This window comes from Phyllobates terribilis, unplaced genomic scaffold (assembly GCF_046119375.1).
Source record: "Phyllobates terribilis strain yellow unplaced genomic scaffold, ASM4611937v1 Scaffold_4__5_contigs__length_816908805, whole genome shotgun sequence".
NCBI lineage: Eukaryota > Metazoa > Chordata > Amphibia > Anura > Dendrobatidae > Phyllobates > Phyllobates terribilis.
The window spans coordinates 45,346,663-45,418,751 of NW_027362764.1; positions in this window are offsets into that span (position 1 = coordinate 45,346,663).

Below are 72,089 nucleotides of genomic sequence, written 5' to 3' on the forward strand. Positions count from 1 at the left end.
GGAGATATTTTTGAGTTGGAGTCAGCAGGAAGTGGAAAGGGCTTGGATATGTGGTTTGAAGGAGAGATCAGAGTCCAGGGTTACTCCAAGGCAGCGAGCTTGGGGGACTGGGGAGAGTGGACAGCCATTGACATTGATAGATAGGTCAGTTGGGGGGGGGTGAATGGGATGGCGGAAAGATGATGAATTCTGTTTTGTCCATGTTAAGTTTTAGAAATCTATCAGAGAAGAAGGATGAAATGGCGGACAGACATTGTGGGATTTTGGTTAGTAGGGAGGAGATATCGGGTCCAGAGAGGTAGATCTGTGTGTCATCAGCATAGAGGTGATAATGAAAGCCATGGGACTCTATGAGCTTCCCCATGCCTAAGGTGTAGATGGAGAAGAGCAGAGGTCCTAGGACTGAACCTTGGGGGACACCGACAGATAGGGGGCGAGATGAGGAGGTGGTGCGTGAGTGGGAGACACTGAATGTCCTGTCAGTTAGGTATGAGGAGATCCAGGATAGGGCCAAGTCTGTGATACCAAGAGATGAGAGAGTTTGTAGTAAGAGGGAATGGTCCACTGTGATGAAGGCAGATGACAGGTCTAGGAGGAGGAGGACAGAGTAGTGTCACTTGGATTTGGCGGTTAGTAGGTCGTTGGTGACTTTAGTCAGGGCAGTTTCAGTAGAATGGTGTGGTCTGAAACCAGATTGTAGGCGGTCGAAGAGGGAGCAGGAGGAGAGGTGGGAGGACAGTTCAGAATGGACGTGTTGTTCCAGAAGTTTTGAGGCATAGGGGAGAAGTGATATGGGGCGATAGCTAGTCAGAGAGGATGGGTCAAGGGAGGGCTTTTTGAGGATGGGTGTGATTGAAGCATGTTTGAAGCATGAGGGGAAGACACCAGTTGTTAGTGACAGGTTGAAGAGGTGGGCTAGGGCTGGGATGAAGATAGTGGTAAGGTTTGGGATGAGGTGGGATGGGATTGGGTCAAGTTTACAGGTGGTGAGGTGTGATTTGGAGAGAAAAGAGGAAAGTTGATCTTCAGAAATGGTGGAGAAAGTGGTTTTGGAGGAAGAGGGTTGAGTAGATGTGGGGAGGGGCTGTGGGGACTTTAGGCAAAAGCTTTGTCTGATGGTGTCAATCTTCTGCTTGAAGAAGGAGGCACTGGGGGACGGAGGAGAGAATTGAAGGTGTTGAATAGTTGTTTGGGGTTGTGAGACAGGGAGGATATGAGGAATGCGAAGTATGTTTGTTTTGCTGCAGTGAGTGTGGACTTGAAGGTAGTGAGGGATTGTTTGAATGCAATGAAGTGCTCATTGGTGTGGAACTTTTTCCTTCTACGCTCGGCAACCCTGGAGGCCCGTCACAGTTCTTTAGTTAGGCTGGTGTGCCAGGGTTGTCTGTTGATTGTGCGAGCTTTGTTATGTGTGAGGGGGGCGACCGGATCGAGAGCTGCAGCTGTTGTGGTGTTGTATAAAGTGGAAGCAACATCTGCATCATGTAAGGAACTAATGTCTGTAAGAGGGAGAAGGCATTCAGAGAGTGAGTGTATGTCAAGGTGTCTGAGATTTCAGCGAGGGTGTGCAAGTTTGTGGAGTGGGGACTGTTGACCTGGAGAGGATAGGGAAGAGAATGTAAGTAGGTTGTGGTCAGAGAGAGGGAGCGGTGAGTTAGAGAGGTTAGATAGGGAACAGAGGCGGGTGAAGATGAGGTCCAGCGTGTGGCCGTCTTTGTGGGTGGGTGTGGAAGACCACTGGGTAAGACCGAAGGAGGAAGTGAGGGATAGAAGCTTAGAGGCAGCTGAGAGGGAAGTGTCAATGGGGATGTTAAAGTCACCCATGAGGATAGTGGGGATGTCAACGGAGAGGAAATTAAGTAGCCAAGTGGTGAAGTGGTCAAAGAAAGTGGTGGTTGATCCTGGGGGGCGGTAAATGACAGCCAGTTGGAGGTTGGAGGGGGAGTAGATGCGCACACAGTGCACTTCAAAAGAGGGGAGAGTAATTGAGGGCGGCAGTGGGATATGGGTGAAGGAGCAGTTATCTGAGAGGAGGAAACCTATTCCTCCACCGTGCTTGCCGGTGGGGCGGGGGGTATGGGAGAGGTGGAATCCGCTCTACGAAAGTGCAGCAGGAGAGGCCGTGTCAGAGGGGGTGAGCAAGGTTTCAGTGATGCCGAGGAAGGAAAGTTTGTTAGTGATGAAGAGGTCGTGAATGTAGGAAAGTTTGTTGCAGCGAGCGTTCCATAGAGCTCCTGATAGCGGGACTGGGGAAGCAGGGGCTGGGCGTAAAGGTATAAGGTTAGAAGGGTTACGAGAGTTTGGGGTATATCAGCCGTACCCCTCATCACCTGCCAGCCTGTATATCATCCGTGCTTGCCATCACCTGCCTGCCTGTATATTAGCTGTGCCTGCCAGCACCTGCCTGACTGAATATCAGCAGTGCCCACAATGACCTACCTGTCTGTATATCAGCCGTGTCCGTCATCACCTGCCTGCCTGTATATCAGCTGTGCCTGCCAGTACCTGCCTGCCTGAATAGCAGCAGTGCCTGCAAGGATTTGCCTGCCAGTATATCAGCCGTACCCGCCAGCACCTGCCTGCCAGTATATCAGCCGTGCCCGTCAGCACCTGCCTACCTCTATATCAGCCATGCCCGTCAGCACCTGCCTGCCTGTATATCAGCCATGCTCACCAGCACCTGCCTTCCTGTATATCAACAGTGCCTGCCAGCACCTGACTGCCTGTATATCAGCAGTGCCTGCAAGGACCTGCCTGCCTGTATATCAGCCATGTCCGTCATCACCTGCCTGCCTGTATATCAGCCGTGCTCGCCAGCACTTGCTTGCCTGTATATCAACTGTGCCTGCCAGCACCTGCCTGCCTGTAAATCGGCAGTGCCTGCAAGGACCTGCCTGCCTGTATATCAGTCGTACCCCTCATCACCTGCCAGCCTGTATATCAGCCGTGCTTGCCAGCACCTGCCTGCCTGTATATTAGCTGTGCCTGCCTGAATATCAGCAGTGTCCACAACCACCTGCCTGTCTGTATATCAGCCGTGTCCGTCATCACCTGCCTGCCTGTATATCAGCTGTGCCTGCTAGCACCTGCCTGCCTGAATATGAGCAGTGCCTGCAAGGATTTGCCTACCTGTATATCAGCCGCACCCGCCAGCACCTGCCTGCCTGTATATCAGCTGTGCCCGCCAGCACCAGCCTGCCTGTTTATCAACCGTGCCCGACAGAACCTGCCATGCCAGTCTGCATACCAGCCGCACCTGCCTGCACCTGCCGTGCCAGTCTGTATATCAGCTGTACCTGCCTGCACCTGCCGTGCCAGTCTGTATACCAGCTGTACCTACCTGCATCTGCCATGTCAGTCTGTATATCAGCCATATCTCCCTGCCCCTGCCGTTCAAATCTGTATACCAGCCGTACCTAGCTGCATCTTCCAGAATGGCGCAGGCATGGGAGTATTCATGGTTCCATTTACCACAGCAAGTCTTCCAGGTCCTCAAGCAGCAATACAGTCCCTGAACATCACACTAACACCACCATATTTTACTGTTGGTATGATGTTCTCTTTCTGAAATGCTTTGTTACTTCTACGCTAGATGTAATGGGACATACACCCTCCAAAAAGTTCAACTTGTGTCTTGTCAGTCCAGAGCATTCTCTCAAAAGTCTTGGCGATCATCAAGATGTTTTCTGCCAAAACTGAGAAGAGCCTTTATGTCCTTTTTGCTCAGCACAGCAGTGATTTTCATCTTGGAACTCAGCCATGCATGCCATTTTTGCCTAGTCTTTTTCTTATGGTGGAGTCATGAACACTGACCTTAACTGAGGCAAGTGAGGCCTGCAGGTCTTTGGATGTTGTTTTGTGGTCTTTTGTGACCTCTTGGATGAGTCGTTGCTGAACTCTTGGGGTAATTTTGGTTTGCTGGAGTCCCAAAGCTTTAGAAATGCTTTATAACTAGTGATGAGCGAGTATGTTCTGCTAACCCTTTCGGCGAGTATGCTCGGCCGAGCACCGAGTAGTTATAGCTGCTCGGTGATATGGTTGAATCGCTCCCGTGTGCATGATTTGAGACTGTTTGACAGATTTACTACATGTGAGGAATGTCTATTTCTTACACACATGTATTAAAGTTGTCAAACAGTCGCAAATCATGCACACGGGAGCGATTCAAACATATCACCGAGCAGCTGTAACTACTCTGTGCTCAGCCCGAGCATACTTGCCGAAAGGGTTAACAGAACATACTCGCTCATCACTATTTATAACCTGTTCCAGACTGATAGATCTCAATTACTTTGTTTCTCATTTCTTCCTGAATTTCGTTGTATCGCAACATGATATCTAGCTTTTGAGGATCTTATTCACTTTGTCAGGCAGGTTCTATTTAAGTGATTTCTTGATTGAGAACAGGTGTGGCAGTAATCAGGCTTGTGTGTGGCTAGGGAAAGTGAACTCAGCTTCCCAAAGATGGGATAAACCACAGTTGATTATTTTTTTAAGGAAGGGGGGAGGGGCAATCACTTTTTCACACAGGGCCCTGTAGGTTTGGATTTATTTTTCCCTTAATAATATTTAAATTTGATTTGTGATCTGAAACATTTAAGCGTGACAAACATGCAAAAGAATAATAAATCAGCAAGAGGGAAAACACTTTTTCACACCACTGTAGGTCCTTGAGCATTCATATTGCTAATCTATCTAGCTTCCTTTTGTAATAATAGCTGATGGTAATCTCCTCCCCTTTCTGGTAATTTGACTTCTTCCAATACGCTGACAAAAGAGAATAGACAGCACCTCCAAAAATCATACATTGATCTTATGCCTCTAAGGCAAAAATATACACTGGGTATGGAAAGTATTCAGACCCCTTTAAATTTTTCACTCTTTGTTTCATTGCAGTCATTTTTTAAATTCTAAAAAGTTCTTTTTTTCTCATTAAAGTACACTCTGCACCCCATCTTGACTTGCCTCACAGCACCCATAGTGCAAGACTGAGTCCCCATGACTCCACACCGCGCAGCCTCACAAGCACAAAACCACAGCAACAATGGCTGACACACTTCACCAACACCAAATGAAAGGAACATTGTGACTCACCTTCCTCAAACTCTCAAATCAGGGCAAAATTAGGCTGGACCCTCTTTGCAGTCTCCTGCAAATTAAAGTCACCTGTGCCAAATGGGAGGAGTGCACATCCAAAAAAAAAGGTCATGCAATATGCTTAAAAAAATAGAATGGACAGCACCTCCAAAAATCACACATTGATCTAATGCCTCTCAGCAAAAATATATATAACTAAACATGAGGTTCTTTCTGTATGATCAGATTGTATGAAGCCCACTGCCACGTCACGGCAAATCATTTGGTGTTGGTGCTGTGTGGCAGCCATTTTTGCTGTGGTTTTGTACTTGTGGGGCGGTGTGGTCTAGAGTCATGGAAAACAGTCTTGCAGCATGGGTGCTGCGAGGCACCAGGCAGCTCGCCCTGCTGGTGCATTGTCGCTGCAGCGGTGGTTAGCGCATGACACCGCTCCTTTAACGCAATATAAAGTTAGGACTCACTGAGAAGTTCACCGTGACATGGCAGTGGGCTTCATACAGTCTGATCAGAATGTTAAACTAAGAACCTCAGGTTCAGTTATACATATTTTTGCCTAGCAGCATTAGATCAATGTATGATTTTTTTGGAGGTGCAGTCCATGCTCATTTTTGTGCATTGACTTCTTTCAACTCTATGAATTTTAAAACTCCTGCATTATGTCACACAAGGTGAGGGAAGGAACAAGTGTATAACGACGGGAAGAGGGGGATGGGAGCCCAACAACTAGTGAAAGGGGGAGTGGAGACCCCTAGGCAGATCTAATATCACCCTGACTATCCTATCGTCCCTATATAGGTTCCGCACCCATTGCCGAGCAGCAAACCTAATCCCTGAATGTCCCTAGAGCTAGGCCTTAGGTAGGGAGGGAACGGGTTGAACACTAGTCAGGCCCCATTGTAACTAAAAACAGCAAGGTAATCAAACAAAGGGGATACACTTAGCTTGAGAAGACACCAGAGAGATAATGCCAACTGTCCTCCAAGGGAAGTCCAGAAGAAACTAGCCAACTACTAGTGACTCGCCCCCTGGGCCATGGGGCACTCGAATCCGGGCAATAGGGGAACGATGGGGGTAGTAGTGGCGACCCGGTCCGTGGCTCAGGGTGGTCAGACCAGTGGTAGTCCCTTTATAAGTTTTAAGTGATGTCCGACTACACCACCCGTGGATTTGCGGTCATTAGGAACCGCCGCTGCAGGAAAGACCGCTGGGGCTGATCGTGGATGCAGCTGAGGTGGTGTGACTCCCCACGGGAAGAGTGCAGCCCCAGGGCAGTGTAGTGAATGGTGGGAGTGATGGTGGTGAGAGTCCCAGTACCGGTAGTGCCGGAGGAGCGAAAAAGCACACAGACAACGTACTGCAGTCCAGGGTCTTTACTCACGGTTAATATCCAAGTCACTTCAGCTGGCAATGACTGACTGAGCCGTGCTGCGTCCACCAGGTGAGGGGCTCGGTCAACTCCCAGGCTGCTCGGAAGTATGGCTCAGGACCCCCTTCAATCCTTCCTCTGGCCTGCCTCACCAGTGACCCACTTTTGTCCAGCTGCCGCGAACTTGTGCGGGTAAACGTGGATCCCGTTCCCCGCTGTTCTATATGGTGTCTTCCTAGCAGGTTTAATGAGGTGTCGCACCAATAAATGATCACGACGTCTGGTCTTTGGCTGAGGGTAGTTTCTCCTCCACCAACTTGGGATCCGGCACCCTTAATCTGCCTGACCCTTCACCCTGTATTCTCGTGGGTTCTTAGGGTCCCTTCCACATTCTTGTTCCTGAGCCCTTCTGTTTCTCTCTCTCTCTTCTTCTTCTTTCCTGTTCCTTCTTCTTCCCCTTTCTCGTGGAGCTGGGCTGAGAGGAAACCACAGCTCCCCTTCACCTCCTCTCTCTCTCTCCACTCCACTCTCTTTCCCCCGGGCTCTCCCTAGGCCCACTCTGGAGTAGAGCTCCTACAGAGCCTCTACTCCCTGTCTTCTCCTCTCTCTGCACAGACTGTCTGGTCAGTTCAGCCGGCCACTCCAGCGGCAGTCCATCCGGACCGGTATGATGGGCAAACAGGTCCACGCCCAGCGATGGTATAGCGGGGGGACCCGGTTTGAGAGCAGCGCCCGGGGGCACTCGGGCTTGCGACCAGGCCGGGGGTCTTTTGGTAGAGTCTGCTTGCGGCCCAGCCCGGGAAGGGGGTGCCGGTGGGGTAGCGGCGCCCGGGTTAACCAGGCCTTGCGACCGGGCCGATGACACTTCCTTCTTTACGGTGCCCGGGGTCAAGGGGCGTGGCGTTGTGCGGGAGTGGAATATCACACCTCTGGCAGAGGTGCAATACCCCTGTAGCGGCCGAGCCCTCGGGGCGCTACACTAGTACTGCAGGCATGGATAGAGGAACATAGAACTATCACCGGCGACTCTCTGGAGACACAAAGAGTTTTTAACCACCAAGCAAGGATGTGTCAATTAGCAGCAGGAATTGGAGGTCACTGCTGGGTCCTAAAGGAAGAAGGATATCACTACACTATAGAGATGAGAGGATAAAGAAGGTGTCTGCAATACCAAGCACAGAGAACTTTACAGCCGAATCCAGATCGACTGTCTATCACACTTGATACACCCGTGACACATCAATTTTGGCAATTCTTTTCCTGTCTCAATCGAACATGAGTGTTCCCTAAGCCTAACAAATAAATGTCTTATTGTTTTACCTATATAAAACAATCCACATAGACAAAAAAAAACACGTATACCGCGTATTTCGTTTTGCAGGTGACAAACTGTTTCACCCAAGTATCATATTTTGAGAAAACAGACTCTTAGGCTGCATGCCCACTATGCGTTTTTCAAGCGTTTTTGCCACGAAATTTCCGCAGCGAAAACGCTTGAAAAACGCTTGGTAATACGTGCCACATGATCCCCAATGATAATCCACATTTGCTGTGCACATGCTGCAAAAATTTCTGCTGCGGATTATCATTGCGGAAAAATCCCCAGCATGTCCATTATTTTTGCGGAAACGTGGTGTAATTGCCACCACTGACTTGTATAATATCCGCATGACTACATGTGCACATGCGGATATTAAGCGATTCAATGTGCGGATGGTACCCGGGTCTGGAGAAGAGGAGACTCTCCACCAGACCCGGGTACCATGGTACCTGTTAAAAAAAAGAATTTTAAATAAAAAATAAACATTATACTTACCTTCTGATGGCCCCCGGTCTCCTGTACGGTGCGTCCTGGCTCCCCGGCGGCTTGCGCTGGTGTAAAAGAACCTTACATGACGTCATTTAGTCATGTGACAGGTCACGCGACCGCTGACGTTGGCGGTCGCGTGACCTGTCACATGACTAAATGACGTCATGGAAGGTCCTTTTACACCATCGCGAGCCACGGGGGAGCCAAGATGCACCAAAGATAAGACTGGGGGCCATCAGAAGGTGAGTAGAATTTTTTTTTTTTTTACTATTTTTATTCTTTTTTTAACTATTAACTTGGTCACACTGTATAATTCCATGCCGGTTGGATGGATTTATATTGTGTGACCAAGTTGTCAAGCACTTTCCAAGTGATGCTAAAGTCGCTTGGAAAAGCACTTGATAACCCGCATGCAGAAATGCATGTGAAGAAAGCTTCACATCCGCATGTCCCTGGCAGGAAAAACACATGTAAAATCCGCATGCCTTTTTCCTGCCAGGGGGATGTGGAAAAAATCAGCAGCATTTCTGCATTGTGGGCACATAGCCTTACTGTGCACCTAATGATAGTATCAATTGTGTATTCATAAGTTTGTTTGACCTCTATAACTTTGTGTTGGATATTTCCATGTAGATCTTGTAGGTATTCACCAGGCCATGTTCTGTACGTACTACTAGTAATTAGTGTAGGTGATGTCACTGGAAGTTCTGATTGTTGACAAAGTTCTTCTTTCTCCAGTATCTCTCCATACTCCAGGTAAATCACACTTTGGATTTACGGCTTGTTCACCAACACAAATGTCATTTATTTTTATACAATATACAACATCTCTGACAGTTTCTAGGAAACCTTGTTAATTTTCTTAAATGGCACAAACATCTTTTTATTTTTTGCTAATGTCAAAGCTATTAGTGTTACAGGGCTATTAATTAACTGAATTGCTACAGTTTTTATCTACTAATGAGATTCACTAATTAATCTCTAATAGTCATTGTTCAACTGGAATGCTGGGAGACATCTCATCATATATACAAGTCAGATGAAGAACCCTTAAGGAGACCATGTCAGTGATCAAAAATGCATCAAATGTGTAGAGAAATTCAAATTGAATTCAGGTTGAACTATATGAAATATTACATTTTCAGTAAATTAAAAAAAAATTGCTATTTGATTCGCGTGAGTCATTAAAAATACCCACATTCATTTTGCACATTCACGAAGGTTGCTTCGGCCACAAAAAGCTCATATTTCCTCAGGCATGTCCCAGTGGGCTTCCCCATACTGCAATTTGCAGCTATCACATCACATGATATAGCACAGGCTTTAAGTATGGACTATCATAGTCTGTATAAAAGCTGAGGCAGGGAATGAAGCAGCCATTTTAGGGTGTTTCAGGATAGTAAGAGTACATGAAGCTTGCTGTTCAGCAACAGAGATAGGAAGAGAAGGCCCTGACACATTGGCCAAGTACTCTAGACAATAATGTGTTGTACAACTGCAGCACTGTGGAAGATGAGTATAATAGGATGGGAATAACACAGTGATTGAACCAATAGGAGAAAAAATCGGAAAGGTGCCAGAGTGTGACTGATCAGTGATATGGCATAGCTGGCATTTTTTCTGCTGCATTTCTGCATTTTACGCCTACTTCTTCATGCACTAGAAAGCAGCAGCAGGACAGCATAATAGTTTTTACAGAAAAAAAAAATCCAAAATCTATGTCAGTTAGAAACTATGTGCGTGCGTTTCACAAAAAGATTGATTGATCTCAGTTATGATACCTTTTAATGGCTAACAAAAATAAAATTAGTGATGCTGCAAATCATCTTTAAAGACTATTTAGGTCTCTCCATCAGGCATGGTGTAACAAAGTATGTGAAGAAACACAAATATATACACAGAAATAGCAGAGATGGCAGAATAAATGGACATTTAAATTAATAAAATGAGCTCAGACAGTGAATCCTTAATTAGCTTAGATAAGTGGTGGGAAAGTTTTATTGTCCCAATATCCATATTTGTCTGTAGCAAGGATGAGGTCTTATCACCACATGACTACTGACAAAAAAACCCTATCTACATAATGGACTAACATTTCTGTGGTCTAAAACACAACATAAACCGAATGAAAGTTGTCATATTAAAAGGCCATTTTAAATCATAAAAACAACGATGAGTCTGGAAACATAAGAACAGCACATTGACCAAAAATACGGCCATCTTAACAAGCACTTAGACTGATGGGAGGCATTGACCCAGGAGAACTAAGTCTAATAGAGTTAGGGTCCCATCAAAGAAAGGTGCACCTTGTCATGACTGGTGGACACATAAGAGTTGACCAATTTTTGCACAATGACCCCAATTCATCAAGACTCTCATTCGTCACATCAGTCATAATGAAGAGCCATAGTGGAGTCAGATTCAGGGACTGGAGTAAGATTTCTGTTGTAAAGTACGTCACAACTGGTTATGAATTAGATGGGTAAGCTTAGTAACACCCTGTCCTGCCCCTGTTCTGCCCATTTTGGCGAAACTGGCCGAAACTGTCGTGAAAATGCCAAAAGTTGCAACATTTTTGTCCAACCTCACTTCTGATGGATTGGGGTCAAACTTTCTATTGCAATGATGCAATTTAACATTGATAAATTCAAAGATTGCACATTTCTTGGTGCACAGAGTGGCTGCTGAACTCCTTGGTATCTACTGTATCTCTCTCTATCTATCTAAATAACGATAGATATCATCTGACTTGAATTTTATGTCGATTTTCCACAAATCTGAGCATTTACAATATGCCCACTTTTACTTATATATAAAATTAGACATTTTGAATCTAATTTTCCTATTTTTGAAGTCTGGGGTTGAAGACCCCCATATTGCTTCCCTTCCATTAATGAAGTGTGACTATTAATAGCTATTAATCAAGCATTTCAATCTTTTCACACTTAATAACAGCTTGTTCAGACCAAAAATATAAAACACCATCAGAATGGAGAGTGTGTGGGTGTCTTAATGCAAATAGCGGATTAGCAATCCTGCATATTTGCCTTCACTCCATTTCTTTCCCGCGGAGCACTTTTTGATTAGCTCAAGGAAATGAAATTGGAAACATTTCATGTAATTTTAGAAAAGGTCTGACTGGCAAAGTAGTCAATTGCCCCCTTCGCTTTCCCTATGTTCAATTGTATGGCTATAATTACAGATCCTTTGCAAAACTTTGATGTCAATCCTTATTAATTTCTAATCACAGGCAGAAGTAGTTTTAAAACTTCATCTAATACCTTCCGAGAAAACTTCAATTTAAGGTGAAATTATATATTTCACACCTTCAAACAGCTTTAAAAGCTTTGATAATATGTTGCAATATAAATGGAGCTGGAAACCTTTACAAAACAAAAGTAACGGCTTTTAACTCACTTAAGATTTTATGTTGTGACTAAATGATAACCAGCAAAACAGAAAATGGTAACAGAATTACGGCTCTATTGACTCAGGTCATATCTTCTGTGCCAATAATTTAGCATCAGGAAAGAGTCACCAATACAGAATAGGATTCAAGGGTTGGTCACTGACTACACAAATTCCTAGTACAAGAAAGCTGTATGTATCATGGCTACTCAATCACTGGACCCATAGGCTCATGCTCCACTTTCATGCTGGATGTGAGACACCACTGGTAGATTGGACACCTGAAACACAAGCGCCACTGACACTTCACTCAAATATGCCACACTCGCCTCCCACTCCCGTTGGACACATGGCCACCCACTCACTAAACCCATTGGAACATGCTCCACCTTCATGTTGGATAAATTACATAAATGTGTCGCCCTGAAGGATTGCCTTGTTGTTGGCTGCTGAGCATACATGAATTTGCCAAATTACCCACTAAGTATCTTTGTTATTTCCTATTTTCTAGAACAGTAATGCAATTCCAATTTCATATATTTCATGTTTGCATGCTGTAGCATTACAGAGTGTAACTTTATTTGTTAGTTACATATGGAGGATGGGCAGTCTTTGATATTTGTATACGTAGGCTCTCTGACAGAGCATTCCACCCATCAGCCTTTGGCGGTTTTAATCAGAGCAGATCCAACCTACCCGTATATATGTAGGCTATCTGTCATGGCAGGTGTGGGAAAGACTTAGTGAACACAGAGGGAAGAGGGAAAGGGAGCCTAGACACTAGGAAAAAGGGGGAGTGGAGACCTCCTAGTCTGGTCTAGTGTCACCCTATCTCAACTACCATCCCTATATTGGCTCCTCGCCAATCGCCGCACGCGTGCCTCGTCTTGACTTTCCCTGGCCTAAGGCTAAGGCTAGGGAAGGAAGGAGATGAGCACTAGTCAATCTCACTAAATTATATAGACAACAAGGGTAGAAAAACAGGGGGAGATTGCTTAGCTTTAGATGAATTCGAGACAAATGCACACTCGGCCTCAAGCTCCAGAGAGGATGAAGTACTTCTCTTGCTAAAGCCCCTGTCACACTAAGCGAGATCGCTAGCGAGATCGCTGCTGAGTCACAAATTTTGTGACGCAACAGCGACCTCGTGACACGTAGCAGCGACCAGGCCCCTGCTGTGAGATCGCTGGTCGTGTCGAAATGGCCTGGACCATTTTTTGATCATTGAAGTCCCGCTGGGTAGCATGTATCGGTGTGTTTGACACCTTACCAATGACCTCGTTGGCGACTTAGAACTGAGACACATAGGCGTGAATCGTTATAAAGGTCGCTACGGGTCGCTGTATCGTTGTTGCGTCGTTGGCAAGATCTGACTGTTTGACATCTCACCAGCGACCACACAGCGACGCAGCAACGATCCCTGCCAGGTCGTATCGTTGTCGGGATCGCTGTAGCATCGCTAAGTGTGACAGTACCTTAAGCCTTCAAAAGTAGTAATGAATATAGCCGGCACCTCCCTCTCAGACACACCAGGTATTTAAACACCCAGCTAGTTAGCGAGAGGGAGGTAGCCACTAGGTCCTAGAGACAGCCTCTCATCAAAGAAGATGTCTGTAATGCCAAACGTAGAGATCTCCTGCAAACTACTGCAGGGCGACTGTCTGTTACCTCTGATACACCGTGACAGTTTTCCCCTTTACGAGTGGGCTTCGGACACTCAGGACCGGGTTTCTCAGGAAAAGAGGTGAACTAGCGAACCAGTCTGGGAGTGTTCACCTCTGACGCTGAAACCCACATCCTCTCCACTGGACCATAGCCTTTCCAGTGCACCAAGTATTGTAGAGAACGATGTTGGAGTCGAGAATCTACAATCCTCGAAATCTGGAATCCAGATTACCATCAACTATTACTGGGGGCGGTGGTAGAGATCAGTGCTCAAGAGTTTCCACATACTTTTTGAGTAAGGACCTGTGAAACACATTGTGGACCTTAAGGGCCTGAGGAAGTTCAAGATGAAACGCTGCTGGGTTAATGACGGCGGTTATTTTATAGAGACCAATAAACCTAGGTCCCAGCTTCCAAGAAGGAACTTTTAATCTTATATTCCTGGTAGACAACCACACAAAGTCATTTACATTCAGGTCCGACCTGGCAAGCGTTTTCTGTCAGCTATACGTTTATACCTGTCTCCCATGATCTTTAAATTACTCAGAACACCCTGACATACTGAGGAGAGCGACAAAGCAAACCGTTCCTCCTCAGGAACTCCTGAAGCTCCTCCCCTACTAGAGGTACTAAACTGTGGATGATAACCGTATGCAACGGTGACCTGCCAGTGGATTCTCGGAGTTGAAACACCTGAGGTAGGTCTCCAAGTTCTGATTGACACGCTCGGTCTGACCATTCTACTGAGGGTGGAAGGCAGAGCACAAGGACAGCTGCACCCCAAGTTGAGAACAGAATGCCTTCCAGAACTTGGAAACAAACTGGGTTCCCCAATCTGTCACCACATCGGAGGGAACCCCGTGAAGCTTCACGATCTCATTTGTAAACACCTGAGCAAGTGTCTTGGCATTTGGAAGTGCAGGCAATGCGACAAAGTGAACTATTTTACTGTACCTATCTACTACCACCAAAACCACCATGGACAAAAATCCATGGACAAATGTGTCCATGGCCTACTAGGGATAGGTAGCGTAAGAAGAGTACCAGATGGACAGGTATGCGAAACCTTGGAACGCGTGCAAATACTACAAGCAGCTACGTGTTCAATCACATCCCAATGCAATCCCAGCCACCAAAAACGACGAGAGAGGAGGTCCGCAGTTGCCTTACCACCTGGATGCCCAGCAAGCACAGTTATGATGTTCTTTAATTACTTTGCGGCGCAGATCAGATGGTACAAATAACTTCCCTGAAGGGCAGGAGGCAGGGGTGCCCCCTATGCCTCCAACACCTCACCCTCCATTTCTGGATAAAGTGCTGACATGACTACCCCTTTCTGTAATATCGGGCAGGGTTCTCATGGTCACCACCAGCAGGGAAGCTCCATGACAAAGCATCAGCCTTGAAATTTTTGACTACTGGACGAAAAGTGACAAAATTGAACCTAGTAAAAAACAGGGACCAGCTGGCTTGCCTACGGTTGAGACGTTTAGCTGACTGGAGATATGACAGGTTCTTATGGTCAGTAATAACAGTAATAGGATGGACAGCCCACTCCAACCAATGTCACCATTCCTCAAACGCCAATTTGATCACCAAAAGTTCCCTATTACCCACGTCATAATTTCTCTCAGCCAGACAATTTTTTAGAAAAGAAGGTGCATAGACGCCCACCATTTACCAGGGGACAAACCCTGAGACAACACAACCCCAACCCCGACATCCGACGCATCAACCTCCACAATAAAGGGTTGAGAAACATCGGGTTGACTGAGTATAGGTGAGGAGGCAAAATGATTCTTTAAGGAATAAAAAGCCTGGAGGGAAGCATCCGACCATTTGGAATAATCAGACCCGTTCTTAGTCATGTCAGTAAGGGATTTCACTATTACAGAGTAATTTTGGATGAATTTCCGGTAAAAATTAGTAAAGCCCAGAAAACATTGTAGAGCCTTCAGATTCTCGGGACGTTCCCAGTCAAGGACTCCATAGATCTTCTCTGGATCCATCCGAAAACCTGAAGATGACAACAAGTACCCCAAAATCTGCACCTCCTGAACAGCAGTAACACATTTTTCTAGTTTGGCATAAAGTTTGTTTGTTATGCCTTAATATCTGGAGCACCTGCTTAACATGCCCCCGATGTGTCTTAAAATCAGGTGAGTAAACCAAAATATCGCCCCGATAGACCACCACCAACCCACCCCCCCACCAAATGATGGAAAATATCATTTATGAAATGCTGGAATACCACAGGTGCATTGGTCAAACCAAAAGACATAACCAGACTCTTGAAATGTCCTCCCGGGGTATTGAACGCTGTTTTCCATTCGTCCCTTTCTCTGATTCTAACCAGATTGTAGGCTCCCCTTAAATCCAACTTGGAAAATACCTTAGCTCCCACAACCTGGCTGAACAAATCAGGAATCAGAGGAAGAGGGCATGGATCACGAATGGTAATTTGATTTAATTCCTGGAAATCTAAACAGGGATGTAGACCGCAATCTTTTTTCTTCCCAAAGAAGAACCCTGCTGCCACGGGTGAAGATCAGGGTCTGATATGTCCCTTCTCCAGACTTTCCGCAATGAAATCCTTCATGGCTTGTCTCTCAGGGCCAGATAGATTATACAGTCTGGACTTCGGTAGTTTATCTCTGGGGGTCAGGTTAATAGGACAGTCATAAGCACGATGAGGAGGCAAATCCTGACACCCCCTCTCAGAAAAAACGTCCTCAAAACCAGACAGAAAAGCAGGTAATATTTCCGTAGAGACAGTAGGAATGGAAATATCTAGACAGTTCTCATGGCAGTAATCTCCCCATTCAATAATCTCCCCGGTTTGCCAATACAGCAACGGATTATGTTTAACAAGCCAAGGGATACCCAAGAGAATCGGTGTGGGCAGATTGTCCAGGACATAGCAAGGGATTATTTCACAATGAACTGACCCCATCCTCAGTTTTACATTATGTACAATCTGAGTAAATGCTTTCTGTATAAGTGGCACCGAGTCGATGGCGAAAATGGAATAGGTTTATCTAAAGTACAGCAAGCATCCACCATGCAGACTCCGGCTCTACCATCAACAAACACAGAAATTTTCTCCGTTTTTCTCTCTAGCACCACCTTTGCTGTCAGGAAAAAGCAGGAACTGCAGTTTGGCCACAAATCCATCCCTTCTTTATACAACTCCAGACTACCAAGAGTTAATTAAATCTCCTCTTGTTTAGATATTGAAGGGCAGGTCCGGACAAAATGTCCCTTTTTCCCACAAAAAAAGATACGCCTTTTTTCTTGAAAATCTCCGGGGAGATGTACAGTGGTGGCCAAAAGTATTGGTACCCCTGCAATTCTGTCAGATAATACTCAGTCTCTTCCTGAAAATGATTGCAATCACAAATTCTTTGGTCTTATTATCTTCATTTAATTTGTCTTCAATGAAAAAACACTAAAGAGAATGACGCAAAAATCAAATCATTGATCATTTCACACAAAACTCCAAAAATGGGCCAGACAAAAGTATTGGCACCCTCAGCCTAATACTTGGTTGCACAACCTTTAGCCAAAATAACTGCGAACAACCGCTTCCGGTAACCATCAATGAGCTTCCTACAATGCTCTGCTGGAATTGTAGACCATTCATCTTTGGCAAACTGCTCCAGGTCCCTGATATTTGAAGGGTGCCTTCTCCAAACTGCCATTTTGAGATCTCTCCACAGATGTTCTATGGCATTCAGGTCTGGACTCATTGCTGGCCACCTTAGAAGTCTCCAGTGCTTTCTCTCAAACCATTTTATAGTGCTTTTGGAAGTGTGTTTTGGGTCATTGTCCTGCTGGAAGACCCATGACCTCTGAGGGAGACCCAGCTTTCTCAGACTGGGCCCTACATTATGCTGCAAAATGTGTTGGTAGTCTTCAGACTTCATAATGCCATGAACACGGTCAAGCAGTCCAGTGCCAGAGGCAGCAAAGAAACCCCAAAACATCAGGGAACCTCCGCCATGTTTGACTGTAGGGATTGTGTTCTTTTCTTTGAATGCCTCTTTTTTTTTCCTGTACACTCTATGTTGATGCTTTTTGCCAAAAAGCTCTACTTTTGTCTCATCTGACCAGAGAACATTCTTACAAAACGTTTTAGGCTTTCTCAGGTAAGTTTTGGCAAACTCCAGCCTGGCTTTTTTATGTCTCGGGGTAAGAAGTGGGGTCTTCCTGGGTATCCTACCATACAGTCCCTTTTCATTCAGACACCGACGGATAGTACGGGTTGACACTGTTGTACCCTCGGACTGCAGGGCAGCTTGAACTTGTTTGGATGTTAGTCGAGGTTCTTTATCCACCATCCGCACAATCTTGCATTGAAATCTCTCGTCAATTTTTATTTTCCGTCCACATCTAGGGAGGTTAGCCACAGTGCCATGAGCTTTAAACTTCTTGATGACACTGCGCACAGAAGACACAGGAACATTCAGGTCTTTGGAGATGGACTTGTAGCCTTGAGATTGCTCATGCTTCCTCACAATTTGGTTTCTCAGATCAAACAATTCAATTCATGTGAATCGACCCCCAAAATACCCGCTTTTATTGTACACATTGCACAAGATTGCATCAGCTAGAGAGGACTCATATGACCTCACGTGTGATCACATGGACTTCCCCATATTTCCTTGCAACTATCACATTACATGGTCTAGTGCTGTCAATAAGGAGGGACTATCATAGCCTGTATAAAAGCCAAGGCAGGGAATGCAGCAGCCATTTTAGGGTGATTTTAGAATACTGAGAGGACATCATAGCTCACAACTTTGCAATAGAGAAAAGAAGAGAAAGCCATAAAACTTTGGACAATTATTCCAGACAGTGTAGGTTGTATAGTTTCAATTGATAGGGGGAGAGATACAGGAGAGGCATCAGCAGCAGTACAATTGCGAATTGATATGCTTTTTTTAAAAAATATATATATATATTTAAAAAAAAATTGATAATCTCTAATGCATACATTTCAAATACACATAGAAGGCATGACATTTTTCTATAGAAGAAAATGCAATGTAGAGAAAAAGAGAGGAGAGAGGACATGAAAGTGTCAGTATATATGAGTTGCATGACCAATATGTCTGCTAGTGGTTTCAACTTTTCTGAATTAAATTGTCAATTTTCTTTTAGTAAACTTAGGCTTATATAAAGAAGCCATAATAGTTTTTATCCTCTTACTATATTGCAATCATCATATTAAATAGCACTGTGTACTTATAATTGATAAATTGATAAAAGATATTTTTATTTAGCATCACATAAAATATCATATAAAATCAGCATTTCAGGGTGTTATAAAAGATTAAAAGAGTTTTGCTTAAAATATAGATTAGACTGGTTGGTCCTTTATGGTAGAGGTTCTTTGTGGGTTCCTTGTAGTTTTGGCTTGTTTGGTTTCTTAGCCAGTTGTGGTCTGGATGTTTCTGGGTGAAGAGAAGGAGAGGTACAAGGGGTTTTTAGTGGACATATGGTTCCTATGATGATGGGTTAGATGTCCTCCTAGTGGTGGAGGAAGGTGATTTACCTGTTATCGGTCCAGGTGGAATTCACGGTGAAGATGAACAGGGCTGATCTAGGTGGGTGATGCTTGTGCCCTCGTTCTGGACACCAAGATTAGGCGGTGCTGTTGGTAAATGTAAAATGTAAGTTAGAATTTGGAAGTAGGGTGTCACAGGTGGCAGGGTGTATTGGTTTACCTGTAAGAGGACTTTATGTAGGTTTCCAGGATGCACGTGATAGTTTCGGCAGTGTAGGTTGATATTTGCCGGTCCTGGAATGTGTCACACCAGGCCTGGATGCCACAAATATTAAAGGCTGTGTCTGAGAGCAGGAGGTAGGTTCCCTGGTCAGGGACCATTAGCATGCAGCACCTCCTGTCCCAGGCCAGTAGGGGGAGCAGGCTGCCCCTATAAAAGCTGGAACTGGGGCAGGGTTAGAGAGACCAGAACCCACTTCTGAAGTGTCCAGAAGGGTTCTCAGAGAAGAGGGATAGGTCAGCAGCAGCTGAGGAGTCCGTGAGGCAGAGGAGAGACTGCAAGCCAGGGACAGAGGCGACGAGAGCCGGTCCTGGCTGAGAGAAGCCCAAAACCGGACATTGGTGTCCGAGGCCCATTCCTAACCGGTACTCCTGTTGGGTCATTAATAATACCTACAATAAAGACCCTGGACTGTTTGAAGCGGACTCTGAACTCTTACTACTGCGGCCTGCACTATCACCCCCAGCATTCACCTACTCTGCCCTGAGGCTACACTCTTCCTGTGGGGAGTTATCCTACCCCTGTGCTGCACACCAACACCAGCCTCAGCGATCTGCCTGGCAGCGGCGGTCATCCCTGACCGCAATCCACGGGTGGCGTAGTAGGACATTCCAAAACACTGATAAATAGACTGCCACGATTTGGTCTGACCACCCTGAGCCACGGGATCGGGTTGCCACTACTACTCCCAGCATCGTACAGAAGCCCCGTTCCGGGTTCCCCACGGCCCAGGGGGCGAGTCAGCTTTGGCGTAGTCGGCAGGATTGTGACCAACCCGCCACAAATGGGTATTGTGCGCCTGAAAAGACTGTATACGTACCTTAAAAAGAGATTTCCCGCCATTAAGGGCCATTTCCCGCCATCTGGAGCCGTTTCCCGCCATCTTCAGCCGTTTTCCCGCCATCGGACGCCATCTTCGGGACGCCGCGTGGGAAGAAGAGGGGCGTGGACGTCAAAAACGCGCGAGACCTGAAGCTCCGCCCTACGCTGAGACCCTGCGCAGGGTCCTGGAAGGAGAGAGAGCGATGCTGGCGTCATCACCCCGCGACGCAAGGTCCTCACCCAGAGCATCGCGAGTGGAGCCGCGGCCTACAGAAGAGGATCGTCGGAAGGTAGGCCACGGTTAACAAGGGGGGAGGAAGATGTCGGACGCGGAGGGACCCTCTACCACCAGCATAGCCGCTGCAGCTGTGATGCCGTTTTCCATGCCCTATATCCCCGGAGCGGCCAAAGCTGCCACAGTATGCTGGCGAGTCGCATACCTTGGGCGACTTTAAAGAAAGGCTGTATAGCCTGTTCAAAGTTTATCCCCTGACAGAAGAACAGAAAGTGAGCATACTGATAGGGCAGTTAACTGGTGCGGCCCAGCAGGAGGTAAAGTCTTGGACAGCTGAGGAGAAAAGGACTGTAAAGGGGGTTCTGACCCGTCTGCGGGACACCTTCGACACCCGTACCTCAGCAGAAATCAAAATGCGGTTCTATGGCTGTAAGCAGCGAGCCCAAGATAATATCAGAGACTGTGCCTTGAACCTGCAAGAAACTCTGGGAACAATCAAACAAGCTGACCCTGGCAGCATGCAGGACACCGATAAACTGTTGACTGACCAGTTCATAGAAGGTCTGCTGTCCAGCGCCCACAGAACCCAGCTGCGCCTCATGGCCCTACAGAACCCCGATTTGACTTTTGCACAGTTCAAAGATAGGGCCATCCGGGTGCTCCGAGAACCCGCACCAGGTGGCGCTGTAGCTTCCCGGCGCCCTGCCATCACTTACCACCAGGGGGCAACGCCCTACCCCGCAGACCTTGTGGGGGCTGATGCGCAGGCCCTAAATCCATCCCAGCCTGCAAACCTGCACCATCAGGTCCAAGAACTAACAAAGAGTGTGGCTACATTGACCAGAACCGTACAGTCGTTGCAGATGGAACTGTCAGGACCAATCAAGCTGGCTTCCAGCCCAGAGGATGTCCCATGGCGTCGACAGAGGAGGAGCCCGTCGTTCAGAGGGAGGCCCGCTGACCGTTACACTGAGGATGGACAGCCGATTTGCAGCCAGCCAGGACACATAGCCAGTTACTGTACTTTAAATGGGTCCGACCTGGGGCAGAGGGCCAACCCCCAGGCATAAGGTCACCAGGCCCGTCTAATTGGCGCGATAAGTACATGGGGGGACGCCCGGTCTTACCCGTAGTGCTGGACGGTATCCCCATGAGTGCACTGCTGGACACCGGGTCTCAAGTGACTACTATCCCCTACGTACTTTTCAAGCGGTACTGCAGTGACGCTGATATAACCAGTTATCCAGACGATGACTTAAGCATCATCGCCAGCAATGGCCAACCCGTGCCGCAGGTGGGGTTCAGAGAGATGACCATCAAGATTGGTAAGGTTGAACTGCCGGCACGGGGAGTGATCATTGTGGACATTGACCGTCGAGAAAGTCACCCTAAAATAACCTTGGGTAATAACGTGATTGAAAACTGTCTTTCAGAAGTAATTGTAATTTTGCAGCAGGTGGCGATGAATGCGAGCTCCAGCCAACAGAGGGTCCTCCAGAAAGAGATAAGAGCCCTGATGAGACGGCAACAGGTAGAACTGTCTGGTGGTGAGATCGGTAGCTTGAGGATGAGCGACCCGTTCCCCATTGCCATGCCTCCCAAAAGTGAAATGATGATCTGGTGTCGGACTGCAATCGGGTTAAGAGGGAGAGACTACCAAGCCATGGTAGAACCCGTGTACTCAGACAGCAGGCCCACCATTTTGACAGCCAGGGGGGTGGTTGATGTCCGCCATGGAAGGGTGCCCGTCCGGATCTTTAACATTGGGGAAAGGGAAGTACACTTGCCCCGGTACGCTACACTAGCCAAATTGTTTGCCGTCGAACACAATGCTCTCAGGGTCATGGAACCCTTGCCTCCATCTTCCCAAGTGGAGGATAATGGCTTCCAGAAACATAAGGAGGACTGGTGCCAGAAACTCCATGTGGGTGCTGACTCTACTCCCCTGCACCAAAAACAAGGAGTCTACCGGGTGGTTCAGGAGTACGAGAGAATCTTTAGTAAGCACCCGCTAGACTTCGGCCGAGTAAAGGGAGTGGAACACCACATTTCCACGGGGAGCCACCCACCAATAAAATAGAGACACAGACCTGTACCCCCTGCACATTATCAGAACGCAAAGGGCATGCTGAGAGAAATGAAAGAAGCTGGGGTCATTAGAGATAGCTGTAGCCCCTGGGCAGCTCCCTTAGTTTTGGTAAAAAAGAAAGACGGTACCATGAGAATGTGCATGGACTATAGAAAGGTCAATCGTATCACCCATAAAGAAGCGTACCCGTTACCTAGGATAGAGGAGTCTTTAGCCGCACTAAAATCAGCTAACTTCTTCTCTACTTTGGACCTTACTAGCGGGTACTGGCAGGTTCCTGTGGCAGAGGCTGACAAGGAGAAGACCGCCTTCACCACCCCGATGGGATTGAGCGAATTCAACTGTATGCCATTCGGGCTCTGCAACGCACCCGGGACCTTCCTGAGGCTGATGGAATGCTGTCTAGGGCACCGAAACTTCGAGACGGTCCTACTTTACCTGGACGACGTGATTGTCTATTCGAAGACCTACGAGGACCATCTAAAACACCTGGCAGAGGTGTTCGAAGCCCTAGCAGGCTATGGCCTGAAGGTGAAACCCTCAAAGTGTCACCTGTTGAAACCGAAGGTACAGTACCTAGGACACGTGGTGAGTGCAGAGAGAGTAGCCCTCGACCCCGACCCCGACAAGGTTACAGTAATCAAGAGCTGGCCAAGCCCCTCTAACATCAAAGAAGTGAGGCAGTTCCTCGGGTTGGTAGGCTACTACCGAAGGTTCATCCCCAGGTTCACAAAGATGGCAGCTCCAATGCAGGACCTCCTGATAGGTCAGTCTAAATCCAGAAGTCACAAGCCACCCTTCAAGTGGGACAAGCCGGAAGAGGAGTCCTTCCGCCAGATGAAGATGGCTCTCACGGGGAATGAGATCCTGGCCTACCCCGATTATGGCCAGCCTTTCATCCTCCACACAGACGCCAGCAATGTGGGGCTGGGAGCCGTACTGTCACAGAACCCGCAGGGCAGAGAAAGGGTGATTGCGTACGCCAGTCGGAAGCTGAGGCCCACTGAAAGAAACCCGGAGAATTACAGCTCCTCCAAGCTAGAATTCTTGGCAGTGGTGTCGGCCATCACAGAACGGCTTAAGCATTACCTGGCCTCCGCAAAGTTCACTGTGTACACGGACAACAACCCGTTGACACACCTGGATAATGCAAGGTTAGGTGCCCTAGAACAGCGGTGGATGGCCCGGCTATCAAATTATGACTTCACAATCAAATACTGGGCAGGCAAAACCAACGCCAATGCAGACGCCCTATCAAGAATGCCCCACCTACCCGAAGGAGAAGAAGACTCAGAAGAGCTGTAGGAAGTAGAGCTCCCTGCGTTCCACCGGTATGGGGCCACTCAGTATTCTCACCGGGTAAGGGACAAAGACCTAACCACCGTCATGTTCAACCCCTTACCCCACCACGGCTGGGCCGAAACGCAAGATAGTGACCCTGCAATACGCCTGGTGAAATACCTGTTAACCCAGGCAGACGCTAGCCCTTGCCCGGATGCTCCAGAGGAAGCCAAGCAGTTATGGAAGGAGAAAAGCAGGCTATTCCTCTACGAAGGTAAGCTGTGCAGAAGGCTTGTCAACCACCGGACGCACGAGCTGACCTGGCAGGTAGTGGTCCCAAGGCGAGATGCAGCAATGGTCCTGGAGGCCTACCATGACAGAGAGGGACACTTCGGGTGGAAGAAACTGGAGTTCCTACTGAGAGAGCGGTTCTACTGGATCGGTATGAGAGGGGCCATAGAGAAGTGGAGCAGGGACTGCGGCCCATGTAATCTCAGAAGGAAGGACCATACCAGCCAGAAGGCACCCTTGAGGCCCATCGTCACCAGGCAGCCTCTTGAGCTGGTAACTCTGGACCATGTGAAGTTGGCTCCAAGCTGGTCCGGCTACATCTATGCCCTCACAATTGTGGACCATTACTCCCGGTTCTTGGTGGTGGTCCCGGTTAAAGACTTGACAGCCCAAACGGCGGCCAGAGCCTTCCAACAACACTTCTGCCGTCCACACAGGTATCCGGAACAGGTCTTGACAGATCAAGGTCCAGCATTTGAGGCAGAAGTCTTTCAGGAGTTCTGCAACCTCTACGGCTGTAAGAAGATTCGGACAACGCCTTACCACCTGCAAACCAACGGGCTGTGCGAGAAAATGAATAATATCGTCATTGATCTCCTCAAGACATTGCCCCTGGAAGAACACAGCCTGTGGCCGGAGAAGCTGCCAGACCTGAATGACTTATACAACCATATCCCGGTGAATGCTACGAATTGCACCCCGGCTTACCTGATGCGAGCAAGACCAGGTAAGCTGCTGATAGACCGGGAGATGGGAGTCCTGACACCCGAGGACACCTCCCCAGACGTGGACTGGGATACGGAACGGCGGCTACATTACAAGAAGGTACCGGAGAGTGTGGAGAGGAGTCTGGCTCAAGCGAGAGAAAAGCAAGAGAGGCTCTTCAACCAACATGCCCCTGCTGGTCCCCTGGAACCTGGTGAGCAGGTCCTGAAGCGGAAGAGAAGGCTTCACAAGCTAGATGACCAGTGGGAGAGCGACCCGTACACAGTACTGCAGTGGATTAGACCAAGGCTTTCTTACAAAACAGGAATTCGAGTACATTACCATCCCCCACCCTAGGCTTGCAGCATTTTATTATCTACCAAAAATACACAAGTCACTCTCCCATCCCCCAGGCAGACCCATAATTTCAGGTATTCAATGCCTAACATCAAATCTATCGAGGTTTGTAGACAAACATCTACAAGACCTAGTACCTCTCCTGCCAACGTACTTAAAAGACAGCCAACATGTGCTCAAGCTCCTACAAAAAATCAAATGGTGCGATAACTTCATTCTAGGCACTCTAGATATCTCTTCCCTATATACCGTGATTCAACATGACGCAGGCTGCGATGCGGCCACATACTTCCTCCTGAAACAAAACAAACTACCGAAAGAACAAATAATGTATATTAAGGAATGTATGAAATTTATACTCAAACACAACTATTTTAAACATGACAAACTCTTCTATACACAACAGTGGGGCACAGCAATGGGCACGAGATTTGCACCAAGCTATGCAAATTTATATGTGGGGAAGTGGGAGGAGTCGGTTATCCATCCAGGGGGAACACTCAGACCCAATCTAATCATGTGGCACAGATTCATTGATGACATTTTGTTCATCTGGTCGGGCAACCAAGAATCCCTCGACTCCATCATTAAGGAGATCAATATCAATGAATTTTTCTTGGAATTCACCTCCAACACAAGTAAACAACAGGTTAACTTCCTAGACCTCAACATCCACATTCAGGACCAACAAATTCAAACAAAAACCTATATTAAACCAACAGATGCAAACAGCTTTATATCTTTGGACAGCTGCCACCTTCCCAGCTGGTTATTAAACATCCCACGTAGCCAGTACACGTGACTACATAGGAACTGCTCCAACACTGAGGATTTCAATGAAGAAGCCTCACAACTAACGCAAAAATTCCTAGAAAAAGGATACAACACGCAATTCCTACAGAAAGTGAAAAATCAAATCCAAGCCATGCCCAGAGACAACCTCCTCGACAACCACCCTAAAAAAACTGACTCCACTGACATAAATACACAACTAAATATCCCAATTATAACACAATATAACTCCAATACACAACTATTAAGAAAAATCATCACTAAACACTGGCATATCCTCCATAATGACAAACTGATAGGTGATTTGATCCCACTAAAATCAAGATTCATTTACAGGAAAGCCAAAAACCTGGGAAACCTTATTGCTCCCACAGTTCGCAATCCTCAAATGAACTAAAAATCCCCACTCATTGAGAAAACTGTTGGTTTTTTCCTTGCAATAAATGCGCAGCATGCAAAAAGCTGCATACTAGAAAACAAAAAAAACATTAAAGAAGGTAAAATCACCCACACAATCTAAAACTTCATCACCTGTAATACGGAAGGTGTGATATACAGACTCAGATGCCTGTGCAACAAACTGTATATAGGCAGGACTAAACGCCGTATGCACATACGTATAAACGAACATCTACGCAATATTTCAAAAAAATTTGACGGACACCTATTATCCATACACTACTCAGAAAAACATGGAGGCTCTATAAAGGGCATCATTATCACAGGTTTACAAACGGTTCACAAACAATGGCGCAAAGGGGATTACTTAAAACAAATGTCTAGGATTGAAAGTAAATGGATATTCAATCTAGACACGCTGAAACCAAAAGGACTCAACTCTGAAATTGAACTGTTTGCCTTTAATGATGATTAACCCCTTCACAAACCACATTATGTCCAAACACTCAGCTGACTCCGCCCACACCAATTTAATGCAGTAACGCGCATATATAAGTGACCAACTTACAGCCATTGACATCCCTGAGGAAGAGAACCGCTGTTCTCGAAACGCGTTGGTTTCTTGGTCCCTGTAAGCCACCATACCGGTACGGGTCACGTGCGCACCGTCATGTGCTCTGACGTCACGCAGGTACTGCTGCGCCATCATGAGACGCCTGCCACAGGTCCTTCCCGCCTTCCGCAGACTGCCGACGGAAGACGCTGAGCGCAAGGGAGCACAGCTGTTCACCGGCCGGGACCCTGTCTCACTCCCTGCGCTACTCTCATCTCCCCTCTCCTTCCCCCTCCTCTACTGCCCTCCCCACCTCCGCTGCCAACGGAGAGTCCTAGGATACTACCAGCGGGACGCTAACCACTCCCTGTCAGCGGGACTCATCCTGACAGACAACTAACTGTAAGTCACGGAGCTCTGCTCCCACGAGGACTACACTATAGAGTGCACGCACTGCACATGTACTAGACTGTACACCAGCACGCTACCTATGCAAATACTTTCACCTAGGGTACAGTATCATCTGTAACCACTTTCCTGACTGCGACCACTACTATTAGTGAGCTATAAGGACAAGTAGACTCCAAGTGCCCAGAACCATAGCACACACACTGCTTTCCTGACCACGGCTACTACCACTAGTGAGTCAAAAAGGAGAAGTATATCCTCAAGCATTCAAACCCAACAGGTAACATTCAACCACCCCACGGGCATTGTCTATGACCCCTACCACAATATATACTAATTATACTTCCATCAGTACCTTTTAGGCATTTTGGCACAAAAAGCCGCCTATCTTCCAGGATCGGCAAATACCAACCTACACCGCCGAAACTATCACGTGCATCCTGGAAACCTACATAAAGTCCTCTTACAGGTAAACCAATACACCCTGCCACCTGTGACACCCTACTTCCAAATTCTAACTTACATTTTACATTTACCAACAGCACCTCCTAATCTTGGTGTCCAGAACGAGGGCACAAGCATCACCCACATAGATCAGCCCTGTTCATCTTCACCGTGAATTCCACCTGGACCGATAACAGGTAAATCACCTTCTTTCACCACTAGGAGGACATCTAACCCATCGTCATAGGAACCATATGTCCACTAAAAACCACTTGTACCTCTCCTTCTCTTCACCCAGAAACATCCAGACCACAACTGGCTAAGAAACCAAACAAGCCAAAACTACAAGGAACCCACAAAGAACCTCTACCATAAAGGACCAACCAGTCTAATCTATATTTTAAGCAAAACTCTTTTAATCTTTTATAACACCCTGAAATGCTGATTTTATATGATATTTTATGTGATGCTAAATAAAAATATCTTTTATTACCACACTTTGCATCAGAATACTTTACCCTCCCCCTAACCCCCCTTCCCACCTCACCTATTACGGCCTAACTTTACCAGTGCAGGATCACTTCCATTCTCTTTTCCATGGTAGCCCAGCTCCACCCCTTCACCTCCTGACACAGCTGCTGCACTCCTTCCCCTTGCCAGGGACCTTTGCATTTACTCATGACTCATGCAGGGAAAAAAGACTTCCTGTTTCTACATAGAGCTTAGAAGGATTCAGCTTGTCAGTTTTTGAACAAATTATGTCATAGACCTGATGGAAAAGAGAAGAATTAGCTGGGTAGAAGGGCAAGATGAGCAATTGTAAGTATCCATGGCTGTGCTGCAAGTATAGGGCGATGTGAGACACTGTTTTCAGACTGCCTCTTCACCTTACTTACAAGGGCGATGTCCACAGATAGTTTAACTCGGCTGCAGGAAGGCACGTTCTGAAGATTCAGAAGAAGCTTTATTTTTCTTGCAGAAATCTTGTTGTAGTACATACAACAGCAGATAAAAAGACTTTACTCAGACACAGGCTGAGAGCACATGAGCTTCTATAATGGTTAAGATAGAGAATGAGAAGGAACATGGATGGGGGAGAAGGGAGGGGTTATTCACATCACAGCCACATCAGAGGGAGACAGGGAGAGGGAAAGGACAAACTTCAAAGGAAAGCAAACAGCAACACATAGCAACTGGAGGAAGTGCAATATAGTCTGTAAGATTCCCAATCATGGGACGTCACATAACAGTAAGTACACAGTGCTATATAATGTGATGATGATTGCAATATATTAAAAGGATACAAATTTTGATGTGAATGCTTCTTTAATGACCAATAGACTGGCTAGCACAACTGCAAAATACTTTACCCATGTTTTTGCCACGAAGGCACCAAATGCTTCAAAGTGCTTGTCAATGTCTCCCTTTGCTCCAACTTGCTGTGAACTGTTTGTCATCAAATATAATCTAGCTTTAGCAGCAGTGATGTTGAAACAGATCACAGGAAGTGAAGGCAGTTCTTTGTCTCTTTACAGGAAAGGGAGCAAGTCTTTGTCTTTCTACAGTAAATAAGGATAAATATTTGTCTTTCCACAGGAAGTGTGTGTGTAAAAGGGGGTGCATTTGACTTTACAGGATGTGAAGTTGAATCTTTGTCTCTCTACAGGAAGTGGAGACAAGTCTTTGTCTTTCTACAGGAAATGAGGTTAAATATTTGTCTTTACACAGGAAGTGTATGTTTGCGGGGATGCCTTTGACTTTCTACAGGATGTGAAGGTGAATCTTTGCCTCTCTACAAGAAGTGAGGATGAGTATTTGTCTCTCTACAGGATGTTAAGGTGAATCTTTGTTTTTCTACAAGAAGTGGGGACGAGGCTTTGTCTCTCTACAGGAAGTGGGGACGATGCTTGGTCTCGCTACAGGAAGTGGGGACGAGTCTTTGTCTCTCTACAGGAAGTGGGGACGGTGCTTGGTCTCGCTACAGGAAGTGGGGACGAGTCTTTGTCTCTCCACAGCAAATGGGGACGAGTTTTTGTCTCTCTACAGGAAGTGGGGACAAGACTTTGTCTCTCTACAGGAAGTGGGGACGAGTTTTTGTCTCTCTACAGGAAGTGGGGACGAGACTTTGTCTCTCTACAGGAAGTGGGGACGAGTCTTTGTCTCTCCACAGGAAATGAGGATGAGTTTTTGTCTCTCTACAAGAAGTGGGGACGAGGCTTTGTCTCTCTACAGGAAATGGGGATGAGGTTTTGTCTCTCTACTGGAAGTGGAGAGGAGACAAGTCTTTGTCTTTTTACAGAGAATGAGATTGAGGCTCTTTCTCCCCACAGGAAGTTGAGGGTGTGTCTTTGACTCTCTGCAGGATGTAGATGTAAGTGCGAGTCTTTGCCTTTCTACAGGGAGTAGAAATGAGTCTTTGTTTCTCCACAGGAAGTGTGGATGGTAGAAATAAGGGGATCAGGCAAAAGTCATGTAGATTTTCCCAAGAAATTAAATTCCCATAGAAGTTATTCTTTGAAAATTTAATGTCCCTTTTTATGCCTAGGAGACTTACATTATAAATGTATGATGTAAGAAAAAATGCTTTACTCACCTTACCGCTCATGTCTCCGGACCCTCCGCTTCACACCATTACATGTTTAGCCCTCAATGCATCTTATGATCACCGCCACAAAAGGTCACAGCATCATGACATCACAGGGGGAATTCAGTGCGAGCGACGTCAATCAGAAAATGAGGAAAGGACCTGACAAGTAATGGTGAGGAGCAGAGGGGCCTGAGAGGTGAGCTGTAAGGTATAAGGATTATTTTTTTATTTTTTAACATTTTGATTGCCCTTAACAAATGATGGTTAGTGGCTGTATCTCTACAGGAAGTGGGGAGGATCTTTGTCTCTCTACAGGAAGTTGGGGGCAGATCTTTGCCTCTCTAAGGATAATGTGGTTGGGTCTTTGTCTGGGCTCATGCTCCCTTGCTTATCTATTGCATACAGCAAGGATAGAAAAGCAGGCTTTCAGTTGAGGGCAAGTAAGCCATTTAACAATAGCTGGTACAGTGAATACTGGAAAATGAGAAAAGGAAGTTCCAGAGCCAATAGTGCTGCCAATATTCTGCTGAAATTGAATTGGAGAATTGAAAGAACATTATATTTAAATAACAGAGGGAAATGTGTCAGCTTAGTGTAACAATCTATGTGGCATTGACAGCTCCTATCATATATTTTACACGCTCATAGATAATTAGCAAATTTAGTATTTATTTCTTAGAGAGTTAATCTTTTCTAATTTCAAAGCCTTCTGCCATATGATTAAAATACATTCAGGTATAGTCTTCAAAATATTGTTCTCAAAGCCGGTTATTCATCTGCGGGGTAATTAGACTCATATCAATAAAATGGATTTCCATATGAAAGTGGCCTTTAATCAGGACAAACACGCATTTGTTTTAAAATTCCGTTTTTGTTTTTTCTCTTTTTCATTATATTATCTGCCTCTAATCAAAGCAAATTAAATGAATATTATTCATGCATTATTTATGGTATATAGGTCATTCATCTCATATGAACAAAATATAATTATTTATTTGCTTTTTACTTTTTTTTTTTACTGTTTTTTTTTTCTAATTATATATATAGTTTTAATTTTTTTTGCCTGATTGTTTTCACCAGATGGATCAAATCGGAGTTCTAAAATCTGATTTCCTAGTGAGATTTAAAAAAAATTCAATTAAATAGATAAAAGTCTGAATAAATGAATATACAGCATATTTTGCAAATATAAATAAAAATTCGAATAACTAAATAATATAAATGTAATGTAAATAATAAGGGAGGATGACTCTTGTTGATTCTTACAAGGAAGTCTCTGACCCCAGGATGACTTTATTTCACATATACCCATTTAGCAGACCCTATACAGTGGGTACGGAAAGTATTCAGACCCCTTTAAATGTTTTTTTTTTCATTAAAGTACGCTCTGCACCCCATCTTGACTGAGAAAAAACAGAAATGTAGAAATTTTTGATAATGTATTAAAAAAGAAAAACGGAGATATCACATGGTCATAAATATTCCGACCCTTTACTCAGACACTCATATTTAAGTCACATGCTGTCCATTTCCTTGTGATCCTCCTTGAGATGGTTCTACTCCTTCATTGGAGTCCAGCTGTAAGCCCCGGAGCATTTTCCGTTTTTGCATTTTCGTTTTTGCTCCCCTTGTTCCCAGAGCCATAGCGTTTTTATTTTTTGGTCAATATGGCCATATGAGAGCTTATTTTTTGCGGGACGAGTTGTACTTTTCAACGCCATTACTAGTTTTACCATATCCTGTACAGGAAAACGGGAAAAAAATTCCAAGTGCGGTAAAATTGCAAAAAAAGTCCAATACCACAGTTGTTTTTTATTTCTTTTTTTTACCACGTTCACTGAATGCTAAAACTGACCTGCCCTTCTTATTCTACAGGTCATTACGAGTTCATAGACACCAAACATGTATAGGTTCTTTTATATTTAAGTGGTGAAAAAAAATTCCAAAATTTGGTAAAAAAAAAATAAAAAAATAGCGCCATTTTCTAAGACCCGTAGCGTCTCCATTTTTTGTAATCTGGGGCTGGTTGATGGCTTATTTTTTGCGCACCGGGCTGACATTTTTATTGATAACATTTGGGGTAGATCTGATGTTTTGATCGCCCGTTATTGCATTTTATTGCAATTTTGCGGCGACCAAAAAACGTAATTCTGGCGTTTAGAATTTTTTTCTCGTTACGCCGTTTACCGATCGGATTCATTTTTTTTTTATATTGATAGATCGGGCGATTCTGAACGCGGCGATACCAAATATGTGTATGTGGGGTTTATTTTTTATTATTTTATTTTGAATGGGGCAAAAGGGGGGTGATTTAAACTTTTATATTTTTTTATTTTTTTTTGTATTTTTAAAAACTTTTTTTTTTTACTTTTTGCATGCTTCTATAGTCTCCATAGGAGACTAGAAGCAGCAACTATCCGATCGCCTCTGCTACATACAGGGGACGAGCAGGTCCCCTGCATGCAGCAGAAATGGTCCTGTGCTATGAGCGCCGACCACTAGGTGGCGCTCATAGCGACAAAATCATGACAACCACAGGCGTCTGCTGCAGACCCTGGGTTGTCATGCCCACCCATCGGCGACCCGCGATCACGTGACGGGGTCACCGGTGGGCGGGGCTTATGACGCGCTACCCGGAAGCGCGCGTTAAATGCTGCTGTGAGAGATTGACAGCGGCATTTAACATGTTAACAGCCGCGGGTGGATCGCGATTCCACCCGCGGCTGTTGCGGGCACATGTCAGCTGTAAGAATCAGCTGACATGTGCTCCGTTCAGTGAGGGCTCAGCGCAGCAGCCCTCACTGAATGGGCAGTACGCAAATATGCGTACTAATACGTCCCCGGTAATTAAGGGGTTAATTAAACTGATAGGACTTGATTTGGAAAGGCACACACCTTTCTATATAAGACCTCACAGCTCACAGTGCTTGTCAGACCAAATGAGAATCATGAGCTCAAAGAAACTGCCCAAGGAGCTCAGAGACAGAATTGAGGCATACCAGCAACAGTGTGTGCCCACCTTGTGAAGAATTACAGAAAATGTTTGACCTCTGTCATTGCCAACAAAGGATATATAACAAAGTATTGAGATGAACTTTTGTAGGTGACCAAATACTTATTTTCCACCAAAATTTGAAAAAAAATCCTTTCCAAATCAGACAATGTGATTTTCAGGATTTGTTTTCTCATTTTGTCTCTCATAGTTGAGGTCGACCTATGATGGCAATTACAGGCCTCTCTCTTCTTTTTAAGTGGGAGAACTTGCACAATTGGTGGCTGACTAAATACTTTTTTCCCCACCGTATACTCTTCCCCAAGTAAAGTCCCAGCTATGTTTAAGAACCCCGTGTCCTCTGAATTTATTGCTGCCCTGGTCCCAGAAGAGAAATGCCTGGAGACAGTCATGATCGGATGGTCTGAAGTAAGTGGAGAGCACCACATACACAGCCACACATCAGAGGGAGGACACGTATTGTCTGTAGGGTGCCAGAGCGAGAGGGGGCTACAGCTCGCCCACGACTACCTCCTTCCATAAGCGCGCAGCGCAGAGCGCAGGATAGATGTGTTATGATCTGCAACAAGAACTAAGGAAAGATAGGGGAAAGCTGTCCCTGCAGTAAGACTAAGCTGAATCCCTACGATGTAGCGGGCTGCCTGTTCCTAGTGAACAGACCCACCTTCGTCCTCGGCTAGTCTGAACGAAGACCTATAGAATTAAGGGAGGGGTCCCTAAAAGAACTAAGGACTGGGATAAAAATGGGACACCTCCTAAACAGAAATTGTTGTAGAACACAAAAGACAAACTGACAAAAAGTACTAGAGGTCCCAGAGGACCAAGCAAACTGACAGAGATAGGCACCGAAGCACCAGGCTAGCAAAACAGTCAAACAGAACGGGAACGGACACGGTAGTCACTTCAGTACCTTTTACTGGTGGAAATTCAGGCACATCCCGGAGCACTGTAGGGTGAAGCGTGCATATCAGGATCCTCCCCAATGAGCGGGTTTTAGGCCTCCTGTTTCTTGCCTCTGCGTAGTAAGTTTCTGACCTGCCTGGAGCTAGGCCTAACTTTGTCTCTGTCCTGCGCTGGCTGACCTTGTGGTAGGGCCTTGTCTTGGAGTTCACGCTCCCAATATGAGGGGCCTAAGCGTCTCCTGGCTCTGTTACGTATCAGCACCTTAGCGATCCTGGGACTTGTAGTTCTCCAGGGATTCCGGTTATGCCTTACTGGGTCATAGTGATCCCGGTAAGCTCGGATCCGGTGTCCGGTAAATGCTTCGGGGTGAGCTGGTTAAGCTCCTCTGCCCTCTATGTACTAACTCTCCACTCACCTTTGGCCTACTCGAGCCCTCACTAGGCTATACACACTAACGGCAGCTTGCCGCGCTTCACCGATCTTATGGCGCCGGCACACCTTAAGCTCCAACTGGGCTTCCTGAATCTAGCTAGCAGGAGCCTCGTGCTCCACTGCTGAACTATTAACTGAGTTCTCTAGACTAGACTGAGCTCCACTGCAGACTGACCTCTCTTAGGCTTCTCTACTGCAGGAACTCTTCAGAGGAACTGAACTGCCTAGCTCCACCTTCCATATTTATATCCCTAACGGGCTCCCTCTGCTGGTCTGAGGTGGAAGGTGGAGATCTGTGAATGTTTATGGGGGCCTCTTGTGGAGGATTCCATCAATGCACTCTTCTAGGATCTGTGATACCAAGCGCAGCTGGGCGTCACAGATACTATTGACGACGAGGTTAGGTTGCTCCTTCCTGGACAGAGACGGAGTACTGGAAGCAAGTCAACAACTGCATCCTCATCCACAACTCTGCGTTTGACCACAAGTCGTGGTGGCTCTCCAGGTCGCATGGGCTCTTAGCCTTGCATAGCCTGGACATTTTTTCAGATCGATAAGGATGACCCAACTCGTGTTATCTGTAATATTTGTCACCAAAAGCTAAGTAGAGGCCAAAAAATCCATAGTTTGAGTACTTCATGCATGAACCGTTACATGGATATGAAGCATAAGTTGCAGTGGGAAGCTCACTGTGCTAGCGGGCCGGGCCAACCACCGTCTGCCCCATCTTGTGCATCCGCGGCCTCTTCATCCTCTGTGACTAGGGGGGCAGCAGTCACACATGTTTTTGGACGCAGACCTGCCACCTCTTTACCCGCAACAGCCAGTGTGATTGGCAGGTCATCATTTCATTTGGAAGTTGAAACACCGGCTGGTGTTGAGCGCTCTCCGACATCGAGAGCACCACCTTTGGATCAAGGCAACCTAACTTTTCCGCCTGCATCTTCCTCACAGACCGGCAGTTTGCCGGGGATACCCTACTCAACCCCATCTAAGCACAACAGCCAGCCCTTGGTCCCTCAGATGTGGACAAGTAAAAGACCATTTCCTCCTAGCCATGACAAAGCTAAGAGGTTGAATTTCACCATCTGCAAGCTGTTGGCTACAGAAATGCTGCCTTTCCGCCTGGTGGACACAGAGGATTTTCGAGACCTTATGTCCGTCGCACTGCCCCAGTACCAGATGCCCAGTCGGCACTACTTCTCAAAGAAAGGTGTGCCTGCGCTACACCAGCATGTCGCACACAACATCACCGCTTCTTTGAGAAACTCTGTGTGTGACAGGGTGCATTTCACCACAGACACTTGGACGAGTAGGCATGGACAGAGGCGTTACATGTCGCTGACTGGGCACTGGGTAACTATGGTGACAGCAGGACAAGGGGCTGCTGTCCAAGTCTTGCCGTCCCCACGAGTTGTGCGTCAATCCTCTTTATCTAGAAGTTCCTCCACTGCTTCTGCCTCCTCAACCTCCTCTCGGTCCTCCACCTGCACCCAAAGCCTGTCTGGTAATTCCACCCACTTTCTAACTGCGCAGAAGGAATCCTGCACACCTCCTTACTATGCTGGCAGCAGGGCTCAATGGCATCAGGCGGTGTTTATTTTGAAATGGCTGGGAAATGTGAGTCACACAGGAGTTGTGTTCAGCTCTGGAGACCCAGTTTCATGAATGGTTGTCTCCACTGCACCTGCAACCAGGGAAGGCCGTGTGCGACAATGCTGCAAACCTGGGTGCGGCCCTTCACCGGGGCAACATCAAACACGTGCCTTGTATGGCTCTCATGTTGAACCTGGTTGTCCAGCAATTTTTAGCCCACTATCCCGGACTAGATGGCCTTCTGCAGAGGGCACGGTCGCTGTGTGCTCACTTCCGCCGTTCGCATCCCGCAGCTCAACGACTTATATCTCTATAGAAGTCGTTGGGCCTGCCAGTTCACCAGCTGAAATGTGATGTGCCGACACGGTGGAATTCAACTCTGCACATGTTGCAGCGACTGTGGCAGCACCGACAAGCCCTGGTGCAATATGTTCTGACGTATAGCCTGGGCCAACGAGATCCAGAGGTGTGGCAAATCACGCTGCAGGAGTGGTCTCAGATCAGGGACCTATGAAATTGACGCGCCCCCTGGGCCGTGGGGTACGCTGAGCCGGGCCGGTAGACGCTGGGGGTTGTAGTCACTGTGGCGGTGACCCGGTCCGTGACCCAGGGCGGTCAATCCAAGGGTAATTTGTATATATGGGTTTTATAATGTTCCACTACGCCACCTGTGGAGTGCGGCCAAAGGGGCCGCCGCTGCGGAACAGTCCTCTGAAGCTGGTGGTTTTGCAGCAATGGTATTATTACTCCCCACAGGAAGAGTGTAGCTTCAGGCCAGTGTGGGTGGATGATGGTGGTTGTAGTGCAGGGAGTCAGTAATGAACACAGAGTCCGTGTGATGCAGTCCCAAGATCTTTACTCACAGTTGTTGCAGTCCAGATTACAGGTACCAGAGCAATCTCCCCCGTCGTGCTGTGCGTACTCAGTGAGGGGCTCTGTCCACCCCCAGATAGCTCCAGAGTACTTAGCAGGACCCCCTTCTGTGTGTCCTTTCTCTGGCCTTCTCCCTGCACCTCACACCCAGTGACACTTCTATCCAGTATCCTCGGCCTTGGCGGGCGACGTGTGTTCCGTCCCCTGGGTCCTATGTGGCTACCTTCTTAGTGAGACTGGTGTGGACTTTATCCTGCAGTACATGAAATGCTGCAGCCTCCGGTTTCTAGTTGAGCCTTGCTGTTTCTCTGCTAGTTGAGGGACCGGTTCCCCTTATCTGGCCTTACCCCTCTACCTCCTGGTAGCAGCGGGCGTACGGGTGGCCTTCTGCACGGCCCATACCCCTAGGGTCCCTTCGGTTCCAGGAGCCTTCCTGCTCCCACTCCTCTCTTCTCTCCTTCAGTCCTGGGCCTCCCAAGCTAGGCCCGCCTCCGGAGCAGAGCTCATGCAGAGCCTCTGCTCCTGTCACTTCTCGTCCTCTGACTGGCTTGCTCTTTCTAAGATGGCTTCCTATTTATACTCTCCCTGTCATGTGCTCCCATAAGCTGATTTCTCCACCCACACCCACTACATAGGACCCTCCCGCCAGCTAGGGACCTGGGACTGTGCTCTCCCTTAGGAGCAATCTCGCCCTACCCCCACTGCTGGTATGTGTTGGATGCAGGTGTTAGGGTCCCGAGCCATACTCCTTCCTTACCTGAGGGTGAGATACCACACCTCTGGGTGAGATGCAGTACCTCTGTGGCGACTGAACCCTCGGGGGCGCCACACACTCTTCTGCACAGTTTTGAAATGGCGACGAAGATGTTTAGTGCTGACGATGCCATTATCAGCATGACTATTCCGGTGAATTACATGCTGGAGCACACGTTAAACAGAATTCAGAGTCAGGTGGTGGGACAAGAGGAGGTGGAGGATGTAGAGGAGGAGTCGTATGCGGAAGGGATAACATCTCCAAGGTCCAGACAGTCGGCAGCACCAAGGCGGCAGGCATGGGAGGGTGGGGGAGAGGGATTAACCAGGGCGCATGGTAGCAGCCAAACTGTTGAGGAAGGTGCAGGAGCCAAGGAAGAAGTGGAGGACGAACTGGCAATGGGCATGTAAGACTCATCAGATGAGGGAGACCTTGATCACATTTCTGTTGTGTGAGGTTGGGGGGAGAGGGCAGAGGAAGGAAGCATGATTCTTACCTTGCTACCAACACAACAAGGACTTGGTCCTCCTGGATGCGCAAGACACATAAGTGCCTTCTTGCTGCACTACCTGCAACATGACCCTTGGATTGTCAGAATTCGAAGTAATCCCGACTACTGGGTTGCCACACTCTTAGATCCCCGGTACAAAAGTAAATTTTCCTAAATAATTGCTGCCATAGAAAGGGATTCACGCATGCAGGAGTATCAGCAGAGGCTGGTGCAGAATCTTACATGTGCTTTTCCACAAAACACCAGTGGTGCACGTAGTGAATCTCACAGTTCTAACTTGCAAACCGTGGGACTGTCGAGTCTTCATCACTCAAACCGTAACAGTAACACAGTATCTGCTGGTAACAGCAATTTTGTGGAATCGTTTCACCACTTTTTTAGACCATCCTTTGCAAGGCCACAGGAGACAAGAAGTCTGACACATAGTCAACGTCTAGAGAGGATGGTACAGGAGTATCTCCAAGTGAACATCGAAGCCATGACTGTGTCACTGGACCCTTGCTCATTTTGGGATTCCAATCTGGAAAAATGTCTGGAGCTCGCCACTCACGCCTTGGAGATCTTGTCATGCACTGCAGCCAGCGTTCTCTCTGAATGTGTGTTCAGCGCTGCTGGTGGTGTGCTGACAGATAAGCGCACCCGGCTGTCCACTAAGAATGTAGACAGACTCACGTTCATAAAGATGAACAAATCATGGATCCGCAAGGACTTTTTTACCCCTGTGTCATCCTGGGGAGACTAAAAGCTTGAGGAGTTGGTAAAATCACCTAATCAACCGTTTTAAGCAACTCTGGGGCAATTGATGCCACTTAAGTGGTGTCTGTGCCACAATTTTTGGAAAAAATGGAGACTCTTTTTGGAGTCCCCTTGCTGTGTTTTATGTGACATTGGCATCGTCAACTCCAGGTGGGTTGGGTCGCTCCCCCCCCCTTTTAACTGTAAGAAACTACATACACTATGGCTTGAGGTAACACAGATGGTTGAGTCTGAAGAGCTGTTTAGTCAGAGGTCTGCTCCAAAGCTTCAGTGTCTGTTAGTCAGCGTAGAATTTTTACCTGCATCTAGCCTAGTCAATACTTTGGGCGTAGTAGCCCAGCTGCGAAGCAAGCTGCACCGCCTATGCATCTTATAAGAATTTTTAAATGCATCTAGCCTAGGCAGACTGTGGGGACCCCCAACCAAACCCAGATGCTCAGCCCCCCTACCGCCCCCCTTTCCTTGACAATACAATAATGTAACTCTTACAACTGGATGGGTGAGGATCGGTCACAGCTTTATTAACTCTTTATACTCATTCCATTAGAAAGGCATTTTATTTCTAAAATAATTCAGCTTGTTGCAGCATGCCCTGGGTCTCCACACCGGCAAGTTGGCCAGCAAGTGTAACTCTCCAACATGTCCTTTCTATTTCCAGGCCACGGAGGATCCTGCGTACTCGTATGCAGGACTCTGACACCCATCCATCACTCTTAACGCTTGTTCCACTCCGTCCTGGAGTCCTGACAGGAATATATCGAGTCCAATATCCATTAAGTGAACACCGTCGGGCCGTATGAGGCCAGCTTTATCTTCTTCCAGTTGTTGGTGTTGTATCACTACACCGCCTCTGTCTCTTCTAAATTTTGCCATCCGAATATTTATTACCCGCCTTGTCCGTTCGATGGCCGTGATGTCTCGCGCACCTTGCCATACCGCTATCGGCACAATCTCTGACCATACTGTAGTTAGTTTTGTGAAAAATTCTCTGAAGCGCTCAGTGTCTAGTTTCATTATTGCCATTAGTTATGCGCTCTTGTGATGACCTAGGTCGTTTCCCCCGGCCTGTATAACTAAGATGACCGGACCTCTTGCCTCTCTCCCTACCTTGATTACCTCCATTAGTACCTGTGGCCATAGCAGGCCTCTAATACCTCTCCAGTTGAAATATGTGTTATGAAACTCTAATTTCCACCCACCTTGGCGGACTTTTGCCCTTTTTTCTTCCCAATATATATACGAGTGGCCTATCACCCACACTGTTGGCTTAGCGTCACCTGTATAAGAAACAAACCACGTTAAGATAACAAGTCCGGTCTTATGTATCGACATCTCCCTATCCTCTGCACTTCCGTTTCTGACAGTCCTGCTCTTGCCGCTTCCATGGCCGCGCCTATGCGGAATGAGTGTGTACCGTAATCTTTGGGGTGGTTCGCTGCCGATGTTATGCATTTATTAAATATAGCTTGGAACTGGTATCTTGATAATGGCATTCCATCAATGTGTGATAGGAAGGTTATATATGATTTTACTATTGTTACCCGACTCAGTGTACCGTTTGTGGGTTGTAGAAGTACCCAAGTGCCCCTGCCCGCTGGAACCATTTTCGATTGGCGTATGCGTAGACGTATTGCATTATTGGCTATGACTACGTCCTGGTGTAATAAGCCTCCACTGGTAGTAATTTTGGATAGAGGGACTAATTCGCTTATGCATAGCGCCCCGAAGAAGGCGATCGCAAATGCAGTAGACAGTAGTGTTGCTTCAAATTTGTGAGTGTCATGTTAATGGTGTTAGGGATATGATGTAAGAAATCAGTTTTAGTGACACGGGACGGGACGTCTACACTCCTGACTTGGCTGACCCCTTTTCCACCCTTTTATGGATTGTCTGATGATGAATCTCTTTGTCACATCTCCCCAATTCAGTATTTGGAAGTGAAATGCTACTCCGGTCAGACACCGCTGCGCTGACGCCCCTGATATGCCCCTCATCATTAGCTGGTGGAGAAATTCTATGGTGACTTGTAATCTGGCTTGTTCACATTGGTCAACCCGTCTGCCTGCTACTAGTCGTGTCCACTCTTCCCATGCCTTACCGTATGCTTGCCACGTCGACGGGGCAACTGACGCTCTGATTAATGGCATCAACTATTCTCCACTGGATCCCATAGGGAGGGTGGGCAACTGTTGCCCGATGGGTGGGCGTTGGGGAGGAGCTCTGTGAAAATCTGGCAATTGAATTGTGATAAAGCGTTAGCAGCAGCTTTAGACCCCTCAGCATCGTGGCTAGCGCGGACCCATACATTGTGTTTTAGGCACAGGAATGCTAGCAGGCGTAGTAAGCCTTGCACTGGGAGAGACGATGATGCCATCTTACTGGGCTGGTGTTTTTTGTTATGAAGCGTATATTTTTGTTAGCCAGGCGCGCGCCCCATATTTCTATTGCTACCACTATTGGGAAGAAAAATTATTTTCCTGGCTAGATGCAGCTAAAAATTATTATTAATTTCAAAGCTGAAGGAGCTTGGTATAGATGGCCTAATACAATGAGTACCACACACTGCTGCTAAGCCCAAAATTATTTTCCGGGCTAGATGCAGCTAAAAATTATTATTAATTTCAAAGCTGGTGGAGCTTGGTATAGATGGCCTAATACAATGAGTACCACACACTACTACTATGCCCAAAATTATTTTCCAGGCAAGATGCAGCTAAAAATTATTAGTAATTTGAAAGCTGGTGGAGCTTAGTATAGATGGCCTAATAGAATGAGTACCACACACTGCTAATATGCCCAAAATTATTTTCCAGGCAAGATGCAGCTAAAAATTATTATTAATTTCAAAGCTGGTGGAGCTTGGTATAGATGGCCTAATACAATGAGTACCACACACTGCTACTAAGCCCAAAATTATTTTCCGGGCTAGATGCAGCTAAAAATTCTTATTAATTTCAAAGCTGGTGGAGCTTGGTATAGATGGCCTAATACAATGAGTACCACACACTGCTACTAAGCCCAAAATTATTTTCTGGGCTAGATGCAGCTAAAAATTATTATTAATTTCAAAGCTGGTGGAGCTTGGTATAGATGGTCTAATAGATTGAGTACCACACACTGCTACAGGCCCAAAAGGTTTTTCTTGGCTAGGTGCAGTAAAAAATTTGTATTACATACACAGGTGGTGTAGCTTGCAACACAGATAGGCTACTCCACTGACTAACACACACTGCAAGAGGCCCAAAAGGATTTGCTTAGCTAGATTTAGCCAAATGCTGTGAAAAACACTTGCACAGCACTAAACAGACCTGCCTGGCAAAAAGTGATAGGAACTGATGTAACCTAGCCCTCAAAAGGGCTGGAATTACAACTAGTCACTACTACCAACCTATCTGTCGATTTAAGAGCACAGACCTGCCTGCTAAAAGTGCTAGGAACTGCTGTAACCTAGCCCTCAAAAGGGCTGCAATTACAAACTAGTCCCTACTCCCTAAACCTTTCTGTCTATTTAAGAGAAAATTCGCTTGCAATTCAGTTACACAATATAGCGCTAACAGCAGCAGCAGTGCCGTTTAACACGCAGCTGCAGCAGTGAGAAAATGGTGGCGACGGGGAAAATGGCTGGGTCTTATAGGGCAAGGACATGTGACATACACAGCCAATGACACATGCCCTTGCTTGTGTGAAAAAAAGCACTTCGCTCCGTGTGTATGTAAGGTGCCCCAGCGAGGTAGTCGTGGGCGAGCTGTAGCCCCCTCTCGCTATGGCACCCTACAGACAATACGTGTCCTCCCTCTGAAGTGTGGCTGTGTATGTGGTGCTCTTCACTTACTTCAAGCCATCCGATCGCGGCCGTCTCCAGGCATTTTTCTTCTGGGACCAGGGCAGCAATAATTTCAGAGGACACGAGGTTCTTAACCAGAACTTGGACTTTACTTGGGTAAGAGGAATATGTACAATATTTACAGGCAGATATAATGGATAAGGCCCGACAGGTTATCATCTCTCTCACAGGTGCTGGTGACTCCTTCAGCCCTGGCTCCCTCTGTAAGCGAAGCATCTCCGTGACCTTATTCTCTGGACCAAGAGACTCTTCTGTATTAACAGTGACCTGGATCCGATATCTCTCCCCCACGTCTTAGCCTGGAGTCCTATTTATCTTCCTGTGCTCCCTGCAGACTAGAAGTGCCCCGTGTCCTCACTACGTTTGATGAGTTTCTAAGGCGGGCGAACAGGACTCGCGCTCTTGTGTGGGGAGAATTGCGCACTAGGATCTCACTGTCTGAGGGTACGGAGCTCCCGTCTACCTTAGCAGCCACTATAGTCAGGCTGTCTGAATAACTTGCTGTCTCAACTCTTACTGAAGAATCACTTCCTGATTCTGGAAACTAAACAAAGATTTTCCTAATATGCCCACCCTTAGTAAGCTGTCATCACAGAGCTTTAACCCATCACTGTCTATAACTCTGCTGGCAGACTCAACCTGACATCTGCACCCAGAACAGTGGCATCTTGTGGCTGTTTTCAGGTACTACAGCCCAGAAGGAATTATACCAGAAACAAGCTCTATATCCCTCTAGGCTTGATAAGGGCACTAAGTTTCCCCTCTACTCTACTAACTGGACCACTAAAGCTAACCCCCTTAGCTTGGTCTACCACAGTTGGGGAGGTCTGACTTCAGGAACACTTCCTTTAACTATCTCAGTACCAAGGGAAGGCTACGCCCTTCCCCACTATTACATGTGCACTGCTGATAGGCTGACAGACTGCACCTCCCCACTCTAAATGTGGGAAAGAGAAAAAAAAAAGGAGATCTTCATTATTTCTGCAGAGATCCATCCCATGCCCCTCCCCCCGCCCCGCTGTACACTCAAACTGTGTATTAACATTGATTATCAGCATTACTGTGAAAAAATCCAGTTACGATTTTGGTGCACGAACAGTCATCGAACATAACCTCGAACAGCCAAATTTTTTTCAAATCATTCAGGTTCGTCGAACGGCTCGAACACCGCCCAAAACAGCTCGAATTTGAAATTGGCGAACAGTTCAATTCGAACACCGCTCATCTCTTGTCCTTACCCAGGAGTTGTCTTCGGGACCGAAACCCTTCCAGGAGAAGAGATACTGTAATCTGCCTCTATGCCATCTAGAATTCAAGATACGTGAAATTTCAAATGCTCCATCTTCCACCACAGGGGGAACTGTGACAGTGGTGTCCCTATCAGATACGTCAGCCTTTTTCAACAAGGAAACATGAAACACAGGATTAATCTTCCAGGAAGTAGGAACATCCAACCTAACAGCAGACGGGTTAACAACCTGAAGCACTTTAAATGGACCTACAAACTTAGGACCCAGTTTTTTTAGAGGGAATCCTCAACCGCAGGTTCTTCGAGGACAACCAAACCATGTCACCCACAGTAAACAAAACAAAACCTCTTTACGTTTCCTCTCAAAATACTTCTTGGACTTTTTGTTAGCCGCTTGAAGGTTACAACGTACATTAGTCCAAACTCTCTCCAAATCACCAGAAAAATTCTCCTCCTCCGGCACTGCCGACCCCAATTTGGAGAACAAACCAAAAGACGGATGTCTCCCAGTACAACAAAAAAAAGGAGAACACCCAGCAGAGGAGGATGTATGATTGTTAAGAGCAAATTCTGCGAGAGGCAGAAACTCAGACCACACCTCCTGATTGTCCGCCTCAAAACAACGCAAAAACTGTTCAACATCCTGGTTCTTTCTTTCAGTCTGTCCATTAGACTCAGGAAGATAACCAGACGAAAATGACAAATGGACTCCCAACCTGTCACAAAAACACGCCAAAAGAGGTCCTCTATCAGAAACAATATCCGTGGGAACGCCTTGGAGCTTGACAATCTCCTTAACAAACGCCTTAGCGAGTGTCTTGGCGCAGGGCAACTTAATGAATGGAACCAAATGACACATCTTACTAAAACGGTCCACAACCACCTAGATGACAGTAAAACCCTCGGACAAAGGAAGAACAGTAATAAAATCCATTGTGAGATGCGTCCAAGGCACACTAGGAACTTCCAGAGGGCAAAGCAACCCCGCAGCAGGAGTATGTGAAGCCTTTGACCTAGCACACACAGTACATTGACGCACCCACTTGATGACTTCCTTCTGCCATCCAGGCCACCAAAAACTGCGACTGATAAGTCTCTTAGTTTCCGAAATTCCTGGATGACCTGTCAACCGAGACTCATGACACTCAACAAACAAATCTCTCCTAAAGGCTCTAGGCACGAACAACCTCCCATGGGGAGTGTTAGATGGAGCATCATCTTGAGCTTTCAGAATCCCATTCTCCAAAACGGAGTCCAAAGCCGCCACCACAACTCCTTTCTGTAAAATGCTCTCCTCCTCCTCGGCACCGACAGTAGGAGAGAAGCTGCGAGATAAAGCATCGGCTTTAACATTCTTAGTACCAGCGATATAGGTAACAGAAAAATGAAACCGAGAAACAAAAAGTGCCCACCTAGCTTGACGGGCATTCAAGCGCTTGACAGCATCCAGATAGATCAAATTCTTATGAGCTGTGAAAACTTGAATAGGAAATCTAGCGCCTTCCAAAAAATGACGCCAATGTTCAAGCGCAAGTTTAATAGCCAGCAACTCCCAATTTCCAACATCATAATTCAGTTCGGTTTCCGAAAATTTCCTCGAAAAGAAGGCACAAGGATGCACTCCACCCTTGTTCTCCTGAGACAAAACTGCTCCAACTCCCATCGATGAAGCATCGACCTCGACCAAAAAAGGCTTGGTCTCATCAGGCTGCATAAGGATAGGGGCAGAACTGAACCTCTCTTTGAGATACTCAAACGCTTCAATGGCCTCAGTAGTCCACTGGACCGTATTCACACCTTTCTTGGTGAGATCGGTTAGAGGTTTAACAATTACAGAAAATTTCTTAATGAATTTCCTGTAATAATTGGCAAAACCAAAAAATCTCTGTATAGATTTCAAACCAATAGGCCTAGGCCATTCCTGCAATCTTCACAGGGTCCATCTCAAAGCCCTCACTGGAGACAATGTAGCCCAAAAAACTAATTTTCTGCACAGCGAACTCACATTTCTCCAGTTTAGCAAAGAGTGAATTATCACTCAATAACTGCAAAACTTCATGTACACTCTGCCAATGGGACTCCAGATCTGGTGAATAAATCAAAATGTCATCCAAATACACAACCACATTCCTACCAATCAAAGGTCTCAGGATGTCATTAATAAGGTTCTGAAAAAATGCAGGTGCATTGGTAAGACCAAAAGGCATCACCAGATTCTCAAAATGACCTACCGGAGTGTTAAAAGCAGTTTTCCATTCATCACCCTCCTTCATTCGTACCAAATTGTATGCCCCCCAGAGATCAATTTTGGAGAACCACTTGGCTCCCACTAACTGGTTAAACAAGTCAGGAATTAACGGCAATGGGTAGGAATTGCGTATGGTAATCTTATTAATTTCACGAAAATCCAGACATGGACGTAAACCGCCGTCCTTTTTTTTTAGCAAAGAAGAATCCAACTGCCACAGGCGACTTATAAGGTCTAATATGACCAGCAGCCAGGCTAGTCTCTATGTACTCCTCCAAGGCCTTTCTTTCAGGGATAGTCAGATTAAACAAGCGACTTTTGGGAAGAGTATCACCTGGAACAAACTCAATGGCGCAATCATAATCCCTATGAAGAGGTAAAACTTGCGACTCCTCCTCCGAAAAAACCTTTTAAAAATCCTGAATAGGCACAGGTAATTCCACTTTTTCCACAGCCGCAATGCGACCATTACAACATTTATCATAGCACTTCGGACTCCAAGACTTAATCACATTAGTAGACCAGTCCAATAAAGGATTGTGCAGTTTTAACCAAGGCAATCCTAGAACAACTGGAGAGGGCAAATTATCCAAAACAACCAAGTCCAAAATTTCTTGGTGAACTCCATTGATAGTGAGTGAAAATGCCGCAGTCTTGTGAGTAATACATTTCAAAGGAGTGTTATCAATTGCAACCACAGAAATAGGTGATGACAAAGGTTTGGATTTCAATTTAAGGTTTTCCAAAAACCCTTTATCAATCACATTAAGTGTTGAACCACAATCCACAAATACCTGAAATTCAATCAAATCTCCCTGCAAGTAGTACTCCCAGAAAGAAATACTCCTGCAGAGCGTAAACAAGCTATACGGGCGTAACTGACTTTTTTTTTTTATTTACTTAAACGACGTTCACAATACTTAATCAAATGGTCACCTTTACCACAATAAAGACACAATCCCTCGGCGAATCTCCGGTCTTTTTCCTGAGAGCGGAGTGACATCCCCCCAACCTCCATCGGTTCCCCACCGTCAGAGCAGATTTTCTGGGGACTAGGACCTGACATTACAAGAGTCTTTACCTCATTGAGCCTGCACCTCAGTCTCCTGTCTATACGAACAGCTAACTACATAGCTTCCTGCAGAGTCTCAGGTGCAGGGAATGCAATTAGCAAATCCTTAACCCTTTCACTCAGACCAGCAAGAAATAAACATCTCAGCGCCGAATCATTCCACTTAACTTCTGAAGCCCATCTCCTGAAGTGTGTGCAATAATTTTCAACATCATCAGACCCCTGATTCAAACTTCTAAGTTCTGATTCAGCAGATGAGATTCGATCAGGATCATCATATAATAGCCCCATAGCAGAAAAAAATTCTTCAACAGAACTTAAACACGGATCATTAGGCTGGAGAGAAAAGGCCCAACCCTGTGGTTCTTTGCGCAAAAGTGACATAATAAAACCAATGCGCTGTGATTCATTCCCAGAGGATCTTGGTCTCAACGAAAATATAACAAACAAGCATTTTTAAAGGAAAAAAAATCTTGCTGTTTACCATAAAAAACATCAGGCAGTCCTACCTTCGGTTCCACAAAATGCGCTTCAGGACAGCTACTCACGTGTTGCTGAAGCTCGGCCACCTCCAGAGACAATCCTTGCAGACGTTGTGCCAACTCCTGGACGGAAACCATACTGATCCCCGAATTTCTTTCCTTTTAGTTTTTTTGGGCTGGACTTACTGTTATGATCTGCAACAAGAACTAAGGAAAGATAGGGGAAAGCTGTCCCTACAGTAAGACTAAGCTGAATCCCTACGTTGTAGCGGGCTGCCTGTTCCTAGTGAACAGACCTTCATCCTCGGCTAGTCTAAACGAAGACCTATAGAATTAAGGGAGGGGTCCCTAAAAGAACTAAGGACTGGGATAAAAATGGGACACCTCCTAAACAGAAATTGTTGTAGAACACAAAAGACAAACTGACAAAAAGTACTAGAGGTCCCAGAGGACCAAGCAAACTGACAGAGATAGGCACCGAAGCACCAGGCTAGCAAAACAGTCAAACAACACTGAAGTCCAGCAAAGCCAGAAGGGCGGAGCTGGAATATATAGGCAGATGGTCACGTGACCGCAAAGCACAAGATAGAAAAAACTAGCAGGAGGGTTCTAACAGATGTGAGCCGAGCCATACTGCAATCTTTGTAAGGCAGAATGAACAAATCAACAGCAGGTCTAGAATTGGTTTTATTTATTTTTTACACTGCTGACAGTCATATGAGGGCTTGGTTTTGGCAGGACGAGTTGATGTTTTTATTGGTACCATTTTCGGGCACATGACACTTTTTGATCCCTTTCTATTCCGATTTTTAGGAGGCAGAATTAACAAAAAAACAACAATTTAGGATTTTTTTTTATACAATTCACCGTGTGGTGAAATTGATAAGGCGGTTTTATTCTCCGGATTATCACTATTACAGTGATACCGCGTTTTATATAATTTTTTTTGTTTTGCAGCTTTTACACAAAAATATAATATTTTTTATATATAATATTTTTTATAATTAAAAGAATTGTTTTTGCATCGGTGTATTCTGAGAGCTATAACTTTTTTATTTTTTCACTGATGGAGCTGTATGGTGGCTTGTTTTTTGCGGGACAAGACAACATTTTCAGCGATACCATTTTTATTTACATTCGACTTTTTAATTGCGTTTTATTATACTTTTTTTGGTGATATGATGAAAAAAGCATACATTTTTGCCATGTTTTTTATTTATGTTTTTTACGATGTTCACTGAAGGGGTTAACTAGTGTGACAATTTTATAGGTCAGGTCATAACGGACGCAGCGATACCAAATATGTGTACTTTTATTTATTTATTTTTTGTTGTTTTCAAATATATATATTTACAATATTTATCGGTATCATATTTTTTTTTTTTTTGTTCTTTATTTTGTAATTTTTTAAAAAAAAATTTACAATTTTTTAAAACTCTTTTTTACTTTTTTACCCTGTCCCAAGTTGGGACATCAACTTTCCCTACAATGATCGCTGATCTAATACCCTGCAATGCAGAGTATTAGGTCAGTGCTTCGCACCCAAGGAAGTGGCATGCCGGCTCCTGCTCTCAGCAGGAACTTGCAGGCCACCATACCTGGATGACCCTGCAGTCATCTTTTGTCCCAGGGTCACCATACAGACCATTGACACAACACGATCGCAATCATGATGTGCCAATCACAGCAGAGAGGGAGCTCCCTCCCTCTGTAAGCTGAGGGATGTCGCTGTCGTTATTGACAGCGGCATCAAAAGGGTTAAACACCAACGATTGGTGTTAGCACCAATCATAGGCATTGTCGCAGGATGTCAGCTATTATATAGCACTGACACCAGCTGATGATCGTGCCGGCGCTGGGAGGGAGCCCACGCGATCGTCACAATACAACCTACAGAAATTACTGCCATGTACAAATTTCCGTAAAAAATACCATTTATTTTTTTCAACAAAATACATAAAAACATATTAAAAAAGATTAAAACCGGCGATTTGTGGGAATACACCTCCCGCGGTGCCATATATGTACTGAGGATGTCGTGAGGGGGTTAAAATACTGATTGCCATTTTAACCCGTTTCCAGCATAGCTCCGGAGAACTTCACGGCAAATCTACATACACGATGCATCAGCACTCATATATACAGTGCTCTAATATAATGCCAGTTTCAAAGACGTATATAGGAACTTGTGCTGAGTATCGAAGCAGCCAGACAGGGGTCTGATATCATAAACCAGAAGTCGATTCTCCTTCACTTTAATCTCTTGTATAATTGTGAAGCCTCCACATTTCAGATACGGTCTTTTCTAGCCCTAGCGAAAGGCAATTAGAAAACGATTACCAACAGAAGAAACAATGTGCATTGAAAAATTTCGATGTGAATACTTTTATGCCCAAAAATGACCAAAGAATTCTCGGAGTGATACCTTCATTTGCTAACAAGGAAAAAAAATATAGATATGCAAGCTTTCAGGGCACAGAAGCTCCTTCTTCAGGCAATATTACAAATGAAATCTAATAAATGAAATACGATTGAAAAATTTAAAATTGTTCGACACGACTTGATTGAACATAACAGTTCTATACCTTTTTTATATAATTAATGTTCAACAAATTTTTATATTACCAGATTGGTTGTTTCAATTATTTTTTGGGGTGGTTTCATTTTTATACAAATAAATGACGATAAAACCCTCACTAATATATTCCTTATAACAATCCATTTTTCATTGTCTCACAAGCTACTGCAGAAATGCAGAAGTTATTCTTACTAAACAATACAGTTTAATATATATCAGACTTGTCACTAATCTTGAGGATCATGGGTTTATGTGAATCATCAGTATTTTTACTTGCAGAGATTAAGGGGAATAAAACACGTGACCCACCACAGTGAACTATTGTGATGACCATTTTTTTCCATGGAGAATATTTATTGTACTTACAAAAAATAAGAAAAGCACATTGTACTCGAGTAAACTCGAGTTTCGCCAAGAATGGTTTCTTCAGGGTCGTGACTAAAACATAATTGTCCACCCTCCTAATTTGTCACAGTCCTTTACTCACATACTCGTGTCATCATGACAAAGGGTAAAAACACTATAATTCTCCTCATCTCATCACTGTGTCTGAACCTGTTATTCAAAAAATAAAATATCATAATCTATTCAAAAAAAATATACATTTTATCCGGTATATAAAAATATCAGTTAAATAATGCATTTCTTTATAGAGTGAGAGGTTGAAGGATCTTAGGATCTTTCATTCACAAATTCAACTCATCAAAGTCTGACCTCACAAATACTCTTCTGGATTAATGGGCAAAAATTTCCACGGATACAGTAAATATATATATATATATATATATATATTATACAGTATGTAGTTGGTGAAATATGTTGGTTCATGCTTTCTACTGTTTATATATGTTATGGCTCAGTTTGGAGATTCGATCCGCTGACCTGTTGCTCCATGGTCAGTTCCCCGGTCTGCTGAGCTATTGCCTTTTCTTCCCTGTCCAAATGCTGGTGGTTCCAATTGTCTTTGTTCCTCCTTCTTGGTTTGCTTCTCTACAGGTATTTTCCATGTTCCTGTTTTGGTCTCCCACATCACAATCTTGGTGTGATTTTGTAAGTTCACCCTTCACTGCACTTCCTTGCTGGCTATACCCCTAGTTGGGTTTGGATTTAGGAGTTCCAGACCTTCAACTAGTGGGTTTCCTTGCATGGTAAATACCAGTTGAATTCCTGCAGTAAGTGTGTTTATTTTCTTTCCCAGTTACTCTTCTTTTCACCTCTTTAGGTTTCTGGGAGGTTATACTTGTTCTGTTTACTTTATTTTCTTTTGTCTCTCCTTAGCTTTCTCTCTCCACCCTATATGAACGTGTTTGATTTTCTCGCCCTTGGTTTTTGCTGCCATCTTGGATGCAGGAACACCAGTATGCCCTTGTCAGTGGAGGAGGCAGCAGGTAGGGTGTTTATAAATGGTAAATGTATCATTACTTTTCAGGGTGGAAGGTCACTTTAAACAATAAACTTCCTGACGATGATAATATGCTAAAACACAAAAGTTGCTATCAATTTACTTTGACGCTACTGGATTCCAATGATATGCACCTTAATTATTTCTTTCCACCTCCCTCATATCTCAGAAAGTTTTCTACGACTTATTTTAATTAATTCCGAACACTTAACAGCAAGTTGTAATTAAAACCAAATACCGTATATGGTATATTTACTAAATGGAATTTAGTCTTGTCAAATTATTACACAGAAATGGGAAAATTAAACCCATTACAACTAAAATAGTTTTAATTTGCTATAAGGTTAATCAAAAGTATTCTTCATATAAATTAGACACTTAATCAGGACTCTTCTCATTTTTATATTTTTAATCAAGGACCTTTCCTATGACAATAGTTGAACATTATATTGCAGCATTATATAGATTTCAAGGATTTTCTTATTCATGGTTTATCATTAAAGTGAATGTCCAACATTGAGCACTGATAGGATGGGGGATGAATCTTCTTCCTTACCATTGCCCTTCAATTGTGTACTTCATATCTAGATGCCATCAGCAGTTACTTTTGGAGACTAATTTGAAGACATGAGAGTTAGAGCTGGTGCGAATCGATTCACAAGATCCAGTCCATTGGTCAGTAAACTGTGACCGTTGGACTAGAGATCTGGAAACCATCTCTTACCTGACAACATCAATGGCTCTTCTTTTGAATAGCTGGCCTGGCTCGTTGTCACATGTGTGTTATGCCACATCGATGGCATCGTGACAGGCCAACTATTCAAAAGAGGAGTCAGGGATGTCATCAGGTAAGAGATGCTTCTCAGGGTTCTGATACAGTGACCACAGATTATTACCAGCTTGGCTGATGGACTGGGTCCTGCGAATCCACCAACTCTACTAAAGATGAATAAAATCCATACCTTCATTAGGGGCATTTGAGGCCATGATGCAAAATTCCTTAGACTTTTCATCAGGTTTAGTCCTTCAGAGTGGTTGTGACTAAATGCAGTCTATGTCCGGCACTGAATAATGACCTTACCAATATAGAAATTATGAATATTAGGAAAATATGCTTCTTACAGCCAGTGGTTTAGGGAGTTGTCTCATGAGGACAAAAAAATGCCCCAATAGTGACCAGTCAAAAGGCCACCATACACATTAGAACAAAGATGATTTAGTGAATCCTGCTTTGAGCAGGGGGTTGGACCAGATGACCCAGGGGGTCCTTTCCAACTCTACCATTCTATGATTCTATGAAAGTTGGACAAACCCACAGATTTTCAGAGAGAATGGCCAATCATCAGATGTGTATAAGGGACTCCGGAATCCTGATCGGTCAGTGGGATCATTTTGGTTTCTCTCTCCATTGAAAACAAACAGAAAGAAAGGATTCGAAGGCAGATTCCAGTGAAGAAGGAGAAGAAGTGGCCAAACAAAGCAGTTCCAGGCAAAAGACAGGGATGGTCTCTATACCTACATCAAGGGTTGCAGAGTAAGTCTTCCAGAGAGGATTTAATACAAGATAAGGCCGTTGGAATTCTGTATCATTGCTTGAAAATCTGGATCAAGTAGCATCAAAAGAGCAAAGAAAAAAGAAAACTTACAGGGCAGGGCCTCCTGAAAATATCCATAGAGCACCTGGTGTACCGATAACATCCTAATGCCACCATTTGCTGATTTATCTGAACGAACTGATTAAACCATTACAACAGTCCTAACTTTACACATTCATGTATTGAATTGTATCTCATAGATGGTCGAGTATCAAACAGGCTTTGAGTCTTCATGAGATAGACGCAAAATACAAAGTTCATCAGCTCCCTCCCGTAAATTGGCTGTGAAGATGCTTGGTACGGAAAGTAAAAGCCCCTGCTTGGCTTGAGATGCAGACAAAACAGACGTTTAAATATAAAACATCAACAATTTATTAGTACACCTTAAAAAGTTCCAGGTACCAGGAACCTATTAATCTGTGCTAAGAAATTGGTGAATTTACTGTATATCCAAATGGCTGGATACCTTCGTTTGCTTTGTGGCTTCATGGGCTCGATGGATTTGACTGTATGGAGGGGGGAATGAAAATGTATAAGTTATTTGCATATTATATTTAATGCATTATGATTTGACTTATGTAACAGTGGGACTTCCCTTTGGAAGTGCATTGAGCTGTAGGGTGCATTGCTGCAAAAGGAAAAAAAAAAAACTCTTTAAATCTTCTTCCTTAGCGAGTGTGAACGAGCTGAGTGTGACCGGAGCGTAAGTGCAAACGAAAGTAAGTGTGTGACTTGTTTTTCAGTGAAGAGGTATTTGGGAATACTGCAGAAAATACCTGTGTGAATTACGGTGAGTTGCAGAATTGTGAACTGCTGAGTGCTTTTCTACCTGTTTAGTTTTATTGGGCTTTTTAAAACCTATTTTCTCACTACAGTTTTACAGTTTCTTAGTTTACTACCTGTGTATTTAAGGGTTAACTACATTGCACTAAAATCCTGAGGTGTAGCTATACTCACAAGGGGTTAATTAAGGGGGAGGGGTCATAATTAAGGGTTTATAAGGGGCAGCTGTTTGGGGCATCCAGTCCTTCGGAAGTCCATTGAGCTGTAGGGTGCATTGCTGCAAAAAGGAAATAAAAAACTCTTTAAATTTTCTTCCTTAGCGAGTATGAATGAGCTGAGTGTGACTGGAGCGTAAGTGCAAACGAAAGTAAGTGTGTGACTTGTTTTTCAGTGAAGAGGTATTTGGGAATCCTGCAGAAAATACCTGTGTGAATTGCTGTGAGATGCTGAATTGTGAACTGCTGAGTGCTTTTCTACCTGTTTAGTTTTATTGGGCTTTTTAAAACCTATTTTCTCACTACAGTTTTACAATTTCTTAGTTTACTACCTGTGTATTTAAGGGTTAACTACATTGCACTAAAATCCTGAGGTGTAGCTATACTCACAAGGGGTTAATTAAGGGGGAGGGGGTCACAATTAAGGGTTTATAAGGGGCAGCTGGTTGGGGCATCCAGTCCTTCGGAAGTGCATTGAGCTGTAGGGTGCATTGCTGTAAAAGGGGAAAAAAAAAAACTCTTTAAATCTTCTTCCTTAGCGAGTGTGAACGAGCTGAGTGTGACTGGAGCGTAAGTGCAAACGAAAGTAAGTGTGTGACTTGGATTCAGGGAGTTTGGAAGGGAGGAATTTGGACTGAATTGCTGTCTGTATTTTATTAATACTTTACATTTCTTTTTACTTAACATTTCTGTCTAGTGCAATCCCCATTAGGAAATGAGCTCCATTATTGGCAATGCTATCCAGTGTACATCTTGCCACATGTATGCAATCCTTGAACAGCCGGTCGGGGTTGCATACTGCTGTGCGAGATGTGTGCACGTTGTGCGTTTGGAAGCCCAGGTACTGGATCTAAATGAGCAGCTGGCAACACTAAGATCCATTGACAATATGGAAAGGAGTCTGCTGCTCACTGAGCAGCTGCTTACTGGGGTAGATGTGGGGGAGGGTGGTAGTAGGGAGCTGCAAGACAGTGAGGCAGCTAGCTGGGTGACAGTTAGAAGGGGGGTAGAGGGAAGAGTGCCAGGGATGCTAGTCCTGATCTGGCACACCCCAATAAGTTTGCAAAGTTGGCAGATGAGGGCAGTGTCAGTACAGGGGTAGCACTGCTGCAGCAAGGCATGTCCCCTGAAAGCCGGAGGAGTGTCAGCTCCAGTAAGGAGGGAAATAGGAGAGTAGGGCAGGCCAGGCAGGTGCTGGTAGTGGGGGACTCAATTATTAGGGGAACAGATAGGGCAATCTGTCACAAAGACAGGGATCGTCGAACAGTGTATTGCCTACCTGGCGCTCGAGTCTGGCACATCGCTGATCGGGTTGACAGATTACTGGGAGGGGCTGGTGAGGACTCAGCGGTCATGGTGCACATTGGCACAAATGACAAAGTTAGAGGTAGGTTGAAGGTCCTTAAAGATGATTTCAGGGAATTAGGCAGCAAACTGAAACCAAGGACCTCCAAGGTGGTATTCTCTTAAATACTACCGGTACCACGTGCCACGCCAGAGAGGCAATGGGAGATTATGGAGATAAATAAGTGGCTCAAGAACTGGTGTAGGAAGGAGGGATTTGGGTTCCTGGAGAACTGGGCCGACTTCTCAGTTGGCTAGAGACTCTACGCTAGGGACCGGCTGCTCCTCATTGGGGAGGGTGCAGCTGTGCTGGGGGAGAAAATGGCGAGAAGCTTGGAGGAGCGTTTAAACTAGGGATTGGGGGGAAGGGTATTCATTTTATAGGTGGGGAAGATAGAGCAGATAGTGACCTGGGCACAAATAAAGAAATTGGGGGTGGGGTTAGAACAGTCAATAAAGTAAGAAGGAATAGAGGTACAGAGAGTTACATAAAATGCATGTACACTAATGCCTGAAGCCTCACCAACAAAATGGAGGAATTAGAATTAATTTTGTTGGAAAATAATTATGACATGGTGGGGATATCTGAGACATGGCTGGACGAGAGCCATGACTGGGCAGTTAATTTACAGGGCTATATTCTGTTCAGCAATGACAGTACAAACAAGCGAGGGGGGTGTGTGTTTATATGTAAAATCAGCCTTAAAACCCATCTTGCGGGAGTATATATGTGAATCTAATGGAAATGTAGAGTCCCTGTGGGTGGAGATAAGGGGAGGGGGAAAAAATAATAAATTACTGATAGGGGTTTGTTATAAGTCTCCAAAAATAATGGAAGCAGCAGAGAATATCCTCTTAAAGCAAATAGATGAAGCAGCGACTCAAGGAGAAATCATTATTATGGGGGACTTCAACTACCATGAAATACATTGGGGAACAGAAACCTGTAGTTCAAGCAAAGGTAATAGGTTTTTGACACCTATGAGAGACAATTACCTTTCACAACTGGTTCAGGACCCAACAAGAAGAGGGGCACTGCTAGACCTAATATTAACCAACAGGCCAGACCGCATATCAAATATACGAGTTGGAGGTCACTATAGTAATAGTGATCACAAAATAATAAGTTTTCATGTAGCCTTTAATAAGATGTGTAGTAGAGGGGTTACAAGGACACTAAACTTCAGGAAGGCAAATTTCCAACGGTTGAGAGATGATCTTAGTGCAATAACCTGGGACGATATACTGAGACATAAAGCTACACAAAGCAAATGGGAGACATTTATTAGCATCCTGAATAGGACCTGTGCACAATATATACCCTATGGGAATAAACATGCTTGAAATAGGAAGAAACCACTATGGCTAAATAGAGCTGTAAGGGGCGCAATAAGTGACAAAAAGAAAGCATTTAGAGAACTAAAGCAAGTAGGTAGTGATGAGGCATTAAATAAATATAGAAAATTAAATAAATTATGTAAAAAACAAATCAAGGCAGCAAAGATTGAGGCGGAGAGAATCATTGCCAGAGAAAGTAAAAATAAACCCAAAATATTCTTTAACTACATAAATAGTAAAAACCTAAAAAATGATAGTGTTGGCCCCCTTAAAAATAGTCTGGGTGAAATGGTGGATGAGGATGAGGAAAAAGCCAATATGCTAAATGATTTTTTTTCAACCGTATTTACACAAGAAAATCGCATGACAGAAAACATGATCAGTGATAACAAAAATTCTCCATTAAATGTCACTTACTTAACCCAGCAGGAAGTACGGCGGCGTCTAAAAATCACTAAAGTTGACAAATCCCCGGGCCCGGATGGGATACACCCGCGAGTACTGCAGGAATTAAGTAACGTCATAGATAGACCATTATTTTTAATCTTTAAAGATTCCATAATAACAGGGTCTGTACCACAGGACTGGCATATAGCAAATGTGGTGCCAATATTCAAAAAGGGGACAAAAACTGAACTTGGAAATTATAGGCCAGTAAGCTTAACCTCTACTGTGGGTAAAATCCTGGAGGGTTTCCTAAGAGATGCTATACTGGAGTATCTGAAGAAGAATAACCTCATGACCCAATATCAACATAGGTTTATGAGGGACCGTTCCTGTCAAACTAATCTGATCAGTTTTTATGAGGAGGCAAGTTCCGGACTGGACCAAGGAAATGCAGTGGATGTGTATATGGACTTTTCAAAAGCTTTTGATACGGTTCCACACAAAAGGTTGATACATAAAATGAGAACAAAGGGGATAGGGGAAAATATATGTATGTGGGTTAAGAACTGGCTCAGTGATAGGAAACAAAGGGTGGTTATTAATGGAGACTGGGTCTCAGTTAACAGTGGGGTACCACAGGGGTCAGTATTGGGCCCCCTTCTTTTTAACATATTTATTAATGAACTTGTAGGGGGCATACAGAGTAATATTTCAATATTTGCAGATGACACTAAACTCTGCAGGGTAATCAATACAGAGGAGGACAATTTTATATTACAGGAGGATCTATGTAAACTAGAAGCTTGGGCTGATAAATGGCAAATGAGCTTTAATGGGGATAAATGTAAGGTAATGCACTTGGGCAGAGGAAATAAAATGTATAATTATATGCTTAATTGTAAAACACTGGGCAAAACAGTAACTGAAAAAGATCTGGGTATATTGGTGGACGACAAGCTCACGTTTGGTGGCCAGTGTCAGGCGGCTGCTGCTGCAAAGGCAAATAAAATAATGGGATCCATTAAAAGAGGCATAGATGCTCATGAGGTGAACATAATTTTACCTCTATACAAGTCACTAGTGCGACCACACTTAGAATACTGTGTACAGTTCTGGTCTCTGGTGTATAAGAAAGACATAGCTGAACTAGAGCGGCTGTAGAGAAGAGCGACCAAGGTTATTAGAGGACTGGGGGGTCTGCAGTACCAAGACAGGTTATTACACTTGGGGTTATTTACTGTGGAAAAAAGAAGGCTTAGGGGTGATCTTATCACTATGTACAAGTATATGAGGGGACAGTACAAAGACCTTTCTACTGATCTTTTTACTCTGAGGCCTGAGACGGGGACAAGGGGGCATCTTCTACGTCTGGAGGGAAGAAGGTTTAATCATAATCACAGACGGGGATTCTTTACTGTAAGAGCAGTGAGACTATGGAGCTCTCTGCCGCATGATGTTGTAATGAATGATTCACTATTAAAATTTAAGAAGGGCCTGGACGCCTTTCTTGAAAAGTATAATATTATAGGTTATATATACTAGATTCCTTGATAGGGCGTTGATCCAGGAAACTAGTCTGATTGTCGTATGGAGTCAGGAAGGAATTTTTTTCCCCAATGTGGAGCTTAGTGTTTGCCACATGGGTTTTTTTTTGCCTTCCTCTGGATCAACATGTTAGGCTATGGGTTGCACTAGATGGACTTAGTCTTCCTTCAACCTTAAAAACTATGTTACTGTGTATGTTATAATACTTTTATAGACGCTTGTGAAGTCCAGCTGTACTTTTCACTTTTTTATTGCAACCAAACAAATCTGTAAGTTCTCAATTTCTTGGCTCTACAGACAAGTGACAAGAACAAATGTTGAAGCAGGTGCAATAATATGTCATTGGCATGCGGCAGGCTGAACATTGGAAGCAATAGTGTTTATCTCACAAAGTATCCGAAATATTCATAGATTCTGCTACCAGAATAAATTTATTGCCTGCTATAAATGATAGAAGATTTTGATAAACTGCTTTTCTGACCTTGGAGAACTTGGCTGGCATATTAAGGCAAAGGGATACACAGTGTGTGCAGACAGTGACTGTGATTCGCTGGCACCATCCTATCGGAGGAAATCCTACACAGCAAACATCAAGTTGAAGCCCCTTGATTGGAAACTTTAATTCAGGTGATTTACTTTTTCTTTTTTTTTTACCATTGATTTGCATTTTTAGCTTTAGGATCCATACATTTGGCCATATTGGCTCTACAAGTTCCAAACTATATGTGGACCCAGTGGCGTAACTAGAGTCTGATGGACCCCGAAGCTAAATTTCAACCTCAGACCTCCCACACACATAGCCACCCCTGCCCCCACATGTCGGCCAGATGTATGGCTCTTGTAGCGTTCTAAATCCTATAAGGACATACGAGTTCCTCCCTCCTCCATTATGTAATAATGCCCCCATTTTGGGCTCCTTCATGGTATATATGTCCCCCATCCTGAGCCCATTTTATTATAGATGTCCCCCATCCTAGTATATATTTCCCTCATCCTGGTATATATGTCCCTCATCCTGGCCCCATTCTGGTATATATGTCCCTTATCCTGGCCCCATCCTGGTATATATATGTATTCCATCCTGGTATATATGTTCCCCATCCTGAGCCCCATTCTGGTATATATGTCCCTCACCCAGGCCCCATCCTGGTATATATGTCCCTCATCCGGACCCCATCCTGATATATGTGTCCCTTGTCCTCGTCCCATCCTGGTATATATGTCCCTCATCTTGGACCCATCCTGGTATATATGTCCCTCGTCCTCGCCCCATCCTGGTATATATGTCCCTCATCTTGGACCCATCCTGGTATATATGTCCCTCATCCGGGCTCCATCCTGGTATATATGTCTCTCATCCTGGTATATATGTCCCTCATCCTGGTATATACTGTATGTCCTTCATCCTTGCCCCATCCTGGTATATATGTCCTTCATCCTGGCCCCATCCTGGCATATACAGTATATGTACTCCATCCTAGTATATATGTTCCCCATCCTGGTATATATGTCCTTCATCCTTGCCCCATCCTGGTATATATATCCCTCATCCTGGCCCCATCCTGGCATATATATGTACTCCATCCCTGGTATATATGTTCCCCATCCTGGGCCCCATCCTGGTATATATGTCCCTCATCTTGGCCCTATCCTGGTATACATGTCCATCATCCTGGCCCCATCCTGGTATATATATGTACTCCACCCTGGTATATATGTTCCCCATCCTGGTATTTATGTTTCCCATCCTGGTATATACATGTATGACCTCCATCCTGGTATATACAGCATGTTCCCCATCCTGGTATATATGTGCCTTATTCTGGGCCCAATCCTGGTATATATGTTCCTTATCCTGGCCCCATCCTGGTATGTATATCCCCCATCCTGGTATATGTCTCCCATTCTGCCGCTGTTCTTTAATGCATAGAAAAAAATAAATAATTCTACTCACCATCCCTCCGCTCCCCCGCCGCGTGGCGTCCTGTTCTGAAGCCGGCAGCTGACTTCAGCGTGCACTCGACAGGAGGGCATGACATCACTGCAATGCGCCCCCAAGGGACATGCACGCGATGTCAGCTGCTGGCCTCTGATTGGCAGGCAGCGTCCAGTTGAAATTTGCGCTGGCATCGGCGGGCCCTCACCCGCACGATCCTGGTCCCGGTCGCAACCTCTATGACCACAATCGTTATGCCCCAGCATGGACCATGGGAATTTATGGTGCCAATGCCCTACTGTACCTCTGAATGCATCTAATTGCATCCAGAAGTAATGAGGGTTTTCTTTTCTTATGTCAAGTTCATACAGAATTTAACAGAAATTAAACATGCTATACTTTCAGAATACGGTGCTATTTGAGGCACCATATAGCGGCACACAAAAAAAAAATGTTCTACCTGCATCCCCTAAAGCAACTTTTTTCCACCATCCTGTTTGATATCAAATAAAACAAGATTTTGAAAAGTGTAAGGCTTCTAGTCGTTTAATTCTGGCTGAGAGGCAGATTGCTGCCATATATTAATCTATGATTGTTTTTGTTACTGCTGCTTCCAGTGGTTTAGTCCAATTCATTCGAATTACCAGACACGGCCACTGCCAAAAGTGTGGCGCTGTGCCTGATCCACGGTCTAAACCAATGATCACTAGAAATTTGCAAAACACCTCAAGGCTAGTCAAATTCACCCAAAAAAAAATTCACACAACATTCAGGTTTGCCAGAATGCTAATTTTTTTGTAATTCGATTCACAATATCCCCCCAAAAATGTTGACTGGTCGGTCATTTGCTGAATTTCAAAGGGTTCAAAGGGCTGGTAAGAGGTTAAAAAATAAAAAAAAGATTAATAATCACCTGGTCCTCAACCATTTTCTTCAGTTCAGTCACCAGTAGGGTTGTCACTGGACCATCTTCAGTGTCTTCTGACGCCCACGGCATTTTTGGAGAAATTTTTGTGTACTATACCATGACATCTTGACATCACGCTACTTCATAACATGAGTGTAAGAGATGCCAAAAATGCCGGGCATTGGAAGACCATCAATATGGCCAAGTCATGACTGCGCCAATGACTCGATTGATGAATATAACAGGATCAGAGCCCGGCTATGCAGTGGGAGAGGTGAGAGCCTGGTTAGCATAGTTTTTAATTTTCTTTTTACAAATGTTTATTATGCTTTGGACTTTATTCAGCACAAATGAATGCATATTCAGTTCACATTGAATAAATTCGATGCAATTCAAATTTTCTGCCCAAATTTGATCTAGGTTTGCCTGTCACTACTGATCACACATTGATGGTGTAGAACATTGATGCATATTTCTCCCCATGTTTTTCTGTGCATTTTTAACCATTTACCCTACCAGAAAGATTAATTAAATTTCTAAAGTCTTTTGCACATGTTGCTTATTTTTTCCTTGCAGATCTGAAGCAGTTTAAAATCTGCAGCATGTCAATTCTCTCAGCGTTTTTGCAGCATTTTTCAGCAATTCAAATGAATGAGGAAAAAAACACGTAAAAAATGCATGCAAAAACATGGCAAAAATGCGTATATTTTACCCAGTGTTTTTGGTGCACAAATATCTGCTGCAAGTACTTAAGGTGTACACATACCATGAAAGCTTAACATGATATAAATGATAACTTTTAGATATGGGACTAGACTTAAAAGGATTTTCCAGGAATTTATAAAAAAAAGTGTTTTTTTTTCCCAGTAACCGCCCTACGACAGTCGTGTAGTAATGTAGTATTATTTCATGAAACACAGCAGACATTTTTCTAACCCTGAAAACCCCTATTATGGATCATATCGGCAGCCTTAAAGACCAGACACAATTCGAGATTTTAAACTCAGTTTTGCTTGTGACTGTGTTGCCGTTATTTGCAACAAGTTTATTAAAGTGTTGCACGATGTGTGATACATTTGGAGCATCTTTACACTTAACACTTCTGTGTAAAACTTATTTTGTACTTTGTGAGCGACTTTTTAAAAAAGTTGCAACTCATAAATCTGGCTTAAAACATATTTGAATAGGTAACAAAACCCACATTGCAACCACTTTTTTAAAACAATCTCTAGAGTTACGTAAATCAATAAATTCAAAGCAAAAAATCACAATTTTTTTTTGGCGGAAATCAGGTGTTCAACATAATTTACAATTTTTTGCACACATTCATTAGATGCTTCAATACAAAATATATGGGCGGAACCTGACTGTTGCAGCTAATGTACATGTGCTGTTTCCTGAAACAAAAGAAATTATGGCCCGATTTATCAAGATGGCAATCTTTACGCTGGTGGAGTGCAAGGCTCCTGATTCATTAAGAGGCACATGCCTCTTAATGAATCACGAGCATCTGAAGAGTTGCTTGTGCGTCCTTGTACACCTCGCTGAACATCTTACTCCAGTCCCTTCTGGAGTGAGATTTGTGGAGTAGTGAATGCTGCCGCTCAAAATAAATTTGACGAGTGGCGGTCATCACTCCCCCGTCTCTCCTCAGCTCCAACCGTTTTGTCGGAGATGGGTAAAAATGGAGAATGCCAAAAGTCACAAAATTTTAGCGCAGCCTTCAGTTGTGCCGAAATGTTACCACTACTCTGGCATAAAAGCTTTCATGTATTAAGCCCTATGGGTCTAAAAAAAATTCCTAGTGGCCAATGAGAGAATTGCAACAAAATTTTTATTTTTAATACAGATTGTGATATTTAAAATAAAAAAAAAAGAATTGCCAACATTTTTTTAAAAATACATTCAACGCAAAAACCTAATTTTATCAAGAGGTAATTTTCTGATTACTGCTTCCCTTTAAAACAAAGTTATCACGCCTTTTAGGACTTTTTAGTAAGTAATTGCACTGCAGAACTAGCAATATTAGCACTTTGAACACATTATTGATAAAGCAAGTTGGGAAAACTTTGATTTTATACCAAAAATACAATCTGATTCAATCAGGTTATCGATTTGTTCGCCATTGACCTAATTAATGAATTCTCGTAATTGAGAGCAGCTCGTGTTTTAATATAATCCATTAGAAAAATATTGCAAACTGTTCTGTCAATAAAAACAACAGAGTATATTGATGCCGAGCTTAATGAACAGCCGCAGAGTCTAATATACTTGTCTATTCTGCTATCATCATGTTTGGGATTATTCATTTTATTAGACATATTTACAGTGTAAGTAAAGATGAATGGACGGTAATGAGATTTTTAAACTCGATTGATTGTACTTAGCGTGTGAATTATTCCGCAGCCATTTGTAACGTGAAAAGAGACAGAAAAAAATGACTTGGGGTGAAGTATGACGATTAGTGTTGAGCGAACATGCTCGACACTGCTCGGTACTCGCCCGAGCATCACGCTACTCGGGATGTTTGGCGAGCACCGAGCATTTCCGGGTTACTCGGGCGGGAGCTCGGGTCTCCGCCCTGCATGTTTAGCGCTCTTTACAGAGCCAATGAACATGCAGGGATTGCCAGCCAGTCACTGTAATGCTGCAGCCATGTTGGTTGTGGGCATTACAGTGATTGGCTGGCCGCACAGCGTCACCTCGAGTATTTAAAACCGGGCGCCGCCATCTTGGACACAGTCGCTCCGGATTAGACAGTGTAGGGACAGAGCTGCTGATTTAGGGAGAGATATAAACTGCGAAATAGTTAGTGTAGGGTCTGTAAAGGCTGCCAGAACAAACAAACAGTCCTTTTCAGGACTAATATCCATCCCAGATACCAGGTAGGCAGGCTGTATAGGAGACACAGTGGTTATACCAGCAAACGCTGCATTACAGTCCTGTGTGCTCCTGTTGCTGAAATTGCTGGACTTAGCACCAGGTGTCGGGGGCCAGGAAAAATCCTTTTTTTTTCATCTAAATCCTCCTTTTTTTTCATCCTTCACACTGTACAAATACCCGTCTTATTAACCTTTTGGTGTGTCCCCCCCCCCCCCCCAAAAAAAAAGCGTGTCTCTGATTTTTCAGACACAAATATAACTGTTGAAAATAGTCTGGTGTAGGCTAGAGAAACAGAAGTGTTGTTTTGCACTTCCACGGTTCAAACCCCTGTATTATCCATTTTGGGCCATTTGTATCTAAAAAAAAAAACAGTTTGAGTGTGTCGCTCACTGTTCAGCCGCAAATCTATATATTTAAAAAAGTCTGGTATACCCCAGTAAACAATAACTGTGGTTTTGCCATCCCACGGTAAAAAATCTCTATTATTCAGCTTTTGGTAGTTTTTTCCGTAAAGAAAAACAGGAGTGTCTCCTGACTGTTCTGACACAAAAATATATCTGTTGAAAATAGTCTTGTGTAGGCCCAACATCCCAGTGTGGTTTCGCAGTTCCACGGGTGAAATCGCTGTACTATCCAGTTTTGGGCCTTTGGTATCTAAAAAAAAAGCAGTTTGAGTGTGTCGCTCACTGTTCAGCCACAAATATCTCTATTTAAAAAAGTGTGGTATACCCCAGTAAACAATAACTGTGGTTTTGCCATCCCACGGTAAAAAATCTCTATTATTCAGCTTTTGGTAGTTTTTTCCGTAAAGAAAAACAGTAGTGTCTCCTGACTGTTGTGACACAAAAATATATCTATTGAAAATAGTCTTGTGTAGGCCCAACATCCCAGTGTGGTTTCGCAGTTCCACGGGTCAAATCGCTGTACTATCCAGTTTTGGACCTTTGGTATCTAAAAAAAAAGCAGTTTGAGTGTGTCGCTCACTGTTCAGCCGCAAATATCTCTATTTAAAAAAGTGTGGTATACCCCAGTAAATAATAACTGTGGTTTTGCCATCCCATGGTAAAAAATCTCTATTATTCAGTTTTTGGTAGTTTTTTCCGTAAAGAAAAACAGTAGTGTCTCCTGACTGTTGTGACACAAAAATATATCTGTTGAAAATAGTCTTGTGTAGGCCCGACATCCCAGTGTGGTTTCGCAGTTCCACGGGTCAAATCGCTGTACTATCCAGTTTTGGGACTTTGGTATCTAAAAAAAAAGCAGTTTGAGTGTGTCGCTCACTGTTCAGCCGCAAATCTATATATTTAAAAAGTGTGGTATACCCCAGTAAACAATAACTGTGGTTTTGCCATCCCACGGTAAAAAATCTCTATTATTCAGGTTTTGGTATATTTTCCGTAAAGAAAAACAGTAGTGTCTCCTGACTGTTGTGACACAAAAATATATCTGTTGAAAATAGTCATGTGTAGGCCCGACATCCCAGTGTGGTTTCGCAGTTCCACGGGTCAAATCGCTGTACTATCCAGTTTTGGGCCTTTGGTATCTAAAAAAAGAGCAGTTTGATTGTGTCGCTCACTGTTCAGCCGCAAATATCTCTATTTAAAAAAGTGTGGTATACCCCAGTAAACAATAACTGTGGTTTTCCTCTTCCACGGTTCTAATCTACTCTTTATTACCCTTTTTCCATTGATAGTGCAAGTGTAAGCTATTTTACTTCATTTACAATGGGCAAGGCGCGTGGCAAGGGACGTGGAAGTGGACGTTCTGCTGATGGTTCGTGCAGAGGACGGGGCCGTGGCCAAGGTGAAAATGTGCCACAACCAACAGCCACATCTTCTCGCTCCCACTTCTTGACCGAATTACTAGGGAAGCACAGAACAACACCAGTATTGAGAACTGATCAGTGTGAACAGGTTATTAATTGGATTGCAGATAATACTTCCAGTTACCTGGGCACCACCACCTCCGGTCTGTCTTCCACACGGTCAACTCTTAGTAGCCGTGAGTCTCGACCGCATACTCCTCCTCACCCTGATGCTCCTTCCTCCCACCATGCCGAGTGTCGTCAGACAGCAAGTGATCCCACACTTGGACACTCTGAAGACCTGTTCACTGGTCCATTTCCATATTTGGGCCCCTCGCCTGATACGCTTGAAGTGGTGGAAGAGGAGATCCCATGTTGCGATGCCCAAATATTTGAACAGCCACGGCCACAGGAAGTCGACATTGGCAATCTGTCACAAGAGGTGGACGATGACGAGACACAATTGCCAGGAAGTGAGGAGGAGGATCGTGGTGCGCAAGTGGAAGAGGAGGAGGTGGTGGATGATCTAGTAACTGACCCAACGTGGAAGGAGGACATGCAGAGTGAGGCCAGCAGCACACAGGGGGAGGGAGGCAGAGTACCCCAACAGGCAGGAAGAAGCAGTGTGGTGGCCGCAGACAGAAGGCACTAGCAAAAAGAACTTCGGCACTCCATACATGAAAATATAAGAAATATTGTATCTAGACTAATGTCATTTTGAAAAATGAAGGTTTTTTGCGCATAATTTGGCCAATTTATGTGTGCCCATCAACCACGGCAAGGTCACCTTCGTATGATGGGAAACTACGCTATGCTACCACTGGATATGCCACTCTTGGGCTGTAAGCCTGTATGGACAATATGTCTCTGCTTGGGCTTTTAACCTACAATGTATGGGCTGGTAGAGCTAGTTAAAACCACCTGTGACTGAATGGGAGGGACACATGGTCAGAAAAAAGGCTGTCAAACTTCTAATAGTGTGAACACGTACCTGCTGCAATGCTCCAGGAGCGGGATCCCAAAAATGATTAATAGAAAAAAGAAAGGGGTCGCTCACTGGTCTATTCGGGTGCTCTGAAGAAAAGAGTAATCTCAATAGCAAAAAGAACTTCGGCACTCCATACATGAAAATATAAGAAATATTGTATCTAGACTAATGTCATTTTGAAAAATGAAGGTTTTTTGCGCATAATTTGGCCAATTTATGTGTGCCCATCAACCACGACAAGGTCACCTTCGTATGATGGGAAACTACGCTATGCTACCACTGGATATGCCACTCTTGGGCTGTAAGCCTGTATGGACAATATGTCTCTGCTTGGGCTTTTAACCTACAATGTATGGGCTGGTAGAGCTAGTTAAAACCACCTGTGACTGAATGGGAGGGACACATGGTCAGAAAAAAGGCTGTCAAACTTCTAATAGTGTGAACACGTACCTGCTGCAATGCTCCAGGAGCGGGATCCCAAAAATGATTAATAGAAAAAAGAAAGGGGTCGCTCACTGGTCTATTCGGGTGCCCTGAAGAAAAGAGTAATCTCAATAGCAAAAAGAACTTCGGCACTCCATACATGAAAATATAAGAAATATTGTATCTAGACTAATGTCATTTTGAAAAATGAAGGTTTTTTGCGCATAATTTGGCCAATTTATGTGTGCCCATCAACCACGACAAGGTCACCTTCGTATGATGGGAAACTACGCTATGCTACCACTGGAAATGCCACTCTTGGGCTGTAAGCCTGTATGGACAATATGTCTCTGCTTGGGCTTTTAACCTACAATGTATGGGCTGGTAGAGCTAGTTAAAACCACCTGTGACTGAATGGGAGGGACACATGGTCAGAAAAAAGGCTGTCAAACTTCTAATAGTGTGAACACGTACCTGCTGCAATGCTCCAGGAGCGGGATCCCAAAAATGATTAATAGAAAAAAGAAAGGGGTCGCTCACTGGTCTATTCGGGTGCTCTGAAGAAAAGAAGTTTGACAGCCTTTTTTCTGACCATGTGTCCCTCCCATTCAGTCACAGGTGGTTTTAAATAGCTCTACCAGCCCATACATTGTAGGTTAAAAGCCCAAGCAGAGACATATTGTCCATACAGGCTTACAGCCCAAGAGTGGCATATCCAGTGGTAGCATAGCGTAGTTTCCCATCATACGAAGGTGACCTTGTCGTGGTTGATGGGCACACATAAATTGGCCAAATTATGCGCAAAAAAACCTTCATTTTTCAAAATGACATTAGTCTAGATACAATATTTCTTATATTTTCATGTATGGAGTGCCGAAGTTCTTTTTGCTATTGAGATTACTCTTTTCTTCAGAGCACCCGAATAGACCAGTGAGCGACCCCTTTCTTTTTTCTATTAATCATTTTTGGGATCCCGCTCCTGGAGCATTGCAGCAGGTACGTGTTCACACTATTAGAAGTTTGACAGCCTTTTTTCTGACCATGTGTCCCTCCCATTCAGTCACAGGTGGTTTTAACTAGCTCTACCAGCCCATACATTGTAGGTTAAAAGCCCAAGCAGAGACATATTGTCCATACAGGCTTACAGCCCAAGAGTGGCATATCCAGTGGTAGCATAGCGTAGTTTCCCATCATACGAAGGTGACCTTGTCGTGGTTGATGGGCACACATAAATTGGCCAAATTATGCGCAAAAAACCTTCATTTTTCAAAATGACATTAGTCTAGATACAATATTTCTTATATTTTCATGTATGGAGTGCCGAAGTTCTTTTTGCTATTGAGATTACTCTTTTCTTCAGAGCACCCGAATAGACCAGTGAGCAGACAGAAGGCAGGCAACCGTTCCCCGTAACACCAACACGAGGGACGTTGCCAGTACAAGCGGTAGGTCTTCCAGAGTCTGGAATTTTTTTAAAGACTCTGCTGATAACCCCAAAAAGGCCATATGTTCCACCTGCCATGCCAGCATCAGCAGGGGTGACAAAACTACCAGCCTGACCACCACCAGCATGATCAGGCACATGGCAGCAAAACACCCGACTTTGTGGGTCGAAACCCAGGGTCCATGACCAGTGTCAACGGGTGTCACCACTGCTTCTTCCACTGTTGTGCGTGCAATAGAACCCCCTGTTGTGTGTGCAAGGCAATCCCCTGTCCATACTGCATGCAAAGATGCCCCCTCCTCTCAGTCTTCACTTGTTATGGCAGTTTCTCAAGAAACAGCATCAACGTCCACGTCCACGTCCCACCGCAGCATTAAATTGTCCATATTCCAGACATTTGAACGAAAGCGGAAATTCGCAGCCAACGCCCCACAGGCCACAGTCCTTAATTCGCACATTTCACGACTGCATGCGTTGAAAATGCTGCCTTTTAGGCTGGTTGAGACGGAATCCTTCCGCAATCTTATGGCGGTGGCCGTCCCTCGGTACTCGGTCCCCAGCCGACACTATTTTGCCCGGTGTGCCATCCCCGCACTACACAAGCACGTGTCCCAAAGCATCTGCCGTGCCCTCAACAACGCAGTTACTGGGAGAGTCCACCTGACAACGGACACGTGGACAAGTGCTTGTGGCCAGGGACGGTACATCTCTCTGACGGCACACTGGGTAAACATAGTGGAAGCCGGGACCCAGTCGGACCTTGGGACGGAACACATCCTCCCCACACCGAGGATTGCGGGCCCTATGTCAGTCAGAGTTGCCCCCACAGTGTACAGCTCCTGCGCATCCTCCTCCTCCTCCTCCTCCTCATGTTCAGCCTCCATCTCAGATATCACCACATCAGTTACAAGCTGGAAGCATTGCAGTACTGCCTCCGCCAAGCGGCAACAGGCTGTGCTGAAACTCATAAGCTTAGGTGATAAACCTCACACTGCTTGTGAGTTGTGGACAGCTGTGAAAGAGCAGGCAGATCTGTGGCTGAGACCGCTGAACCTACATCCCGGCATGGTCGTGTGTGACAATGGCCGTAACCTGGTGGCGGCTCTGAGGCGAGGTGAGATCACACACGTACCATGCCTGGCTCATGTGCTTAACCTCGTGGTTCAGCGGTTTCTTAAATCGTACTCCGAGTTGCCAGATCTGCTTGTGAAAGTACGCCACCTGTCAGCTCATTTTCACAAGTCGGCTACAGCTACCGCCGCCCTTGCTGTGTTGCAGCAGCGTTTGCAGCTTCCGGCACACCGACTGGTGTGTGATGTCCCCACACGTTGGAACTCTACCCTCCACATGTTGCAAAGGATTTGTGAGCAGAAGAGAGCAGTTGTGGAGTACCAGCTGCAACAAGGCCGTCGATATTCAGGTCAGACTCCACACATAAGACCTCAGGAGTGGACCTGGATATCTGACATATGTACCATCCTGACAAACTTTGAGGAGGCCACCAAGATGGTGAGTGGCGATGACGCCATCATTAGTGTCAGCATCCCTCTTGTCTGTCTTTTGCAACGCTCTCTGCAGAGAATTAAAGAGGAGGCATTGCAGCCAGAGTATGATGAGATGGATCAAGAAGCCGTAGCGGGCGATTACACACAGTCCAGCCTCATCTCATCCCAACGTGCATTGGGGGACAATGAGGGAGAGGAGGAGGAGGAGGAGGAAGAACAGGAGCTGCTATCATGCGTTGTAGACGGTAGTACCTGTACAAGTGTCATATTGTCGGTTCAGCGTGGGTGGCCTGAGGACAGGGGAGAGGAGGAAGAGGAGGAAGAGGAGGAGGAGGAGGAGAGCAAGGTCAGTCGTCATCTTGGTGAGGACACGGAAATCTTGCCCGTTACCAGTCTGGCATGCATGGCTGACTTTATGTTACGCTGCCTTAACCGTGACCCTCGCGTTGTCAAAATGTTGGGTGACAGTCATTACTGCTTGGTGACACTTGTAGACCCCCGCTACAAAGAGAACTTTCACTCTCTTATTCCTGAGGTGGAGAGGTCTACAAAAATGGGGCAGTACCAGAAGGCCCTTGCTGCAGAACTCTTAAAAAAATTCCCATCTGAACACGCTAGCGGCAGAGGTCACAGTTCGTTGCCCAACCAAGGCGTACAAGCGAGAGAGATGCAACTCCAATCCAGCAGAGGCAGGGGAACACTGTCAACGTTCTGGGACAGTTTTCTGACACCCGCCCAGCTTACAGGCCCTGAGGCGCGGGGTACTCTCACAAGGAGTGGAAAGTTTCAAAAGATGGTGAGGGAGTACCTTGCCGATCGTACCAGCGTCCTCCGTGATTCCTCTGTGCCTTTTAATTATTGGGTATCCAAGCTGGACACTAGGAATGAATTCGTTCTGTACGCCTTGGAGGTCCTGGCCTGCCCTGCCGCTAGCGTGTTATCGGAGCGTGTTTTTAGTGCCGCTGGGGGAATTATAACTGATAAGCGCACTCGCCTGTCAACTGACAATGCTGACAAGCTGACCCTTATCAAAATGAACAAGGGCTGGATTTGGCCAGACTTCTCATCACCACCAAATGACAGCAGAGTAACATAAAGTCAAATCCACTGTGTTATTTCGGGAGGTGTATTCACATGCACCGCTTCACACCCACACATGGGTATACGCTTCCTCGTTTCGG